Source organism: Artemia sp. Qi Xiang Cuo, chromosome 16 (genome assembly GCF_049724085.1).
Source record: "Artemia sp. Qi Xiang Cuo chromosome 16, ASM4972408v1, whole genome shotgun sequence".
NCBI lineage: Eukaryota > Metazoa > Arthropoda > Branchiopoda > Anostraca > Artemiidae > Artemia > Artemia sp. Qi Xiang Cuo.
The window spans coordinates 51,044,596-51,116,684 of NC_142809.1; the positions used below are offsets into that span (position 1 = coordinate 51,044,596).

At 35.2% G+C, this 72,089-nt stretch overlaps 1 protein-coding gene and 3 pseudogenes across 1 annotated transcript; 2 read left to right on the plus strand and 2 right to left on the minus strand.

Annotated features, from left to right (window-relative positions):
* Nucleotides 1-26,392: 26,392 nt before the first annotated feature.
* LOC148943062 (phosphatidylinositol N-acetylglucosaminyltransferase subunit C-like) lies at nucleotides 26,393-27,298 on the plus strand (annotated as a pseudogene).
* Nucleotides 27,299-27,424: 126 nt separating this feature from the next.
* LOC148943063 (uncharacterized) lies at nucleotides 27,425-41,198 on the plus strand (annotated as a pseudogene).
* A 2,014-nt stretch (nucleotides 41,199-43,212) lies between these two features.
* Nucleotides 43,213-45,271, minus strand: LOC148943064 (putative Golgi SNAP receptor complex member 2; annotated as a pseudogene).
* A 572-nt stretch (nucleotides 45,272-45,843) lies between these two features.
* On the minus strand, nucleotides 45,844-46,842 carry LOC148943065 (putative Golgi SNAP receptor complex member 2). Its single transcript, XM_089102429.1, has 2 exons — nucleotides 46,325-46,842; nucleotides 45,844-46,006 (listed from the first exon to the last, which is right to left on the minus strand). The coding sequence occupies exons 1-2, from the start codon at nucleotides 46,840-46,842 to the stop codon at nucleotides 45,844-45,846; spliced, it is 681 nt and encodes a 226-aa protein (XP_088958555.1).
* Between the last annotated feature and the right edge of the window lie 25,247 nt (nucleotides 46,843-72,089).

The following is a 72,089-nucleotide window of genomic DNA, read 5'->3' on the forward strand; positions in this document are numbered from 1 at the left end:
ATTGAAGAGGGGGAAACCACCTTATATACGTAATAATTCCTGTTTGTTTTGAGTTTTAATGTTGCTCCTTTCTTTCAGTTTAAATAGAAACTTTTTAAAAAATTTAATTATGTTAAGTTATGCAAGTAAAAATAATACACACAAAATAAATTTCTTGATAGGGAGGGGAGGTTCTTGATTAGTAAAAAATGTATGTATACTATTAGACAGGATTATAGGTATTCTCCCCCTCCCCCTCACGGAAAATACTCTTCTGAAAAATAACTCCCCCCCCCCCGTGAAAAATATCCCGCGCGGAAAATACCCACGTGGAAAATAAGGCTTTCCAAATTTGATAATATATCTTCTGCCAAATTGTTTACTATAACGCTGAATAAGATGGCTCCAGTTATAATACCTTGAGGTATTCTGTTATAGACTAGTAGAGGTTTTGAATAAGTATTCATGCATTTGACCACTTGAGATCGTTGGCTTAAAAATGATGAGATAATTTTTACCAGAGAGAGGTCGATTTGGAATTCATGGGAAAATTTATCAACTAAAACATTATGGTCAACATAATCGTAAGCCTTTTCTAGGTCAACTGAGATGAGATTAGCCCAAGTATTAGGTGTCTCTAGGTTTTTCAGTATTGTGTCATAGATATGTACTAGATAGTGGGACGTTGACACTTTTGGGACGTTTACAAATGGTCGGATGTCAATACGTTCTGCAATTGAGACCCTGAGCCAGTCAGATAAAAATGATTTATACAGCTTTGAAAAAAGTGGTGTTAATGTTATTGGTCTAACTTTGTCAAAATCCACTATGATATTGCCCAACCTGCTGCCTTCCCCCTCCCTCCCTCCTAGTGTCCGAGACACAAAATTGCAGAGTCCAATAGTCTTAAAGAAAGAAATAGAGACTATCATTATTGAAATGTCTAAATTTGGTGCTTCAGATTGTGTCCAAATTCGTGAAACTGATAAATCCCAGGAGACTTCAATATACGTTGATCTAGAGACAAATTATTTGCAAAAAATAAATCCGACAAAAAAAATTAGTGATACAAACAAAAATCTAAAAGATATTCATGAATTAATTATTAAGGAATCAAGCAGGTGCAACGAGCAAAGTTTCAATGAGACAAGTTTTGATAAGAGTGGGTTCCTGGAGACCAAAAGACAAAGCTTTGTATTTCAAGGATTATATTTTTCCAGTCACGCAACTGGAAATGCAGGCATTGACCCAATTTATAATAAAAGTGAATTAAAGGCAAACATTAAACCGATGGAGAAGATGATTAGCGTTAACAGCTGGGTTTACAAATATTCCAGTAATTTTGACGATGTTAGCGGCAATTCCGAAGTAAGGAATGTTGCTTGTAAGTTTCATCTGAATAATAAGTGTAATAGAGGATTTTCTTGTAGGTTTGTCCATTCGTGTATACATTTTTAAAATTCAGGTTCCTGTCAAAACCCAAACTGTAATCTTCCCCACCTTAGACCCTGCCAAAAATTTAACAGTGGAGTGTGTTTTAGTCTCAAGTGTTCATTCTTATACATCCGTAAATCTCCCTCACATCGGAGTCGCCGTTTTTTAGCCCCAAGTTTTCCCCAAAAGTACCGAAAAAACACCACTTTTTTCTCTACCAACACCAAATTCTCCACGCCAAACTATAGTTCCTCTCTTCAAAGACTTTCGACGTCAATCACTAACCCATGTTTCATCCCTCACAAAGAAAGTCCACTCTTTAGACCGAACCTCCTCCCATGTACAGCCATTGTCTACAAATCAAAACCATCCTTTCAAAGAGATCCCTTTCCTCTCTATGTCCCTCCTAGTCATCCCCCCACTTTATCCCTAGGAACACACCACTCCCATATATACCTCCCGACCCTCATCACACAAGAATTAGCCAGGTGGGAATTATTTAGAAGCAAATACAAATTGTCTTACTGTTCAACTTTTCACACCCCCAAAAACTGTCCCACCCTTACAGAAAACAACAATCCAGACTCCACTACCCACAACAGCCCATATTCAAAATAATAAATCTAAGTCATATGAAAAATATTGGGACGCATCACGATACAATTTCCCAAATATGTACCTAAGTAATGCCGAAAGCTTGAATTTCGACAAGCTTAAGGAAGTAAACATAAATGCAGGACTATTAGATTTAGACGTTATTTCCATTACGGAGGTGCATAACCAAAATTCATCATTACTAAATTTAAATGGCTACCATAAATTTATCAAATTAAGGCCTCATGACCATCCTCTGGGGAAAAAAGTTCTTCTGTTCATTAGAGAATATTTATGCCCAAGACCAATTCCTACACCAGATTTGAACGAGTTTGAAGAAATTCTTTGGATATGTATTAGACCGAAGGTTTTGCCCCGTCCATTAAATATTATTATGGTTGGACTTTTCAATTATTATGGTCACTCCCAATCAAAACCTACAATCAAAACAGAACTTCAAAGAAAAATTAAATGGCAGCATTGATCGAATTCAACTAAAATATCCTTACGCCGGAATTTTTTTATTAGGGCATAAAAATGATTTATCTTTTGTCTAAGCTTGCCTTAACTTTAATCTCAAGCAAATGGTAGATTTCCCAAAGACAAAGGGAGTCACCCAACTAAATCTTGATTACACTAATATAAAACAGTACTATAAAAAACCAACTCTGCCTCCTGCACTTGATGTTAGCTACCATTATTCAATTAAAATTATCCCAGATATTGAGGCCAAACACAACTATAAGATTACCGAAATTTGCTCCAGACCAGTAACAGATAAACACTTATTGGAATTCGGAAATTGGATAACAAGCGAAACTTGGAGTGAAATTATAAAAGCAGAAGATGTTAATGACAAAGTCTTACGGCTCCATGGACTCCTGACTAAACACTACATTGGATCATTCCCAGTAAAAAAGACCAAAGTGTTCCACCGACAAACCGTTCTTCAATCATAACCTTAAAAAAATATAGGCAACACTACAGCGTTGCCTCTGATTAACCGATTATTCCTTTCAAGAATATACGAGCCAAAGGCAGGTTTTGCATATGCTAAGTTTGTTACACCTTGAAGTGATCTGCATTTGATTAGGCTAAGAGGCACGCGCTGACCGGGTTTTTAATATTATGTTTTAACTATAGTACATGTATGGCATCTCTGAGCTGAATGTAACAGTTAAATAATCAGCAACTTCTTTTAAAAAAGGGAATTTGTAAATCGAAATTGTGATTGCGCTATCAAGTTGAAAAGTATCTTATAAATGGTGCTTACCGTGGAAGTACAGCTAGCTCAGTATAAACTGTTCGAGGTGCGAAATGGATCAAACTTCTCCTCGCCATGTTCATGCTTCTGATTGTGTCCGTTTCAGTGGTGCCAGTCTCACTATTGAGATTTGGTCTCTTTTGACTTGAAGTTTGAAAATCAGAGTCCTGGAAATAAAAATCAATTTCAGTCTTTTCTAGTCACATGTTTACTGGAGTATTAAATAAGTACCATTTTACACCTCCCTTAAAATTGAATTCCTCCTCCTAGCATTATTTTTAACCCTAATTATTAAGTTTGGTTAAGCTATGAATGCATATAGGCATAAAAGCGCAGTTTTTGACGCATCAGTCACGCACCCCAAACAATGCCACAACAATGAACCACCAGCCTTCCATATATATTTGCCTTCTCGTGCGCAATTAAGTCTTCTCTTAATTTTTCTTCAATATTAATTACAGAGTTTAAAATGAAGTTCCAATACGTGCTTAATTTGATTCTTTGTAGAACGAAATATTAAATCATATAAACACATAAGGCGAACCACAAGGATCTTATTATCTATCAATTCAATGCTCTAAGGAGTCACGAAGCGAATGAAAATGATACTGTGGTTAATTGGTCATTTTTTGGATTTATCTATGATTGTCAGTGGTGCATCTTGATATAACTCATCATACTGACTAAAATTAGTCAAATATTTCTGTACATGTGACGATTTTTGACGTATTTCTTTTGACGACGGAAAAGAAATAGTGCAATAATCGAACTTCGTTGTAGTTGGCTCTTTAAATTGGTCAAAATATTTTCTAGTAGTTTTCTAAATATTTATAATTATTTCATAGCAATCTTATGTGAAAGAATGCATTTTGCTGAAACACAAATTATTTTTAGTTGTACATGACTCGTATAAAATTCGTCAAAAATATTAAGCTGCAAAATGTCAGAAAGTTAAAAACTGATAAAACTAAAAAACACAAAAAGAGTGAATTAATATATATATTTAAAAGGGTTTGGAAAAGAACATATAAAAAGGAGGAGACAACAAAAATACCTGTATTGGAATGCCATAAAACACATTTTTAAATACGATACATGAAAAAAAGGGGGGGGGGGATTATGTTCTTATGATAAATCAAGAATAATTTATATCTACTTACCATCGCTATTCTTTTGTTCTCCATTAGAAAAATGTATAAATTTGATTCTAATAGACTTATTACAGGTTCTATTAATCAACTGATCTAGAAAGAGCAATTGTATCTTAATTTATACCGGAAAAACACGAGTATAAGCACTCCAGCTGTAAACCAATATTTCTAGAATGACACCATCCTTTGAATACGCAATATAAAGAATTTTGGTTATTGAACTTAAAAAAAATACGTCTGCCAAGTCTTGTACCATTCATATCAATTGATGCCTGTCCGTGTGCTCTTTGAAAAGGTGTAGAGCTTCCACAGAAGTATTACCTCGATGCGAGGGGCTACTCACTCTCTTTGAAAAGGTGTAGAGCCTCCATAGAATAGCACAGTAAGGAAAATAAGCCAAGGAAATCCATACTAAATTGTGAGGGGATACTCACTCTCTTTAAAAAGGTGTAGAGGTCCCGTAGAATTGCATAGTAAGGAACATAAACCAAGCAAATGGCATGGGAAGGAACGTAAGCCAAGCAAATAGCACGGGGATGAACATAAGCCAAGCAAATAGCATGGGAACGAACATAAGCCAAGCAAATAGCACAGGAAAGAACATAAGCCAAGCAAATAGCACGGGAAGGAACATAAGCCAAGCACAATGGAAGGTACTACTCTACTGTGAGGAGGTAGTGGAATCTACAGCCCTGCAAAAAACAAACAAAAACAAAACAAGGTTGGTCTTACCATTTGTTCTTAAACTGTTTTAAATAGCTGCAAGATGTAATCAAATAGTTAAAATATCAATTTACAATTATCGTGTCACATGATTCTATTTTTTGAATTGAATTAATATTGCAGTCAATTAACATATTCTTAAAATATAATTATAAACTACACAAAATTGAACTATACCCAAAGCAAGAAAAAGTGCCCAAACCTTCTTAATCTGTCATAATAGAAGTATCCAAAAAAATGAAGGGCCATGACTGGCACATAGGGTGTCGAATCAAAGTTTTAGTTGCTGAGAAAAAAGTACTACCTTGTTGTTAGCAAGGTAAGAGCAGATATGCAAGGTGTAATCAAATAGTTAAATATCAATTGATAATATCAATTTTAATATCAATTAAAATATCAATTTAAATATCAATTTTTTTTTCAAGCTAAGCCGTAGAACTTCATACATTATCATAACTTAAGACTTTACTTTACTTTAAATAATCTTTCGAAACAAATGTTGTCCGATACGTAGTTGTGCCCAGTAAACTTGGACTACTTGTACATGAACGCCCATAGGCTGAATTCCAGGGGGGGGGGCAAACCTCATCTAATTGGCACTTTTAATGATATATAATAGAAATCTCAGAACAAAAATATAAAAATAAGGCAGCATCATTCATATATATATATATATATATATATATATATATAGTATATATATATATATATATATATATATATATATATATATATATATATATATATATATATATATATATATATATATATATATATATATAAATATATATATATATATATATATATATATATATATATATATATATATATATATATATATATATATAAATATAAATATATATATATATATATATATATATATATATATATATATATATATATATATATATATATATATATATATATATATATATATATATATATATATATATATATATATATATATATATATATATATATATATATATATATATATATATATATATATATATATATATATATATATATATATATATATATATATATATATATATATATATATATATATATATATATATATATATATATATATATATATATATATATATATATATATATATATATATATATATATATATATATATATATATATATATATATATATATATATATATATATATATATATTCAGCTAAAAGAGTCGATTCATTTGATTTTACTACTTTGTATACAAATTTGTCACTAAATTTAGTATTCGAAAAAATTGAAAACGGTGATAAAGAAATCTTTTCTTTTGTCTAATATCGGATTTTTGAAAATTGATACTTTTAATAAAAAAGACCGATGGACGAATTTCGTTAGAAGCACTATTAATTCAAGATGTTATAGCTTGGATATGATATGCGATTTATTGGAATTTGTTCTATTTAATACTTTTATAAGATTTAATGGGAATTTATATAAACAAACTGTAGGTATTCCTATGGGTGGGAATGCAAGTCCATTCATAGCAGACCTGTTTTTAAGTCAATTAGAATATGAATATATGATAAATAAAAATAGCCCAAACAACGTAAAATATAACCTTTCAAATAATAAAAGATATCTGGACGATCTCTTGGTAATAAATTGTGCAGAGTTTATTGAGATTTCAAAAAATATTTATCCACAAGAGTTAATTCTTGAGCCTAGCTATGGGATGGGACACTCCGACCATTTCTTAGATTTAAATATTAATATTTCAAATAATAATAAATTAGTTTTTAAATTATATAATAAAACGGATGATTTTAATTTTGAAGTAATTAATTTTCCATATCTTGAAAGTAATATACATTCAAATATTACTTATTCGGCTTATTATTCCCAATTATTTAGGTATGCAAAAATATGTAGTAATTACACAGATTTTAAAAATAGATGTAAAAAGCTGAGCGAAAAACTGATCTTAAGAGGTTTTTCAGCCAGAAAAATTAGTTGGCAATTCAAAAAATTTAGTTTCATGTATCATGAACTCTTAAGTAAATATGCAAAACATTATAATGAAATAATGAAAGATATTTTGATATAATTTCTCACAGTTTGAGTTTCTATGGGTTCTAAACAAGCTTGAGTATCTTTAAATTGGTAATTGTTTCCAGATACCAATAAATGATACATCTGGACATGTCGTCATTTGTGCCAGAATGGTCTCTTTCAGTGACCTCTGGGATTTGATTATGGAAACATTGAAACACTTTTTGTATGTAATTTTTAGTAGGTTTACTAGTTTGCATGTATTTCACAGGTTTGACCTGACATAGGGTTACCATATAGATCTTATGGTAGAGGCGCCACCGTGCTGGGTAAAGAATGTAAAGCCTCGAAACCCGTTAAGGCCGGTGGTATTCTTCTGATGAGCCCTAAATGGAAGGTTTCACTTGGAAATAATTTGCTATATTTAAGGTGCTTTTGCGAGTAATTTTACAACGACGTACATTTACTGATGACAACTTTGTATGGATTTGGACTTTTCTATTTGGTTGATGGTTTGGGTATACTGTTTGGTCCTAGGTAGTTGGATGGATGTGTAAGGTTAGAGCCTCGTTCAAGTGAACATTTGTCTCAATTGCTGGATTTGGACGACAGTTTTTTTTTTTTTTTTTTTTTGCCAAGTAATTACCTCTTAAACATAATATATATATATATATAGAGAGAGAGAGAGAGAGAGAGATAGAGAGAGAGAGAGAGAGAGAGAGAGAGAGAGAGAGAGAGAGAGAGACAGAGAGAGAGAGAGAGAGAGAGAGAGAGAGAGAGAGAGAGAGAGAGAGAGAGAGAGAGAGAGAGAGAGAGAGAGAGAGATAGAGAGAGAAAGAGAGAGAGAGATGTAGAGATAGAGAGAGATAGAGAGAGAGAGAGAAAGAGATAGAGAGAGAGAGAGAGAAATAGAGAGATAGAGAGAGAGAGAGAGAGAGAGAGAGAGAGAGAGAGAGAGAGAGAGAGAGAGAGAGAGAGAGAGAGAGAGAGAGAGAGAGAGAGAGAGAGAGAGAGAGAGAGAGAGAGAGAGAGAGAGAGAGAGAGAGAGAGAGAGAGAGAGATAGAGATATAGACAGAGATAGAGAGAGAGAAAGATGAACAGAGAGAGAGAGAGAAGGTGAGGGATAGTTATAGTTAGAGAGAGAGTGAGAGAGAGTTTTTGTTTGTGATATATTTATAGAGAGAGTTATCGTTATTGCGATATAGCTTGTTAGTGTTAGTGTGATTGGGAGAGTGATAGTGAGTGAGTGAGAGAGGGAGAGAGAGAGAAACAGAGACAAAAAGAAAGATGGAGAGAGAGAGAGAGAGAGAGAGAGAGAGAGAGAGAGAGAGAGAGAGAGAGAGAGAGAGAGAGAGAGAGAGAGAGAGAGAGAGAGAGAGAGAGAGAGAGAGAGAGAGAGAGAGAGAGAGAGAGAGAGAGAGAGAGAGAGAGAGAGAGAGAGAGAGAGAGAGAGAGAGAGAGAGAGAGAGAGAGAGAGAGAGATATATATATATATATATATATATATATATATATATATATATATATATATATATATATATATATATATATATATATATATATATATATATATATATATATATATATATATATATATATATATATAGTTCAAGAATAGCTGGTAAGATTAACCTTGGCTTAAAATTCTACAAGTACATGGGCACCCATACGGGCTGAATGATGCTGCCTTATTTTTATATTTTTGTTCTGAGATTTCTATTATATATCATTAAAAGTGCCAATTAGATGAGGTTTGCCCCTGGAATTCAGCCTATGGGCGTCCATGTACAAGTAGTCCAAGTTTACTGGGCACAACTACGTATCGGACAACATTTGTTTCGAAAGATTATTTAAAGTAAAGTAAAGTCTTAAGTTATGATAATGTATGAAGTTCTACGGCTTAGCTTGAAAAAAAAATTGATATTTAAATTGATATTTTAATTGATATTAAAATTGATATTATCAATTGATATTTAACTATTTGATTACACCTTGCATATCTGCTCTTACCTTACTAACAACAAGGTAGTACTTTTTTCTCAGCAACTAAAACTTTGATTCGACACCCTATGTGCCAGTCATGGCCCTTCATTTTTTTGGATACTTCTATTATGACAGATTAAGAAGGTTTGGGCACTTTTTCTTGTTTTGGGTATAGTTCAATTTTGTGTAGTTTATAATTATATTTTAAGAATATGTTAATTGACTGCAATATTAATTCAATTCAAAAAATAGAATCATGTGACACGATAATTGTAAATTGATATTTTAACTATTTGATTACATCTTGCAGCTATTTAAAACAGTTTAAGAACAAATGGTAAGACCAACCTTGTTTTGTTTTTGTTTGTTTTTTGCAGGGCTCTAGATTCCACTACCTCCTCACAGTAGAGTAGTACCTTCCATTTTGCTTCGCTTATGTTCCTTCCCGTTCTATTTGCTTGGCTTGGTGTTCTTTCCTGTGCTATTTGCTTGGCTTATGTTCGTTCCCATGCTATTTGCTTGGCTTATGTTCCTCCCCGTGCTATTTGCTTGGCTTACGTTCCTTCCCATGCTATTTGCTTGGTTTATGTTCCTTACTATGCAATTCTACGGGACCTCTACACCTTTTTAAAGAGAGTGAGTATCCCCTCACAATGTCGTATGGATTTCCTTGGCTTATTTTCCTTACTGTGCTATTCTATGGAGGCTCTACACCTTTTCAAAGAGAGTGAGTAGCCCCTCGCATCGAGGTAATACTTCTGTGGAAGCTCTACACCTTTTCAAAGAGCACACGGACAGGCATCAATTGATATGAATGGTACAAGACTTGGCAGACGTATTTTTTTTAAGTTCAATAACCAAAATTCTTTATATTGCGTATTCAAAGGATGGTGTCATTCTAGAAATATTGGTTTACAGCTGGAGTGCTTATACTCGTGTTTTTCCGGTATAAATTAAGATACAATTACTCTTTCTAGATCAGTTGATTAATAGAACCTGTAATAAGTCTATTAGAATCAAATTTATACATTTTTCTAATGGAGAACAAAAGAATAGCGATGGTAAGTAGATCTAAATTATTCTTGATTTATCATAAGAACATAATCCCCCCCCCCCTTTTTTTCATGTATCGTATTTAAAAATGTGTTTTATGGCATTCCATACAGGTATTTTTGTTGTCTCCTCCTTTTTATATGTTCTTTTCCAAACCCTTTTAAATATATATATTAATTCACTCTTTTTGTGTTTTTTAGTTTTTTCAGTTTTTAACTTTCTGACATTTTGCAGCTTAATATTTTTGACGAATTTTATACGAGTCATGCACAACTAAAAATAATTTGTGTTTCAGCAAAATGCATTCTTTCACATATGATTGCTATGAAATAATTATAAATATTCAGAAAACTACTAGAAAATATTTTGACCAATTTAAAGAGCCAACTAAAACGAAGTTCGATTATTGCACTATTTCTTTTCCGTCGTCAAAAGAAATACGTCAAAAATCGTCACATATACAGAAATATTTAACTAATTTTAGTCAGTATGATGAGTTATATCAAGATGCACCACTGACAATCATGGATAAATCCAAAAAATGACCAATTAACCACAGTATCATTTTCATTCGCTTCGTGACTCCTTAGAGCATTGAATTGATAGATAATAAGATCCTTGTGGTTCGCCTTATGTGTTTATATGATTTAATATTTCGTTCTACAAAGAATCAAATTAAGCACGTATTGGAACTTCATTTTAAACTCTGTAATTAATATTGAAGAAAAATTAAGAGAAGACTTGCGCACGAGAAGGCAAATATATATGGAAGGCCGGTGGTTCATTGTTGTGGCATTGTTTGGGGTGCGTGACTGATGCGTCAAAAACTGCGCTTTTATGCCTATATGCATTCATAGCTTAACCAAACTTAATAATTAGGGTTAAAAATAATGCTAGGAGGAGGAATTCAATTTTAAGGGAGGTGTAAATTGGTACTTATTTAATACTCCAGTAAACATGTGACTAGAAAAGACTGAAATGGATTTGTATTTCCAGGACTCAGATATTCTAACATCAAGTCAAAAGAGACCAAAACTCAATAGTGAGATTGGCACCACTGACACGGCCACAATCAGAAGCATGAACATGGCGAGGAGAAGTGTGATCCATTTCGCACCTCGAACAGTTTATACTGAGCTAGCTGTAATTCCACGGTAAGCACCATTTATCAAATACTTTTCACGTTTATAGCGCAGTCACAATTTCAATTTACGATTTTCTTTTTTTTAAACAACTTGCTGATCATTTAACTTTTACATTCGACTCAGAGATGGCATACATGTACTAAACTTAAAAAAATAATAGTAAAAACCCCGTCAGTGTGTGCCTCTTAGCCTAGTCAAATGCAGATCGCTCCAAGGTGTAACAAACTTAGCATATGCAAAGCCCGCCTTTGGCTCGTATATTCTTGAAAGGAATAATCGGTTAATCAGAGGCAACGCTGTAGTGTTGCCTATAGTAAAGGCCATACGACTCCAATGTTTTATTATTTATTATTTTTTATTTCCAGAGGCACTTCATATGGATGGAGTCGTCGAAGAAACTTCAAAGGGGGCTCATTCGAGTGGAAATGGAGAGTTCTAGTGCCCTTTTTAATAGTCAAAAATGATTGGATGGCAACTAGCCCCCCCCCCCCCCACGCCCACCATTCCCCAAACACATCCAATAAAAATTTTCGAGATAGCCATTTTGTTCAGCGTAGTTGATTTTCAGATAGAAATTATATTTTCGAAGAGACTTAATATCCACATATTTCAGCGTAAGGGTTTTAAGTTACTGTCTGGGGCGTATGCTGTTATTATAGAAGGTGTTGTCATCGACACTTCAATAAAGGCTAATTCGACTAGAAATTAACGTGATAGTGTTCTATTAAATATTAAAAAGTGATTGGAGTGTAACTAGCCCCCCCCCCTCAACGCCCATCATTTCCCCAAACACATCCAATCAAAATTTTGCGATAGCCATTTTGCTCAGCATAGTTGATTTCCAGATAGAAAATATATTTTTGAGGAGGAAAATCCTCCACAACCCTCAGGGCAAGGGTTTTAAGTTATACCCTGGGGGCAAATAAGGTTTTTATAGAAGGTGTTATGATAGAAACTTCAAAAAGGCTCATTCGATTGGAAATTCAAAAAGCAAGTACCATTTTTAATAGTCGAAAGTAACTGGAGGGTAACTAGACCCCCTCCACGCCCATTATTCCCCCAAACACATCCAATCAAAATTTTGAGATAGCCAATTTGTTCAGCGTAGTTGATTTCCAGATAGAAAATATATTTTTGAGGAGGAAACTCCCCCACAACCCTCAGGGCAAGGGTTTTAAGCTGTGCCCTGGGGGCATATAAGGTTTTTATAGAAGGCCTTGTCGTAGAAACTTCAAAACAGGTTCAATCTATTGTAAATTAAAGAGCTAGTGCCCTTTTTAATAGTCGAAAGTGATTGGAGTGCAACTAGCCCCCTCACGCCCATCATTTCCGCAAACACATCCAATTAAAATTTTGAGATAGCCATTTTGTTCAGCGTAGTTGATTTCCAGATAGAAAATATGTTTTTGAGGAGGACACTCCCCCAGAACCTTCAGGGCAAGGGTTTTAAGATATGCCCGGGGGCATATAAGGTTTTTATAGAAGGTGTTGTCGTAAAAACTTCAAAACATGCTCATTCGATTGGAAATTCAAAGGCATAGTGCCCTTTTTAATAGTCGAAAGTTATTGGAGGGGAACTAGCCCCCCACGCCCATCATTGCCCCCAAAAAGTCCAATCAAAATTTTGAGATGGCCATTTTGTTCAGCGTAGTTGATTTTCACATAGAAAACATGTTTTTGAGGAGTACAATCCCCCACAACCCTCAGGGCAAGGGTTTTAAGTTATGCCCTGGGGGCATATAAGGTTTTTTATAGAAGGCGTTGTCGTATAAACTTAAAAAAAGGCTCATTCGATTGGAAAATCAAAGGACTAATGCCCCTTTTTCATATTCGAAAGTGACTTAAGGGTAACTTGCCCCCCCCCCCCCACGCCCATCAATCCCCCAAACAAATCAAATCTAAATTTCGAGATACCCATTTTGTTCAGCGTAGTTGATTTACAGATAGAAAATATGTTCTTGAGGAGGGGAATCCCCCAAAACCCTCAGGGCAAGAGTTTTAAGTTAAGCCCTGGTGGCAGACGCAAACTATTTCAAACTATCATGTTTTAGAGTATTTAAATTATGTTTAAAGAAAACTATATTTGTTTAACTAAACATTTCTCGTTTTTTCATCTCAATCAAGTCAAACATTCTGAAATCGATATTAACGGTGAAAAGAACTATTTATAAGCTTTCCAACTGTGTTTTAAAAATTATTCTGAATAAAAAAATATATGATCTTAGATTTTTTTTTTTAAATATCTGATGAGTCCACAAAAAATAACACGAGACAAATTCATTTTGAAAATCTGGTTTTCCATTTCAGTCTTATAAGTTCGGGTCAAACCTAGACATTAAATAGTTTTTTCTCTTTATTCTTTTAATTTCTTTTCTCTTCAAATTTATTTGAACGGAGTGTCATCAAGGAAAAAGGTATTATAAAGTGGCAACATTATTAACAGTTTTTCCATTATTTCTTTTCTCTTTAAATGCATCTGAATGTGGCGTCATTAAGGCAATTTTTTTTCAAAATTAAGCCTCTAATGTAAGGTCAGCCAAAGGGTCTGCCTTCTGCCCACATCCAACCAAAATATTCTCATGCACCACTGGTAGGGCCTTCGCCCAACATTAAGAATCATGGGTATAAACAGTAGAAAAAGAATAATAATAAATCATATCTCGTATAAATCATGGTTTGAGGCATTTACGTATCAAATGTTTGCTCTAAAAATCACTTTGTAGTTTGGAGTGAACGACAACGCCTACGAATAACAGAGAATGAATTAGAGAAAATGTATAAGATAGTGGAAAACACATTAACAATCTATTACGTATTATATTATTATTCTGACCTGAATTTCTAATTAAGTCAGACATTTGATATTACCGATATTGCCGATTATCGATATTACCGGTGAAAAGAACTATTTACAAGTTGAAAAGAAGCCATATGGAAATGCAGACAAATAAAAAGAACGAAGAAAATTATATAATAGTGCAGCAGATGCTATTATCGAGTGGGGGTGGTGCGTCATATCGTAGGCAAGGAGAGGGGCGCTATATGCCTTAAAAAAGTACATAATGCCAACATTATGGAAATCTCCACGAAATTTAAGATTATGTAAAATTAAATATCTTACAAACATAAAGATAACCGTTGCAAATATAAATAAATGAATAAATCTTCTATAGCTTCAGTATTTTCTTATTATTTTACTCCCAGAGGTGCTTTATATGCAAGGGTTAAAAATTCCATTTTGTTAAAAATAGTTGAAAGGTTAAGTAACAAAACTCTGGCGTCAACAAAACCCTCCAGGACCCGGGGGCAGGAAGGGTTTCTCGTATAAACTTCAGAGAGGGCTCACTTGATTGGAAATTGGAAGTTCTAGTCCAGCTCTTAAGAGTCAAAAGTGATCGAAGGGCAAATAACCCCCCACGTCCTTTTCCCCTACCCCTTCCTTTGAACTGATTCTGTTTACACCTGAACGCCCAATGAGACTTAGAATGTTTTGGTATTAACACACACCTATTAGGCATCTTCTCTCCTCCCTAACAAGGAAAGTAGATTTTCTTAATGGAATACTTTTACTTGATTTTTAATTGGCTTGATTTTAATCCAAAATTGATCTATGCAGTTAAATAATAGCAATATGGTATGCTGTATGCTTTAAAGTACTAAAATGTCATCTTACTATAGAAAAAATTCCATTACTGAAAAGTCTGCTGTCCGTTTGAAAGTGTTACTGACTGCATGTACATAGACATTGAGAAAAAAACTGATGATTACCAAAAAACATTCATTTAGAAACAAAAGCATGTATAAACTGTAGGCCTATATACTGCTCTATTAAAACTACTATTTAATTGAGTTTACATAGGATTATCTATCATGAACATATTTTGGCTTAAAATTTATAAATTTATTTTAAAATTTTGCTTGTAATACATCTCATTAGTAGATTTTTTGAATGAAATTTATAGAAAAATCTTTGAGCCATCGGCTTGATTTTAGTCCAAAATTGTTCTGTGCAATTAAATAATAACAATATATTTCTTGATGAGTGAGTGTAGCTGGGTAAATGTCAGGTGACTTGGTGTTGTGGGAAGTTGTTATTAGTAGTAATAGTCAGGGCTGTCTTCATGAAAAGGATTGAAAGGTTTAAATTCCCCCAAGCGAAATGTTTGTCAAACTCGTAAAAACGTAATAAAAATGCATAAGAATACACTTTTGACGTTTTGTTTAACTTTCCATTCTGCCTCTCCCCACTAACAAAAAAATTACCCCCTCCACTGAACCAAAATCCATGATACGGCACTAGTAGCAGTAACATTTTCAATTTCTAGTTAAGACCGGGCATTTTTTTTTATTATTAAGCCTAGCTATCCACTGAAAATTTGGAATTTAGAACTGATATTAGATTTACTATTTCTAGAAGTTTTGACTGTAATTCCAAATATTTGCATTTGTAGTTTATGTTTAAGCTATTTAACCGAAAAATAAAAAATGAAAAAATACTGTAAATGATTAAAAAAAAGATTAAAGTGATTTTGAAAAGAAATAAATGTTATGTTTTTATTACAGAATTTACATTCAGAATTAAATTGATGTAGATGTAGAGTAGATCTTAACAGCCACCCCCACCCCTTCCATTGAAATAATTCTGTATATGCCTGAATATCAAAGAGAGTTAGAATGTTTTTGTATTAACAAACACCTAGTAGGCATCTACCCTCCTTTCTAACAAAAGAATCAAAAGAACCAAAAAATCATATATAGCCTATACTCTATACCGTGTATCTTAATCTTTATTGATTTTGCAGAGTTCACATATAAGTAAAACCAATAAATTGGATCCAAACTGGATATAAGATAAGATTTTGTCATTGAAACGCTCTTTATTTCGTATTTTAAACGAAATTCTTGAATAAATACCAAAGATCACTGTATTGTTTTTACATTCAAATCGTTGTCAAATATGCCGTAAATTAGTCCAAAGAAATCAATAAGAATCAAAAATCAGAATTTAACAAAATGAAGCGAAAATAGTAAAAATTTTTAGTTTATTTAGCAGTAACACAGGTCTTTAAACTCCCCCTCCCTCAGAAATTTCCCCCAACCGTCGGAAAATTTCCCCAGGAAAATCGCCCACGTTAACATCTCCCAATTTTCCTTTCATTAAAACAGCCTAGACCTGAAATACTCGCGAGAATCAAGATGTATTAAATAGCAACCCCCCCCTCCATCCCTTCCTTTGAACTAATTCTGTTTATACCTGAAGGTCCAATGAGAGTTAGAATGTTTTGGTATTAACACACACCTATTAGGCATCTGCTCTCCTCCCTAACACGGAAAGAAACAAAGTGTAAGGCAGTGGCAGATCCAGGGGAGGGGAGAGGGGGTGCCCCCCTTAACGTTTGTGTTCTTCACATACAAAACCCCTTCCCATAAGTTATAAACGCCCCTTAATAAGTTATGCCCCAGGGCATAACATAAAACGCCTACCCTCGGGCCCTGGTGGGCTGTGTCGATGAAGCTGGGTAAATTATAGGAAGAAAAAATACAGAAAATTGAAGGGATGCTGGTGACGGCAAATGATATTAAAGAGTGTTCTTTGTTTTTCAGAGTGAAATATGTAGACACCTATTGTCTACCACTACTGTTCTATTCACGCCAGCTTTCGAGCTAGAAAAAGGCTTCAAAAAAGCCTCATTCGATTGGAAATTCAAAGGGCTAGTGGCCTTTTTAAATTTCAAAAGTTATTGGAGGAAAAATAGCCCCCCCCCTCCTCCCCGCCCATCATTCCCCCAATACCATCCAATAAAAATGTTGAGATAGCCATTTTGTTCAGAGTCATTCCCTCAAAAACATCCAATCAAAATTTTGAGATAGCCATTTTGTTCAGCGTTGTTGATTTTCAGATAGAAAATATGTTTTTGAAGAGGATAGTCCCCCAAAACCCTCAGGGCAAGGATTATAAGTTATGCCCTGGGGGCATATAAGGTTTTTATTGAAATCTTTGAAATAAAAACTTGAAAAAAAGGCTCACTTGATTTGAAACAGTTGTCTGACATCAGGCTGTCAGTCGCTTCTACTAACTGAATTCCTCGTTTATTGAGGTCATCACCCTCCCGATTCAAAAATTTAGGTTAGCCCTGATTCAATTTCCGCCTCTGCTTCCTTCAAGTAGCTTGGACTTGCCTTCGGGACCTCAATTTGAACAAAAAGGACATTAACAATAAATGTTTTGAGAGTGAAGTTGAGAAAGTCCTATGGATGTTTTTCTTGAGTTAAGGGTCAATTTGACAAAAAAACGCTTGGTCAGCTTTATTACTCGTTTTTTGCTCCTCATGTGTTTTTTTTCTGGTGCCATTATGGAAATTTTTTACCACGTCTGAACGTCATCAAATTCGGTCAGTCTTTTTCAAGTTATGTAAGTATTTTCTTTCTGTTTCAAAAACAAATAAGCCAACATCTGCAGGTACAACTACGCCAACAGCTTTTGGTATAACTAATACAACAGCTCCATGTACAATTGAGGCAGCAGGTGCGGCTCAAAACCCGAGTTGCAGTGGTACATTGCAACCAAGTGACGATCAAGTGCAATACTAAGAAGTGCAATGGCCCTCAACTCCTAAAAATAGTGTCAGGACAAGAAGTACACTCTGTAGAAGTAAATAAACGGACTCGAATGAGTCCATTTATTTTGCATTGAAAATCAAGAATTTCGCTAGTTGTAGAAAAAGCCGAGACACATAGTCCGAGTGATATAGAGGCAAATCTGGTATAAGAGCTTTTAGGATTGGATAAAAAATTATGCTATTTCAATCGTTAATAAATAAATCAATCTATCGTCCATACATATGTCATTACTAGGGTAGATTCAAGGTAAGATAGTCATAGGAATAAGGGATAAAAGATAGGATATATTTTGGGTTGAGGCGTGATGGATAATGCCCACTGGACTCTTCTGGGATTGAATTTGCTTGAAGTGACAGGCGGTGAACAAGTGAAACCTAAGCCTAATAGGGCTAACCACTTGTAGTCTAAAGGGGGAATACCTTGTCAGAGGATTGACCGATAGCAAACAAATCCCCTGAATTTGCAGGTAAAAAGTGAAATCTACAGTTTTGCAAGTGTTTGGTTATTTGACAAGGGTAAACGGCAGGAGTAAGTATGATTCTCTTATTGGACAAATACTTGCATGTTAGTTTTTGGAAAGCCACCTAAGTGAGTGCCAGGCAAGTAACTTATAGGTTCCTTTTCTTATTAGATGGACCAACAAGGAGCCTGGAATTGCAAGGAAAATAAGCGTCCAAAACCTATGAGGTTTTAGGTTTGTCTGGCCTAGAGTGTAAAGTGAGTGAACCCATTCATAAGCTATGACAGTTGTGCAAGCGAAAATTTAATTAAATATCGGTTGACAAATATTTAGGTGAATGTGTTTAACTTATATATTTAAGCGAGTGTGTTTGTGTCCTGGCTTTAACTGTCGAGTGTTTGTTACAAGCTCAGACAGTTCATCATAAATTGTGTTAGTAAAGAACGAACACTAGTGGACAGTTAAGTAAAGAACAAACTGTAGGGCTTAGTTACTCAAATATTAAATAAATAAACATGTGCTTAATGATACATCACACTTATATATTGATAATATGTCACCTGTAGGTAGAATAAAGCCAACAGGGACAAATAAGCCAAAAGTTGCACACACAAATAAGCCAACATCTGCAGGTACAACTACGCCAACAGCTTTTGGTATAACTAATACAACTGCCCCATGTACAAATGAGGCAGCAGGTGCAGCTCAAAACCCAAGTTGCAGTGGTACCTTGCAACCAAGTAAGTGACGATCAAGTGCAATACTAAGAAGTACAATGGCCCTCAACTCCTAAAAATAGTGTCAGGACAAGAAGTACACTATTTAGAAGTACACTATTTAACAAGAAGTACACTATTAAACACAAAGAGATCACATCGTTCTTTACTAAAGGGAGTGGCCATTTGAGCTTTAAATCTGCTTTTTTAGGTTTTAATATGGCTTTTGACTTTTGTTTGAAAATTTTTATTTAATCAAATCTAGAGGCATATCTGGCTCAATTAGAGCCAAAATAAGTACATACTCCATATCAGAGCAATAGTCTTTCTCTGTTAGGTATATATTGTGAATCAAATATACTGATAACATACGCAGAGAAAACTCTGAGTATGCTACTGACTATAATATCATAACCAATACATCATAGTCATGTTAGATAGTCCTGTTTCATGAAGAATCATAATCTGCTGCTATTCGAATATAATAATCCCAAAAATAGCCTTAGATCTTTAAAATAAATTGAGATGTGGCAAAAATATTTACCTTGCATTATATTTTTTAACTCAGTTTCACATGAAAAGAGGTAAACACTATTGAGGGAACGATCTTATCTCTTAGATAAAGTCGTTTTAAAATACTCAAATGGTGTTTATTCAATTTACTGTTGAACATTCTGTTTTACAGCAGCCTGTTTTTGAAAGAAACCCGAAACCAACGCATTATATGAAAATATAATAAAATGATAAGAATTGCGCCACTCAAAAGTAGAGAATAGCCTCGGTCCCATTTGGAATTATACAGTTGATTTTACAGTGAATTAAAATGAATTGCTTGACGTGAATTTCCGGATGAAAGAGCAAAGAAAGATACTAGGACTAATGAACAGAGGTGAGCGAGTTGGTAATGGAGACATTATAATAAATAAAGGGGCACTAAAAGCAGGTAAATTCATCATTGATATAAGAAAGAACAGATCCCACAAACTTGTCACCATACTTTACATTAAGATGGAGAACTTTACTCTAATGACGAAGAGACACCAGAACAGGACAATTAATCACTGTCGTCATTTGGCTCATCAACAATATATGGATGAAGAAAAGCATAATCAAGAATAAAATAGCAGAAATACTGCTGAAAGGTTTAAAGCAAGAGGTCCAAGTCAAGAAGCCTATATTTGTTCTGTACAGTGGATCAACCTGAAGACAGCAATGAAATAACAGTACAATGTGGTATCTGCTTGGTTACTGTGGAACAGAGGAAAGCTTTAAATAAAAAAAGATTGTGACCCATGCCTTTCAAATGTAAGAATGAGGTCCTAAGGTTGCCTAGGATGTGGAAAACGTCTCGATTGGTACTTAATTGTCAGTTATTTATTATCAAGAGCAACTTCAGAGGTCGGTGAATCGAAATCTAACCAAAGATTGCTAGGTTTTGGGCGCAGCGATGTTCCATGAGGTTTCAATCCATCCACCTCTGGGTTAGATATCAAGCTCACTTTCACTACGCCAAGCTGCTGTTGTCAGTAAGTGTGATTAAAATAGTTCATGATGTATTTAAGTATAAGCAATGTCTTTTTTGAAACACAAAAAAAAGTCGAAATTTTTTCGGTTCAGTTCAGAATCGCAAGTTATTATGTAAAGTGCAGAAATATTTACGGTGCCCAGGTAATTATTTTAATGTTTTAACTCAATCTTGAATAATGCCATTTTGCAGCGCAAAATGTTCGAAAACTGAAATGCGAATAATTTAAAAGGACTAAAGGACTAAGCTTTTTTATCTCTAGCCTATGGAAGACGATTTCACTGTTTTAGAATACTACGCTCTAGTTTCAGTTCCCACTGCTTTTACTTGCCTGTTTTTAAGCTATTGGGCTTGGCTTGGCTGGGAACTTTTTGTAAACAACTAGATTTGACCTAGGCTCAAGTAATGTAGCCTAGTGTACCAGATAATGCTTGGTAAAGATTAAAATTGATTGAAAATGTGTAGAGTCACATTCTAGATTAATGTCTTCTGTCTATCTTGAAAGTATTTGAGGAAGGTGAACAAAACTCAGGAACAAGTCCAGAATCGAAATTTACCCAAAGACTGCTAGATTTTAGGCCCAACAATTTTCAATGAGGTTTCAATCCATCCAACTCTGGGTTAAATATCAAGCCCACTTCCGCTGCGCTAAGCTGCTGTTGTCAGTAAGTGTGATAAAAATAGTTCGATGTGTATTTAAGTATAAGCAATGTCTTTTTAAGACACAAAAAAAAGTTAAGCATTTTTTGAAGTTCAGTTAAGAATCACTAAAGCTATTATGTAAACTGTGAAAATATTTATGGTGCCCAAGCAATTATTATAATGTTTTAATTCAAACTTGAATAATGCCTAAAATTTTTAAAATTAGTTTTGATTTTTTATAAGCTCTTGATACTCGATACGTGGTGTTATGGATATAATATAAGGACCCGTAAGACTACAAAGCTCAAACATTAATGGTTTTATCCAAGCAAGCTTCAAGTAACTTAAAAATAATAGTACTACACAAAAACAAGGCATAGTATCATGAAAAGAGAAAAGCAAAGGTATTTAATAGACCAGTTGTATGGAAAAGTTAAAATTGAGAGAGAAAAGTCAAGTATTTATGTTAGACAAGGATCTTTTGAAAATTTGCTTCTCTGCAGTACAATACCTTGTCCAGTCGGGCAAAGCCACGGAAGAGGAGGTGTAGGAAGAGAGCAACCAGAATCTTGTAACAACAAAGAGTGTGCTCAAAGGAATCTACCATATATACTTATAACTAATGAACCAGTATCTACAATTACAACAAGCATCAACACTAGAGATGCCCGAAATAGAAGCAAGAGCGAAGAGATAGTAAGAGATGAAAAGTGTCAATTAAAATGCTGCAAGATTGATTAAGCTGCTTGCTGTGAGTTTCATAAGAATCGTACTACCTATATAGATAGGTGGTTCAGAGCATGAAAACTAAGGTCATTTTGTGGTAATTCTAGTGTTTTTGGAATCAACAAGTAGCTGCTGTGGTTTTTCTGCTAATTTCTATTGTCTTACTGATAAATCTATAATGTAAACGGCAAAAATATTTCTGGTGTCTCAACAAAAATTATAATTTTTTATTTAAGCTAGAGAAATACCAGGTTAATTTTTAAAGAAGTTTTATTTTTTTTATGTTAAATCCACTATGGCATAAAAAGAGATATGACGGAATAAACATCAATAAGCTTACAGTTTCAAACTCAACCAGTTATATAATGTCTGTAGGAAGGCCTAATAAACAAAAATTTACAATTGTTACAAATAATGATTCCATTGAACCACCTGAATTACAAACGTAAAATGACCTGTAGAACGGCCCAAACAAAATAAATTCACAGTGGGTAAAATCAACAACCTAGAGCATCAAACGAGAAAAGACTAATACGAGGACCTAAGGCAAAGGACATTGACAAATTGTCTTAATTAATAAAAATCCTAAATGTATAAGAAATAAAAATTTAGTTAGAAAATAAGCGGCACTTATAATCAATCCGCGACAAAATAGAAGATGAAGAGAAAAGATAAATGCGTTTATAATAAAAACAAAATCTTAAATTAGAGCTTGTAAAAAATTAAAAGCAAAAACACACGCGGTTATAAAACAAGCGACACCAAAAATCCAAGCGAGTAAAAAGTGAAAATGAAGAGTAAAGACACATGCGGTTAGAGGAAATGCTACACCGAGAATCCGAGCGAATAAAGAATAAATATGAAGAGCAAAGATACATGCAGTTAGAAGACATACAAAAAAGAATTATAGCGATTCAAAATGAAATGTACGGTTGTCTTTTTTGTTATGAGTCAACAACCTTGCTTGATTATTATGTTTCCAACATCCTGTAATAGTAGCTCAGTTTGGTTTCTTGGATCAATTTTCTCGGTATTATTATAACAGGCAATGTTCCCTACAGTTGTTTTAGGTACGGTAAATAGTCATTAACGATTCCATAGGTTGATAAATATTTCTCTTTTTGTGCTTCCGATTAGGGCTTTACACGTAGGACGTCCTTCTGTTGAGATTCTTTTAGGAGAATATCCAACATATTAGATCCAATTTTCACATAACAGATAGGTAGCGTTAGTTGACAAAGCAAGTTTTTGAACAAGACACATTCCTTTAATTCTTGTGTATTTGCTAACGCATATTTCCTTTTGTCCTGGAGACATAAAGAATTTATTTTCCTTAATGTTGACAGGAACAGTGTAAGTTTTATATAGGTCATATATGGACTGTTGATTTATTAGAGGTATTGGTACTACTGCAAAATGATGTTCCTTAATTTCAGTTATATGCACTTTTAGCTTAGTGTAATAAAAAAAGGTTAGCCCCTCAGGTTCCACTGGTAAAAGTCAAAGACCGAATGTCAGGTGGTTTTTAAGCTTATCTAAAAAAATTTTCAAGCTAGTGGGATTGCCTGTGTCATGTGATAGGGTAGAGTCTGTTAACGAAAATAGGGCAAACTTGAATTTAATTACATCTGTAGCTAAATTTAACAATGACATTGTTATATTATCCATTGAAATAATGGACAAGCTAGAATCTGCTTTTACCCTATCCACTTCATTTTTTAAACACTTCATTGTGTTGACTGTTTTTGAATTTTTCTGGAGATTATTTCAATTGTATCTCTTTGCAAGCTCGCTATTTTTGCTTCTATTATCTGATTGTATAACGTGGTATTTATTGCTGCGTTTGATTTTCTTACGTTTTCTCTCAATATTAAAATCTTCATCGGTCGATAGACCAAAAAGGCGCGATGCAAGTTCGCCAATGATTGATATCAAGCCTGTGTACCTTCGATGTTTACTTCTTCTGAAGAAAACCTCAAATATTCTTGTTGTGCTTTGTTTGAGTTTCCGTATTTCTGCATTAAATAGTTCAAATAGTCTGTCTAATCTGTGCCTGCATAATCAGAGGCAACACTATATCGTTGCCTATAGTAAAAGCCATCCGGCTCTAATGTTTCTTGGTTATTTTTATTATATTTTTCCAGAGGAACTTCATGTGGAAGGGGTTGTCGTAGAAACTTCAAAGGGGGCTCATTCGATTGGAATTAGAGAGTTATAGTCTACATTTTAATCTTCGAAAATAATTTAAGGGCAAGTAGCTCCCCCAAGTCCATTATTCCCCCAAACAAATCCAATCAAAATTTTGAGATAGCCATTTTATTCAGCATAGTTGATTTCTGGATTGAAGAAATGTTTTTGAGAAGGACACTTCCCCACAACCCTCAGGGCAAAGATTTTGAGCTTTGTCCTGGGGTCATATAAGGTTTTTATTAAAGATATTGTCATAAAAACTTCGAAACATGCTCATTCGATTGGAAATGCAAAAAGCTAGTGTCCTTTTTAATAGTCAAAAGTGATTGGAGGGCAAATAACTCCCCCCCACATCCCTCAGGGCCGTGGTTTAAAGTTATGCCCTGGGGGTATATATGGTTTTTATAGATGGCGTTGTCGTAGAAATTTCAAAAAAAACTCACTCGATTGGCAATTCAAAGGACTAGTATCCTTTTTAAATGTCGAAAGTGATTGGAGAACAACTAGCCTCCCCCCTCCACGCCCATCATTTCCCAAAAACCATCCAATAAAAATTTTGAGATAGGCTTTCGTTCAGCGTATTTAATAGAATTCTCATGTGAGGATTTATATAATATTTATTTATAAGTATCGTACCATCTATCTCGCTGTTTTTGTTGCACAGATTTGGAACAGCAAACAAATAGAGTTGCCTCTAAATAGTCTGAAAAATTGAACGGTAGTCTCATTAGATGAAACTTCTGTGTCTCAAGAAAAATTGAAGACCAAAAAAAGAAGATTTGCAGACACAAGTTACAAAATAGTCTAAAGTACTATAATGTGTCTGATTTACTACAAATTTACAAGAATAAAAAAAGAAGCTATGTCCTATAGTTTCATCGGTGACCCAAAGAGACAGTGGCGTTTTGAAAGGGTTTTTCTATGGAAAATAACAAGAAAAGTCACATGAAGAAATAAATTTGCAAAGAAGGAAAGGGTAAACTTCCTGGTTCTGATCTTAAAGCTGAAGTTTTGTTCAAGTCAAAAATGTAGTTGTGCTCCCATTCAAAGTTCGGGCATTGGAACCTCATAAGGTAAACAGTTTTTGGCAACGAATCATGGTTGAGGCATCTGCCGCTACCAAGTATAGAACCAAGTCTCGTCGATAGTAACCGAGAAAAATAAAAAAGTGTTTTAAAAAGAAAACTGTCAATGAAGAATTTCCATTTTAATCTAATTCAGGAGATTATTATTATTTTGATTATTCTCAGCGGCAAAAGTATGTTGCGAAAACAAATTTATGGGAATTTGAAAAAATAGCCTGAAACCCCAAATAGATGGCGTCAAATCGAAATGAAAATTGTGTTATTGGAATCACCATAGCCGAAACTCGCATTTAAGACAATTACAGTCCCCCCCCTTTAGCAACAAGGAAAATCACTTTCCCTGGTAAACAGTGACGTGTCTTGTTTTTTCTGTTTTCTATTGTTGTTTTTTCTTGTCAGCAAAGACCCAGTCGTAGAGTAGCCGAAGTTTTTTGTTATAATACATCTATCAAAATAATCCAGTGCTTGTGACGGGATTCAATAAGGTTTGAAGTTGTCAATGAAAGGTATTAGTAGAAGACAATTTAAACACAAATCAGAAAAAAGCTAAGACAGTAGCAAAAACTGGGGTATCTTGATGAAAATAATACTTTTAAATTGTCATATATACAAAAATACAAAATTATATTTTTATTTGAAGTTATAGAGAACATACAGACATTTCTACTCGTTTTCTGTTTTAAAACTTTCCTTTTTTTAGTGAAGTTATCTGGTAATGCGAGGCTTCAATCTCAGCAGCTGAAAGGTTGGGCGAGGGGCTTGCGACCTTTTCCTGTAAAAAAGCCCCATCATCTAAAACGTTGACAAAAGTCAACATAAATGTGTCATCAGAAGTTCTGGAGAATATTTATTTTTTTTTATGTTGCTGTTTACTTTCGTTTGGATTCACAGCCGTATGATGTCATCAATGAAGAACAAAATGTTCTTTGACCCAATTAGTTTTTAGCTTTCTAATTTTTTAACAGAAATTTCAAAAAGTACCAAAATTATTGTATGTGATAGAAGAAACAAATAATTAAAAATTTTGAGAGAATAACCTGTTGGCTATATTCTTTTATTATATATATATTTTTTTTTTAGGTTTGGCAAATACCTTTTGATATTGCAGGAACAATAGTCGGTGGATAAGTTGCCGCTAACTTAACGATAAGCATAAAAAAATGATTGGTGAAGTGAGAGAAAGGACCGCTGGTGCGTCCAAAACTGTTTGGAAAAAAGTGCTCTATGAAGATTTTGGTGTTGCAGATAATTATACAGACAATACATTTCTACAGGATCTTAGGACTAACATCAATCTTAATCCAATTTCATTCAAACAAAGCATTTTTGGATCACTTAGAATCACTACATACCTATCAGTGGTATTCATATTTTTATCCGTATATTTTTTGCTGGAAAATGGTGCAATATCGGTAATTAATCTATCAGTGGTATCTTCTGCTATATATGTTACATTGACAATTTTATCATTTGTTAAAAATAGCTCCTCGATATCAGTAAGAGATAGTATTATATATTTAGGCATATCTTTTGCACTATCTGCGGTTTTCAAAACTTTGACTGAGTCAACTAGTACCGACAGTATTTACGCCATCTGTAGTCTCCTATTTCTATTATATTTGTTTTCTATTGATTAAGGTAAATCTTATGTTGTTGCATCAAAGCAGATTTCTTTAAGTACCTCCCTTTGTGCTGCGATTTGCCTAGCTTCTAGGCTTCCTAGTCACTATCATGTGTTTTTTCTTTTGACAATTGCCATTACTTGTTTTGCCATTTTTCCTCATGTATATGCTTTGTCGAATTATTCAGAAATTGTTGGTGGTATGTTAATTTTTTTATCCCTGTTGTGTCTACATTATGCTGACTCCCAACTGTTTGTTCTAGGAGTTGTTGCCTTTATTTTACTAAATCTTGTTCTGCCTTATTTGTTTGTGAAATTTCAGAAGTTTAAGACTAATATTTATGGCCCATGGGATGAACCTGTCATATAAGGAATAAGGACCTCTACAACGCTGGGTCCGCCAAAATTTTGAGAAACAATAAATTAGAGGTTTCAGGTTAAGACTTGGGTTAGTGTGAGACGGTAAAGACTTAGGATAAAAAGTGATCAAAAACTCATGAAAATAATTGTAAGCTTAATAATGGTAGCAACATTATTCACTCCGGTTGTCCAAAGTCTACGGGATGAAAAGCCATTTGATGAAAAAGCCATTGATGAATTGAAAAAATGTCTAAAAACTAAAATACTTCCAAAACTCGACTAATTGTAAAGGCAATCCAAAGAGTGAGTGTGTTTGTTATACAAACTTTAACCAGGCAACAAATGCAACTGTTGCCTGTGGAAAATTGAACGGAAAAATCATTAATAAATAGAAGAATAACCCAAAGAGATTATGCCGTTGTGAAGGTGTTTTTCTATGGTATGTCACAAGAAGAGAAGCAAGCGAAATTTGTAAAAAAGCAAACGGTAAACTTACAGGTTCCTCTGGAAAGTCTGAGAAGAATAGTGTTGAAGTTTTCTTTGAACATCTGAGCAACAAATATCCAATAAGGCAATATATAAAAATCATACGAAATTGAATTTGGATGAAAACTATTCCACATATGTTGACTGGTCGAAAGCAAAAGCCAGAATCAGTATATATTCAGCGAAAGAAAACGAGACTATGCCGTTTGTTTGTGAATTCTAAGTAACCGATGATCTGAAGTACTTAAAGCAATCGCCCTTAAAAATATATAATACTCGTGATATACAGTACCCTTATGATTGTATGGCGAATAGCCAGGGAAGTTGTTCTTGTATAACAGCTTTGCAACATCCCAAATCAAAAGAAGAAGCAGAAAAATATTGTAAAGAGGCGAAAGGGACACTTGCTAGTAAAGTTTCAATAGAAGACTTCAAATACATTTTTATAAAAATATATGGAAACATATAACAAAAATATGGAAACATATGTGATACGTCTGAATTCTATATTGGAGATGGAAGGTACATAAATATTAACTGGTCAGAAGACTGCAAAAAACCTTCTCCAAAAGTAAAAAAAGCTCCAAAAGTAAATGAAATGATGGAAACACCGGAAATGATGGAGTCGCCTTTCCTTTGTGAAATATCTGTGACAGATAAATTAGAGTTTGTAGATACAGATAAATTAAGGCTGTGTAAACTGAATAAAATACAAAAACCTTATAACTGTCTTGGAGGTTCAAACAGCAAATGCCTTTGCATGACTGTATTACAGGATCCTAAATCAAGAGAAAAAGCAATACAATTTTGTGGAGATTCAAATGGTAATTCATCTACGGGGTCTCCTTATGATATTAAAAGAATGCTTAAGCACATATTGGCTTTAAATGGTAACAGCATAAAAAGTCATGATCAATTCTTTGTTGGGAATGAAAAGTAAGTAGACGTTGATTGGTCAAAAGAGCTTGACTTCGTAGTAACTATTAACAATTTAACAGCTTAAATAAAAAACAAAACTCTGATTTTCCTCTGCGACTTTCCCATTGATGACAGTATTGATCTTATAGACTCAGATGAATTGAAACAGTGTGAAACTAAGCAAATTCAAAAGATATATGACTGTTTTGATAAAACTAGTGGAACATGCCCGTGCATGACAACTTTTTTAAAACCATTATCAAGAAAAGAAGCGTCTGCCAAATGTATAAGTTCATCAGGTAGGCTGAGTAAAATGTCTAACCTTAAAGGTTATTTTGGGCATTTGAAGGCTGAGAACTCGGATAAAATAAAAAAAATATACTAGATTTAGTTTGGGTGATGACAAGGTTGCAAAAGTCGACTGGTCAAATGATGCTGAAAGCAAGGTAGAATGTTTGGCTGTAGCAAACAAAACAGGTTCAGAGCATTCAAGTTTTATGTGTGACTTCCCAATAATTCCCAAGGAAATGAAAGATTTTAACAGCGAGAAGATTCAAACTGCATATAATTGTGTCAGGAATTCTAGGGGCTCCTGCCCATGCATGACCATATTCTTGGAGCCAAGAACAAAAGAAGAAGGTGCTGAATTTTGCGAATTAGAAGGTGTTCCCTGGTGTTCTCAATTATGTGATAAGACGAACTTCCAAAATTAACAACACCATAAAGCAGGGTAATAAATTCATTGTTGGAGGAAACCAATACGTAGGTGTCACCCATGCTGAAGACGAAAAAAGAATAACTTATCAAAATTTAAAATCTGAAACCAACCAGGCGCAATTTCCTTTCATTTGTAACCTAGATACAAAGGATGGTAAAGACAGAATAAATTTTGAGCATCTAAAAAGCAGTGAAAATAATAAAACACAAATGCATTATATTTGTCTTGGTAATTCAAGGGAGAAGTGTTCTTGTGTGACAGCTTTACTTTTTCCAGCGTCAAATCGAGAAGCCGTAGATTCCTGTCGTAAAGCTGACGGTACACTCATTGAAGGATCAGTATCGGCACTGAAGAAATTTTTCAGGCATTTACAGGTTAATAATGCTGAAACTATTAAAGACTTTACCATATTCACTCTTAAAGGAGACAAATACGCAGACTTCAATTGGTCAAAGAACTTGGACACTGGAGTATCTATTATAGATGCAGCAAGTACCACAGATGCTTTTATTTGCGACATACCCATAAAAGACGACGTTAAGCACATTGACCTCAAGGATTTAAGATCTTGCAAAATCGAAAAGATACAAAAGCTTTACAACTGTTCTGAAAAAACGAGTGGAATATGTACGTGTATAACAGCCTTTCAACAAACCCACTCAAGAAATAAAGCATCAGAAACCTATAAAAACATAGGTGGGGAATTTACTAAGGGTATTAAAACTGACCTAGAAGATTTTCTAAACTATTTAAAAGACAAAAATGGTTACGGTGTAAAGGAGAATACTAAGTTTGCTATTGATGGGAATAAGCACATCGATATAGAATGGCCAAAGGAATCAAAAGTCAAAATAGCTATTAACGAGGACGATGCACACATCTCTGAGTCGAATTTTCTTTGTAATATATACATACCTTCTAAGGAACTAAAAGGTTTTAAAAATGAAAAAATACAGAGTCCCTATAAGTGTATCGGAAAAACTAGCGGGCAATGCGCATGCATGACAGTTTTCCAACTACCTATATATAGAGAACAAGCCACTGAAATATACGGAAAAGATGGCACTAAGCTAAGCGAAGGCTCTTTATGTAGATATAAATTACCTTCCGAAGTTTCTGATTTTCCCAGGACCGGTGTTGTGAGAACAGGATTCTTGAATTGTAAACGTTTTTTTAGTTCGCAAGATGATCTTGTCGATGTACTTCATAAGCTCTCTTTTCATGTCGTTGGATTCTGTGAGACTTTTCTTATAGATCCGGCTCCTCATATTGCTTTTCCTGGATATCAATTTACTTTCAAAACCCGACTGACAAGGCGCCAAGGTGGTTTGGCAGTATTAGTTAAAGATGGCATCTCTTTTCGACGCCTTGTAAATCTAGAAGGTTCTCATGAGGAAATGCTTTTTGAAGTAATGGTAACTGAAATTAGTCTTGGAAAAAATGATATAGTTTTTTGCGTAGTATACCGACCTCCTTCTTCTCCAGTCAAGTCTTTCCTCTCTAAACTCCATGATTTTTTGCATCAACCTCATTTTCAAAATAAAGATGTTATCCTCTCCGGAGATTTCAACATTGATCTTCTAGAAGCTTCAAATAAAGCTTCTGTTGATTTATTGTCTTCTTGCTTTTCTGCATATCTGCTTCCTACTTGCCTGATACCTACAAAAATTTCACCTAGTTCTGCTTCTCTCATTTATAATATTTTTACATCCTTACCAATTAAGGCAAATTTTGTTGTTTTAAGCGATATATCGGATCATTTCCTGCTGGTTTCAGATTTAGCTTTTACTTATAAAATACCGCAGGTAAGTAGGGAACGTCAAGTACGGTTAATAAATAAAATAACATTAAAGCACCTGAATGAAAGCCTTGGTCTATTGGATTGGCAGGATGTAATATCCACGGAGGATACAGATGTGGCAACTGATACTTTCCTAAGAAATTTTAATTGCTGCCTTGATTCTAGTTGCCCATTTGTTACGAAGAAAATGTGCAGAGAAAAATTTCCTATAAGGCCGTGGATTACGTCTGGAATTTTGATATCAGTTAATAAAAAAAAAACAATTATTTAAAAAGCAGTTAATGAATCCAACTGATCATAACATTAAAAACTTTTAAATCTTCAAAAATAAATTAAACGCACTGATACGATTGCAGAAACATAGGTATTATAAAGAGTCTTTCGAAGAAGCTCAAAATTCTCCTCGCAAAACGTGGTCTTTAATTAATTCTATTATAAAAAAACAAAGGAATTCTAAGTTGCCTGAAGTTAGTAGTTTAGAAAATGTATTGACTACTAACAAATTGAAGAAAGTGGCTGATGTTTTGAATACTTATTTCGCTAGTATAGGAGAGAAAATTGTTTCATCGGTAATGAACCAGTTTGATTCACGGTGTAATAAACATTTTTCTTCATACCTTCCATCTCCTCAAAGTAATTCAATTTTTCTTGCGCCTATTTCTCGGTCTGAAATAACAAAAATAGTGTGTGATCTAAATCCAGGTAATTCAGCGGGAATTGACGGGTCTAGCTCTATAATTGTTAAAGAAATATTGTCTGCAGTAATTTTGCCATTACAGCATATAATTAATCTTTCATTTCAGAATGGAGTTTTCCCGTCTGCTTTTAAAGAAGCAAGGATAATTCCGCGTCAAAAAGGTGACTCTCCTGAAAACCCATCAAATTACCGCCCTATTTTTATTTTGTCAGCATTTTCTAAAATATTTGAGAAGGCAATTCATAAGAGGATCTATGACTTTCTTAAATCGTTTAATTTTTTCACGAATTCCCGGTTTGGTTTTAGGTCCGGACACAATACTGAGCATTGACATATTATCAATATATAAGTGTGATGTATCATTAAGCACATGTTTATTTATTTAATATTTGAGTAACTAAGCCCTACAGTTTGTTCTTTACTTAACTGTCCACTAGAGTTCATTCTTTACTAACACAATTTATGATGAACGACATTAATCCTGTATGTAACAGATTACTAAAAAGAAAAAGTTACATAAAGCTCAGTCCGAGCTTTTTTTGTAGCAAAACTGTCTGAGCTTGTAACAAACCTAGACAGTTAAACCCAGGACACAAACACACTCGCCAAAATATATAAGTTAAACACATTCACCTAAATACTTTTCAACCGATATTTAATTAAATTTTCGCTTGCACAACTGTCATAGCTTATGAATGGGTTCACTCACTTTACACTCTAGGCCAGACAAACCTAAAACCTCATAGGTTTTGGACGCTTATTTTCCTTGCAATTCCAGGCTACTTGTTGGTCCATCTAATAAGAAAAGGAACCTATAAGTTACTTGCCTGGCACTCACTTAGGTGGCTTTCCAAAAACTAACATGCAAGTATTTGTCCAATAAGAGATTTTTACTTACTCCTGCCGTTTACCCTTGTCAAAAAGCCAAACACTTGCAAAACTGTAGATTTAACTTTTTACCTGCAAATTCAGGGGATTTGTTTGCTATCGGTCAATCCTCTGACAAGGTATTCCCCCTTTAGACTACAAGTGGTTAGCCCTATTAGGCTTAGGTTTCACATATTCACCGCCTGTCAGTCCAAGCGAATTCAATTCCAGAAGTCCAGTGGGCATTATCCAGCACGCATCAATCCAAAATATATCCTATCTTTTATCCCTTATTCCTATGACTATCTTACCTTGAATCTACCCTAGCAATGACATATGTATGGATGATAGATTGATTTATTTATCAATGATTGAAATAGCATCATTTTTTATCCAATCCTAAAAGGCTCTTATCCCAAATTTGCCTCTCTATCACTCGGACTATGTGTCTCGGCTTTTTCTACAACTAGCAAAATTCTTGATTTTCAACGCAAAATAAACGGACTCATTCGAGTCCGTTTATTTACTTCTACAGAGTGTGCTTCTTCTCCTGACACTATTTTTAGGAGTTGAGGGCCATTGCACTTCTTAGTATTGCACTTGATCGTCACTTGGTCGCAATATACCACTGCAACTCGGGTTTTGAGCTGCACCTGCTGCCTCAATTGTACATGGAGCATTTGTATTAGTTATACCTAAAGCTGTTGGCGTAGTTGTACCTGCAGATGTTGGCTTATTTGTTTTTGAAACAGAAAGAAAATACTCACAAAATTTAAAAAGGACTGACCGAATTCGATGACGTTCAGACGTGGTTAAAAAACTTCCTTAGTGGCACCAGAAAAAAAAACACACGAGGATTAAAAAACGAGCTATAAAGCTGACCAAGCGTTTTTTTGTCAAATTGACCATTAACTCTAGAATAACATCCATAGGACTTTCTCAACTTCACTCTTAAAACATTTATTGTTAATGACCTTGTTGTTCGAATTGATGTCCCGAAGGCAAGTCCAAGCTACTTGAGTGAAGCAGAGGCGGAAATTGAATCAGGGCTAACCTAAATTTTTGAATCGGGAGGGTGATGACCACAATAAACGAGGAATTCAGTTAGTAGAAGCGACTGACAGCCTGATGTCAGACAACTGTTTCAAATCGTATGTGCCCTTTTTCAAGTTTTTATTTCAAAGATTTCAATAAAAACCTTATATGCCCCCAGGGCATAACTTATAATCCTTGCCCTGAGGGTTTTGGGGGACTATCCTCTTCAAAAACATATTTTCTATCTGAAAATCAACAACGCTGAACAAAATGGCTATCTAAAAATTTTGATTGGATGTTTTTGAGGGCATGACTCTGAACAAAATGGCTATCTCAACATTTTTAATGGATGGTATTGGGGGAATGAGGGGCGTGGAGGGGGGGGGCTATTTTTCCTCCAATAACTTTTGACATTTAAAAAGGCCACTAGCCCTTTGAATTTCCAATCGAATGAGGCTTTTTTGAAGCCTTTTTCTAGCTCGAAAGCTGGCGTGAATAGAACAGTAGTGGTAGACAATATGTGTCTCCTTATGTCGCTCTGAAAAACAAAGAACACTCTTTAGTATCATTTGCCGTCCCCAGCATCCCTTCAATTTTCTGTATTTTTTCTTCCTATAATTTACCCAGCTTCATCTCACGGGCCAATGTCACTCCAAGTGTTTTCGCCTTTTCTAATATCGCTATCCAAAGCTCTTGCATCATTTCTTCCCTATTTTCTGATTCAGGCATTGGTAAGAGATTGCTTTTCCCTTGTGGACTTTTATCCTAAAAGTCCTTTTATACCAATCAAGTCCTTGTAGAACTACCTATACATCTTTGACACTTGATAGGGTAAAAGTTGCGTCATCTATAAACCCCAGGGCCTTTAAGCATATATCCTTACGGAGATGTAAACCGTATGTATACAGTCTTCTACGTACTTGAACAAAGGATCAATGTATATATCAAAGAAGTAAGTCGAAGCCGGGTCACCCTGTCTCAACGATATCTCCAAGTCAATCCTTCTTGTAAGCAAGCTATTTACATTTATGACAGCTACTGGTTTTTGATAAAGAGTTTTGAGCATATGAACAAAATCCTCATGAAAACCATACTTTAAAATCATCAGACAATAAAATTTCCCTGTCAACCGAATCATATGCTTTCTCAACATCCACACTTAAGAAATAAGCAAGTTTCCACACTTCATTTTTCTTTCGGGTCACCTCATCTCTCCTATATAATACATCTCCTAGAACGATCAAAATATGCTGTGCTTTTCTTCCTTTTATCCCCCCGAACCGGTAGCTTCCTAGTATATGTGACATTATTTATCCTAATCTTTGTGTTAGGACTAGGTATGCAATCTTGTAGTCGCAGCAAAGCAAGGAGATGGGTCTCCAATGGCGTAGATCAGATCGTTCTCCCTTTTTGTGTAAAAGGGATATTACTGCCTCCTCTTCAGGGTACCCCTCAGTGATAAAAGCGTTAACGACTTTTTCATAAAAATCTCACATTTCTTCCCATAGCTCAAAATAAAACTCGTAGCTCAGTCCGTCTATACTGGACTTTTTCTTTTTAGCTTTCCTTAAAACTAGTTCAATTTCTTCTTTCGAGACAGGGCTCCTTAAATTTTCATTTTCCTCCTCGCTTACCATACGGCTCGTTTGGTATTCATTAAAATATTTTCGTCCCTCTTCACCTTCCGTCTCCTTTCTTTTAAACAACCCCTTGAACCACTATGTCATTGATTCACCCACTTCTTTTTGCTCTTCTACTACTTTTCCATCTTCCCTTTCTCCTTTCCTTAGGCTATTTTCTTCTGTTTTACTTCTTGTTTTAACTACAGAAGCTTGGTTTACCTGGTCTGATGCAAACATTTCTGCTATTCGATTCTGAGTTTTCCATCTCTCATACTCTCTGTGCTCGAGATCTTTTATTGCTCTCTTAATTTGCTCATATTCAAGCCATATGCACTCTCCCTCTTCTAAATCTTTCTTTAGGTCGTTTGACACTCTGTATAAATATCTTTTACTTGGATTTCTTTGGCGTTCTGACTCTTTTTCTTTATCGTGCAGGAATACTTCTATTTTTTTTTAAATTCAACCAAAATTGCAGTAGGTGACTCGATTCTTGGTAACTGGCCAGAAGTCTTCTTACTTCTTTTTTTATTTCTTCTTTATCATATCCCTGGCAGGAACTAATATCCATTCGCCAAAAAGGTCGCTTCATGGGTAGCAAAATATTTTCCATATCCTCTAGCTTTATGTCTACCAGTAGTGCACAGTGGTCGGAGAAAGGCAAGGCGATATTTTCTGTATTTTATTTTTTCCATTCCATCTTTCCAACCATACACCCTGTTGATCCTCATGCTGCTCCTTTTTTATTCTCGTGAAACCCCTCTCCATTCTGATTTCTTGCCAAACATTTACAAGTTTCCATGTTTTTACCACTTCTTTAAGTTCGATGGTAATCTTCCTTTTAATATTATTTCGGCTCGAACTCAAAATGACTTTTTCTTCTTAAACACAGTTAAAGTCGCCAAATAGCAATAGCGGGCCAGTTCTTAAATATCGTAGAAGAGAGTTTTGTATTACCAACTGTCTTTCTCTTGCTTCATTTGTGCCTGAAGGTAAATGCACATTTACAAAACCGCTCCTTTCCAGAAAACTCTGCTCGCTTCACCATCCTTTTGAAAACACAGTGTTCCTCTTATATCTTTAAATCTTTCGTTCACTATTTATGCTGTGTCAGGTCGGAGTCCTCCAGCAATGTAGTGGAATCCCTGTGTTTCAATATTTCTTATCTTTACTGTATCTGATTCTTGGAGACACAGTATATCAATTTTCTGCTTTACAATAAAATCTAAAACTAAACTCTGTCATTTTTCCTGTTTTATCTCGTTAACGTTCAGCGTCGTAAATCTCATTTATTTTTGTCCGGGTTTCTTCCGCTTCTTTTGCAGCACACTTCTTGCAGTCTTATTTTCGTTTGTTTTTCACTTGTAGTTGACGATAAAGATAGGCTTCCTAATGTTCGTTTGGAGGATTGGGTTGATTTTGCCTCTTGCTCCTTAAATCCTCTAAGACTACTCAAGGGGTTGATGCCCCTTCTCTCCTTCCCCCCTACCTCAGCTCTTTTCGAACTTTCTCCCTCAGGCTCTGTCATTTCCTTTTCTTTCACAATAGCTACTTCTCGCTCTTTTTTCCGAGTTTTTTCTTGTGCTTTCGAGTTTCCTGTGAGAGTCTTGTCCGTTTCTGATGAGCCTGTCGCCCCCAGTACCAGGCTCACCGCTTCTTAGGACTCAAATTTGCCAGCTGTTCATCTAGAGAGCTTGCAATTTTTGTGGGCCTGTAAACCAGACATTAGAGTTTCTGCCGGTTTCCGAGGACTGATCTGTGAGCACTACGCTTGGATTTCTACTTCGTCTATTGGGTTTTTTTTTATTGGGCATAATAGGGCTTCATGACCCTCCTGATGACAAATGTAACAAATCTTATGCTGACCATCGTAGAAAACCTGCATTTTATCCTCTGTTAAAATCTTTTTGGACGGTGGGATCGCTACCTCTAAATATATCAGGGCTGTTCCCTTCCCGTTAAAAACAGGTATAAAACCATCCCCTTGAAAAGTTTTCCTTCTAACAATCACCACAAGCCCATAACCTTGCAGTGCTGTTATTATATCATGGTCGGTTTCTTCTCCCAGAATTCATTTGAGATGGCTCACGTACGGGCGTTTTCCATTTTTATCTACAAAACTGGATACCTTTCATTTTGAAAAATAATTTTAAATTACATTGCCCTTAGTCTTTGAACCCATTCTTCTGCCAGTACAGGGCTTTGCGTCGTTACTCGCACTATACCAAACCTATTTGCATCATCCCCGTCAATCGCGTCTACGTTTTGTGCATTCAGGCCAATTGACATCAGGAATCGGTGGATATTCGAATGCGGTAGTTCTTTCAGTAAATTCTTAGACATTGCACTGAAATAGAACTTAATCGTTTTTCTTGCCATTTCCTTTTTCCCCTTTTTCTTATAATGAAAGTTAAGACAGGATTTGACGGACAAAAAATACCCAAAGTTAAATAAATCCGCACCCATTTTCCCAATGTAGACATTGTAGAAGATGGTGGAGTTTCTCATACAAATGTCAGCCGTCGTAAGAAGCAGGAGCCAAGGGGGCAGAAAAGACGATTGCTCAGAGTGAGGAGCTTTTTATATTATTTAACTTTTTTTTCCTGTATAAACCAATTTGTAGAAATTATCGCTCTATTTTTAGATTGTAAAAACTGTGCTGTAAGTTTCTTGTACGGGAAAGTAATAAGTGTAGTTCTTTTTTTCTAAGGTATAAAGGCTAGACTAGGTTTCATGGTAATTTTTATAGGTGGGGATCTAAGGACACCCTCCTGCACCTCACATGACAGTAAGAATACTTTTAAGTAGATGCTTAACAAATAAATTTCGAAACCATGAGTGTAAGAGTCATTATGGAGTGATTAGTCAGTGCCCATGTCCTGGTGACAGTATTGAAATACTAGCTAATGGTGAAAAAATAACAGTTAATTTATTAGTCCTATAAGACTGAAAGTAGAAAATATGATGCTTTAGTTTGAAAGAAAAGATACCAGGAATGTCCTTTGACAACCTGGATACAGATAGTGATTTTTGCTTTAGTCCAAAATCATCTTCAGCATCCCGTGAAGGTTTCGACCTAATAACTTTAGCTCTTCCAGAGATATTGGGGATAATACCATCTGATGAAAGGATGCGCATAATGCGTTTTGATGAAGCTTAACATTCCCGATTCCCTCATGAATGATCATGGTTGTGGGAGTATTATCAGCGAGCACACTCTGAAAATAAATTTTTAGAGCATTCCACTGCAAAAGCAACCTCTTTACAACTTGCTCCGTTGCTAGCCAGCGTGTCTTCGATGGCTTAAGTATCCCGTGTTTGGCAACTTCTACTAACTTGTGACACTCGGTAAATTCACTTTTCCTTCCTTTTGGGGATATAAGCGACAAAATTGTACGCGTTCTGAGCAAATTGTACTATTTCAGGATCTAGAATATCGGAAGCACTGGCCAAATACAGAGTGAAAGAATGGCAAATGCACCCGAAAATGGTGATCCACGGCACATCTTTTTTTACAAGCGCAGACAGACCCGCTTGTTTACCAAGCATTACACTTGCATTATCAGACGCAAAACCAATTAGGTTGACTAGAGGGATATCTCAATCGCGCATAGCTTTCCTGTATAGCCATTTCGTACTTACCTTGGTGAGGGCAAAAGCAGGGGCAGATTTTTTGTTTTTGGGCATGGATGAAACATTAAAACTGGTCAAAAGAAATCACATTCCAGTCGTTTTGAATTTTTTAAGGACTTCTTCATCACGTCAGCTGATCCAGCTGAGCTTGAGCTGGGGCACCATCTATGGCAAGAGATATAAGAATAGTGAGACACCATGTCCACTAACCCATTTTGGCAGGTCGTAAAGATTGGTTTTCTGAGTGAAGCCAATTCAATACCATATGAATAAAAATCCATATTTTCTTTAAAAAAATCAATGTTTTTAATTGAAAAATCGATGGAAATACATGGTATTTCCAAAATCCCTGTCAAGAGTTGAAAAATCTATGTTTTCATGGATAAATCTATGGCGGTGGCAATCCTGAGTGCTGGTAAACAGGATGCACATACATTTGATCCTCTCCTTTGATATATGGTTAATACTATTTGCAATTATTATAATATTATTCATTATTGTGATACAATTATGCCCTCACTCTGTTTAAATAGTAGTTTTAATATGTTTTGTCTGAATGTGTGTGGGATAAGAGATAAGAGGGATAGTCTAAAATATTATTTATGGTCAGATAATTCTTGTCTTTTTGATATAATCGGCTTAGAAGAAACGTGGTTATCACAGAGTAAGAAGTCACAGTTTAAAATGTGCATGATTATACTGCTGTTTATTTCCCTAAAACGGTAACAAAGAGCTCACGGGCTATTTCGTTGTTTAAAAAAAGCTGATATTGAATCTAGTAGATGGGCTGACCCGTGTTTACACCAGTGGTGTCTAATAGTGGGACAGCTTATCTTCTTGTCTTTGATCTGAAAAGCCAGTTTGCATGTGCTACTGTTTGTTTTTCTTATAAGCCCCCTCCTTTTCCAACACATCTGTTGTGTAATTGGTTTGATTTAACACACCTTTTCCAACACATCTTTACTGTAATTTGCTTGATAGGCTTTCTTCTATGGGGACCTCCTCTAAAAAACATTTTGTGTTTTGGAAGTTTTAATTTTAATAAGCTAGTTGTTGGATTAAGTGATGATCGTGACCATCTTTTTTATGTATTTTCTTCTTTAGGGAATTGGCCTTCAATTTTTTTTTCTTTTCGTGTTGAAACTATAAGAAATTCTGCCACTTTAATGCATAATATCTTCATGTCTCTTTCGAGAAAGGGGAGTGCAATTGTATGACTTCTTTAAATCATCCAGTATCAAAAGAAGATGCTGCTGAGATTTGTATGCAATTGCATAAAGGTAAGCTAAATAAAGAATTCATGTCTTCACAATTCCATATCTTCAAAAGGTTTTTAAGGAACTCTAGGGATAAAAATGGTGACATGATCAAAGAACAAACGAAATATTTCGTTGGAAATGATAAATACGCTGTCGTAGATTGGTCCAAAGATTTAGAAAGTGGCATAACTGTAAAAGATATAACAAGTGAAACAACCAAAATTTCTTTACTTTGCGTTTCTCTTATTCAAGACAATATAAAGTTCATCGACTATACAGAACTCAAGGACTGCGAGAACAGAAAAAAAATCAAAAATCTTATAACTGCGTTGGAAATGTTAGAGAAAATTGCCTTTGCATGACAGCACTGCTTAATCAAACATCAAGAAAAGAAGCTGCTGAAATTTGCGAGAAATTAAATGGATCACTTAGTAGCGCCTCTTTAGATATCATTAAAAGACATATGCTGCATTTAAAAGAAAATAATGATGAAAGTATTAAAGAATACACTAAATTTATTATAAATGGTGGCAGATACGTAGATGTTGACTGGTCGAAAGAAGTGGAAACCAGCACAATTATTTTGGAAACAAAAGATAAAACAAAAAACATGGCTTTCTTTTGTGAAGTAAGCATACGAGACAATTTAAGGTATATAGATTTCAAGGAAGCAAAGTTCAAGGATTGTAAAATTGAGAAAATAAAACATGCTTATAATTGTGTTGGGAAGGGGGAAGGGGCAAGGGGGAAATCCTCTTGTTTGACCGCATTTCTAACTCCTAAAACTAAAAGTGAAGCTTCTGAAATTTGCAGAAAGGCTGATGGTATGCTACTTAAAGGGTCTCATTTTATCAACAATTTTGTCAACCATTTGTAAAATAAAAAAAGTGATAGTATTGAAGTAAATACCAAATTTAGGATAGGAAATGGCCAGTATGTAGATTTTTGGGGGTCAGAAAAACCTCACGACTCAATGGATAAAGAAGACAGAGAAAATCTGAAGTTGTTCTGTGAAATAAATGATGTCGATGAATTAGATGACGATTACATCTCTACGATAGTTGTAAATATGACACAATTCTCGAAACTGTGTCCAAAATATGACACAAATAGAGTCGATTCCAATGAATTTCATTTGTGAATCACTAAATTGTACACAAATGGGAACCACAACGGAAGATTGAATCCAAAATCCGTTTACACTTAAAGAAACAATTAGTACGGTTGAGAAACAAATAATTCATACAACAGACATACCAAGCCAAAGCCGTACTCTCGTGCCATGGGCTAAGAAAGATAAGAAAATTTTTACACTTTCAGTAAATGATCAAATAAAGGAAATAGAAAATTTTTTAGTTTCTCTCGATAGAGACCTTGCAAGCACATATGACCCTAAACTTCTATCAATAGTACGAGAAACTCGACAAGATATTCAAATTGCTTTGAGTAGCCTCAAAGAGAGACTGGAAAGGGAAAAATTGGGTAGGTTCCGATCTGATGTTAAGAAGCAAAACGCGGAAAAGCTAATTTTGGTGACAAAGCTTAAAAAAGCAGCTGAATCATTTGTTGACTACAGGCTACATCGATCAAAATTTAAAAAAAAAAAATTTTAGTCGTCATATTTTTTTCTTTCTTATTTCAGTTATTGCAGGTGTTGATTTTTCACTTTTGTGTTTCATTTTCGGACACTAATTTAATAATAACAATAATATTTTATCGTTACCCTAAATACAAGAATTAATACCCTAAAAAAAATTTTTGGTGTATTTTTTGTTATTATTTAAAAAACCCACCTTCATCTCATTCAGTGATGATAACTTTAAGAAAAAATTACTTTAAACCTTAAACGTCCCCTACACTCTTTTTTAAAACGATTAAATTGCAGCCGAGCCGGACCCACTTCATACCACCTTATGCAGCAAAAATAAAACAATTTTATTTAAAACGAATAAAAACAAATAAAAAATAAAACAATTTATCAGAAACTTTTCCGTTTACGTTCCATGATAGAATCGAAGTTGAACACAGCATTATTTCCAAATCTGTTTTAGCAGAGACTGAGCTATGGGACACTTGTAGCTATAGCAGGGATGATAAGTAGATTTACATAGTGCCTATTTTTTCGGTCTAGAATAGGGACCAAACTGAACAAATAGAAGAGTTCTTGCACGTGCCAGAAATATGCCCATAGGCTTGACATTTGTAGCACCTTGGAGGAAGAAATAAAAACTCTGAAACCTAAATTTTCTCGAAACCAATCGCTGGCGGATTCGCTATCGCATTCATTAAATCAGTTTTTGACTCGAACTGCAACCTGAACGAGCGGGAGTGACCAATTTGCTTGGCAACAATGCAATTAGGAATTAGGGTTCGTATATCATCATAGAAAATCAACCAGGACGCCTCTAATGATCCCGAAGTAGGCACTACTTTTAATCTTGGCCTCGACGTTTGGGCTACCGCTCGCAAGAGGCTGTAGCAAAGCTTCTGCATCTGCTTTTGAGGCAGTGACGACACGCCAGTTTACTTCATTTGGCTTTAGCTCGACAATTTTATCACAAAAATTCCCACATACCTTTCTAAGAAATTCGTTTCTGAGAACAGGCTTGTCTAGGTCACGAGGAGGATTTTTCACTATAACTGCATACGATGACTTTTCAGGATCATCTATAGTTTGGGCCACGGAGGATATATCTAAATTCTTACGATTCATAAAGGCATCTAACCGTTTAAGATTTGGGTCATTTGTCTAGTAAGAACGGCGGACACTTCGCCATGAACATAGGGGACCTCAGCAGGTTCTACAATGACAAACGTCGGAAGATAAATATTTTTCTTATCGCAGTCCTCAAAGACTCGAATAATTTCAATCACGTTGTCATTTTTTTTTTTCAGAAATATACAATCAGAAGAATGAGAAAAACAAAAACAAGAATGCAGCCAACGAATGAATGTCATGAGCAATTGTCATGTCCTGATCGCTTCTCTTTTCTATTAATCTAACTACGGTAGACCCCATTCCAATGGAATTGGCAGCATCTAGGGCACGTAACTTGATCTCTTTTATAGTAACTTTCTGGGTTCTCAAGGTTAAAACCATGGCCTGTGAAGCTTCGATCATGCTGTGGAGATTCGACTTAGTCCTATCAACTGATTGTCGGTATTCTAGCTACGCATCTACATTGAGCCTAATTTCTTCAGGCTTGTGTCGGGCTAAAGAACTTTCCTCCAAAAGACTTGCTCTTTCTTGCTGTCTTCTTCTTTCTTTGATCTCACCATCCAAGTTCATCAGATCTGTCCAGTATTTTTGCGTGTTTTCTTTGGCAGCAAAACAATTACGCATATTAGAAGCCGCAATATCCATTCGGTCATATAATCTTCTCAATTCAGACACTTTCTGTGAAGTTACACGAGTGGCTGGCAGCTCTGATAGGGTGAATAATCCTCTGAGCTACATATAGAGAGCCTCAAACTTCTGCGCAAAATCCTCAAAATTCCTTTTGACATTATTTATCTAAGGGAAGGAACAGCAAATCTTGTGTTGAAGGTTTAAAATTGAAGGTATGAAGTAATAAATGAAACTAATTACACATTTTCTGGTATTTTTCTAGTTTTGATTAAAAAATTAAAACTATTGCTTAGATATCATAATTATTTTTGCAGTTTGCACAATAACTTTAGCAATCCTGAACTGAGAACTTAAACAATCCTGAAGTGAAAACTAAATTAAAATAAATTATATTGACGACGGACAAACGTTTATAAATATTACACTCAGTTATTACTTCTTATATGAAGTAATAAGTGAAACTAATTACACATTTTTTGGTATTTTTCTAGTTTTGCTTAAAAAATTTAAACTATTGCTCAGACACCATAATTATTTTTGCAGTTTACATAATAACTTTAGCGATCCTGAACTGAGAACTAAAATAAAAAAATGTTCTCAGAAATGTTTGACACAGGTTGACGAAAATGTTTTTTCGTCAACTGGCAACTTCTATAAAAATTATTGTAGAATTTGATTAATTTGTTCGATATGTTTCTCTTCTGTTTCTTACGAGAAAAATCAATCCCTTTGTTTCTTTTCAACATATTCTAAACAGTGACCTTGTCAATGTGATTTCTACGATACAAATCATTACTCCTGTATTTGTTTCTTTGTTTCCAAGAGACTGATTTGATGTAATTATAATTATACTCTTCATTAGCTCTGTATTTGATGTTTCTCAGGATTGATGCAGCCTAGATAGTATTCAGGCGAAAAGCCACATCATTTTTGTTTGTCCTTCATATGTTCTGATGATAATTTAATGTAAATTTTGACAATACTCTTCATTATCTCTATGATTGATTTTCACCGGATTGATCTACAGTTGATTGTATTCAAGGGATAACCTCATCATTTCTGAATTTGATGTAAGAAAAAAGTTACCACAGTTAGCTGAAATACTCTTTTTAAAACTTTGTAGCCAACCCCTTTTGCCCAAATATTTTAGGAATTAATTTTGCATCAATATTATTAAAGTTATTTCCGTAATAAAGATTTGATTTTCCATAACATGAGTAGGAAAAACCAGAAATCTCTTTTTAATTTTTCAAAATCTAAGCAGGTACTCTCCTCCTCTCCCACCCCCCCCCCACCTCCCTAATCTGGGGCCACCGAGAAAGTATCTTCTCAGATTGGAAGTTTCTGGAACCAGTTTTCTTTTAAGTTGATTCCAGTAGTCCGTATCAATTTGTAAAATATACTGCAGGAGTACGTTTTTTTAGTTCAAGCATAACACCATAAATCCTGGAAAACTTCCCAATGAAAACACTTTGCTTTTCTTCTAATACGTATACGTTCTAATCAATGCGTGGTAACAACCTCATTCAAAGTGACAAAAGAATAAACAATGATAAACATGCCAAATTCAAAACTTACCAGGCTTTAATATCTGTGCGCATAAAAGATTATGCAAAATCCAAAATACAAGAAAACTGAAAAATTGTGTTTTGGATCTGGTCGATATGCATGATAAAAATAAGTTTCCTCTAAGAACTCCCATCCATAAAAATTATAATAGGAAGCAGTGAATGAGAGAAAAGTGACAATAGTCATTAGCAGAAACTTTGATTGCCTTCTATTCACTGTTAAAATACAATTTCCCAGTGCAAAGTATATTAGAGGAGAATAAGTGAGAGGATATATCTTAAAGTGGATAGCCAGCCCATGGAAAAAGCCAGCTAACGAATACTCCTCTCGCTTCCAAAAGTACACACTACACAGCACTAAAAAAAACGATAACAGACTCAGAGCTTCCTCTTGTGGATATAGCTATAACCACAGTATTGTAAAGCCATATTAACGCACTGATTAGCCGATATTCTGGATACCTTACGGATTTAAAAATAAGCCATGAAATTACTATGTCAAATATAACAAATAAAATCTTTCCACATGCATTACTTATTTACACATTGGCTGTTAGGATTTGTGAAAGCAAGGGGGTATATCGATAAGTTTCCTGTTTGTATGGTCACTCTCCCATTGTAATGTACTTGGCTGCACCTGTGTAAATAACATAATCAATATCCGTATACTTTGGTTCAATATAAATGTCATGGATATAGCTCCATAATATGAGGAGAATGCGCACTAAAAGCCCATAAAATAAATGGATGAGTAACTGATCCTGCTTAAGCAGGCGCTCTACCGTTTTTGACATCTTCTTTTCTCCAAAAAAAAGAGGTTTTACCAGCTTGCAATAATCAAGGGTTCATAATTTTCTTTTTTACTTCACCCTTTCGTTAAAACCGCAATAAGTACACTTGTATACCACTACAATTTTATTAAGGGATTAATTTAAAAACCACTAAAAGAATTACTGCATTTTACATACCTATATCTAAATTCTTTTATAATGTTAAAAATAACAATTACTACTACAGTGTTATAGAAAAAGGTAGCTTATCGTAAAATATTGATTCTTGTAATCATGTATTTCTTATATTATTATCTTTCTCTTTTCTATTAATCTAATTACGGTAGACCCCATTCCAATGGAATTGGCAGCATCTAGGGCACGTAACTTGATTCCTTTTATAGTAACTCTCTGGGTTCTCAAGGTTGAAACCATGGCCTGTGAAGCTTCGATCATGCTGTCGAGATTCGACTTAGTCCTATCAACTGATTGTCGGTATTCTAGCTCAGCATCTACATTGAGCCTAATTTCTTCAGGCTTGCGTCGGGCTAAAGAACTTTCCTCCAAAAGACTTGCTCTTTCTTGCTGTCTTCTTCTTTCTTTGATCTCACCATCCAAGTTCATCAGATCTGTCCAGTATTTTCGCGTCTTTTCTTTGGCAGCAAAACGATTAGGCATATTAGAAGCCGCAATATCCAGTCGGTCATATAATCTTCTCAATTCAGAAACTTTCTGTGAAGTTACATGAGTGGCTGGCAGCTCTGATAGGGTGACTAATCCTCTGAGCTCCATATAGAGAGCCTCAAACTTCTGCGCAAAATCCTCAAAATTCATTTTGATATTATGTATCTAAAGGAAGGAACAGCAAATCACGTGTTGAAGGTTTAAAATTGAAGGTATGAAGTAATAGGTGAAACAAATTACACATTTTCTGGTATTTTTCTAGTTTTGATTAAAAAATTAAAACTATTTACCCTAATTATTTTTGCAGTTTGCATAATAACTTTAGCGATCCTGTTTTACTTTCCCCATCTCGTTAAGGTGTACATGAATTGGTCACTGGTTTTGAAGTCACACACAGGTTCGTCATTTCGGGGCAAGAGAAGGGTACTGCCTGATTTCAAGAATTTGCTTATCTGAACTTTCTATTTTACATAATAAAATTATTTTAATGATCAGTTCGCCTACAATTTTCAAGTCCATAGGAAAATATATCGAAAGTATACTTTCTTATAACAAGTTCGAAATTCGTTATTTTAGGCTCTTTCTACTAGCGCTGCATTTTATGATGAGAATTTTTACAAATTAACAATTTGCCTTAAACCTTTGATCTTAATTTCAATTGACAAATTTAAGCCGTACTGACCCTCCCCATGAATGGTGCAACAAGAGTCATAAGGTGTATATATCTTAAGAAGTTTATGCAAAAATTACGGAAAACAGATCCCACCTTGTCTTAATTCATGTATAAGATGATTCGAACAGTCCATAGTCATACCCGCCTCTTCTTAGCATTTTGTCTCTCTTTTCCTTATTATTCTATCCTGCATTGTGTTCTTCCTACTATCTCTCCTTTAATTTCAAGACAATCGTTATCCGTCAATTAAAACCAGTCACAATACCAATCATGGCGGGCTTTTAGATATTAGAAAGACTTTTTTATTTGCCTCTTTCACTGCCACTGAGTCGCTTAAGCGTTATATGTAAACTAAAAAAAAATTGTTGACAAAGTTATGATTATGCTAAGTTTCCTGAGAAACAATTATTTTTAGTTTCTCTAGCTTAAAGCTTACCACTTTTATTTCAGAACTGTTTCGACGTGGAGTAATGACGTAAGTATGAATTTTACTGCAACTGATTAAACGAAATAAAAGTGTCACTGTGTCATTAGACACGTTAGCTGGAATATATTCCACGGATTTCGAACATAAGAAATACATTCTTTAGTCTTCATTTTAAAATAGTTAAATCATTGCCTCCCTTCATTTTGTGAATTAATGTCCCTGGAAAATCTTAAAATTGTTAGCAGGGAGGGCTTACAAAATGTACCTACGTAGCTGGGCAACAGACAAACGTTGAAGCTTCACCCGTGTCTATTACATCGCTCTATCATCTTAATGCACAAATGAGCCCTTAAAGCAAAACAGGAAGGAAAGACCAGAGGCTACTAAAAGCTTAGGCAACGAATAGGTACTATTTGAAAGATAAAAATGGCTTTAAACGATTGTTTTGCCTGTATTTTTCAAGCAAATTTATGGTCCTATGTCAATTTTAAATTCTTGGTCAACCTTCTTAAGACCATAGGCGGGTGTGCCTTGTTTGCCTCTTTTTTAAATTCTTGATCAGCATGCCTAAGACTCTAGGCAGGCATGCCTTACCAAAAACTAACCTGACAAGTATGTGTCAAATAAGAGAGTCATTCATACTCCTGCCATTTACTCTTGCCATAGCCATTTAAACATTTGCCTCAATTACTTGGACTATCTGTCTTGTCTTTTCTCTGCCTACAATTACCCAGCCCAGTCTTGACGCAACGTATGCAACCTATTGCAATCCAAAATACTCGATAACTTCCTTATGCATCAAAAATGCTACATATATACCTACGTAAGCAAAAATGCTTACGGTGATGGCTGTACACAAAAACACGTTGGTGGCCCTGTTTTCACTAATCTTAGTGCACAACTAAAAAACAATAAAACATCGAAACCTTATTGCCCTTATCACCTTTAGTTTTCTATTGTCTAAAACTTAGTAACATAAGAAAATTAATCTAAAAAACTAAAATATCATTACAGTAGAGATAACCATTCGCAAGCAGTATATAGAGCTATCCTGCCATTTGCACTGCAAATGCGAAGATATTATGGGGTTGGACAGACCTATCCTCCCATTTGCATTGGAAATGAGAGGATATCAGGGCGTCGGGTTTAATGCTAAGGGGTGGGTGGGCAGGGCTGTCTGTACACAACAAAAATCAGGAGATTTTAGAAAAATACCCAATAAAACATTAAAGCCTTATGGTCTTTGTGACCTTTTGTTTTCTATTGTCTACAACTTAGTAACAGAAAACAACTAATTAAAAAACCCAAAATAACTTTACAAACGAGATACCAATTAACAAGCACTATATAAGGCTATCCTAACATTTGCGCTACAAATGGGAGGATATTAGAAGGTCAGGTTTAATCCTAAAGGTTGGGCGCACGGGGCTGGCTGTGCACAACCTTCCCGTTGGTGGCTCTGTTTTCACTAATCTTAGTGCACAGCTAAAAAACAATAAAACATCGAAACCTTATTGCCCTTATGACCTTTAGTTTTCTATTGTCTAAAACTTAGTAACAAAAGAAAATTGATCTAAAAAACTAAAAACTTTACAAAAGAGATAACCATTCACAAGCAGTATATAGAGCTATCCTGCCGTTTGCTCTGCCAATGGGAGGATATTACGGGGTTGGACAGACCTATCCTCCCATTTGCACTGGAAATGAGAGGATATCAGGGCGTCAGGTTTAATGCTAAGAGTTGGGCGGGCAGGGCTGCCTGTACACAACAAAATCAGGAGTTTTTAGAAAAAGACCCAGTAAAGCATTAAACCCTTATGGTCTTTTTGACCTTTTGTTTTCTATTGTCTAAAACTTAGTAACAGAAAAAAAATAATTAAAAAAACTAAAATAACTTTATAAAAGAGATAATAATTAACAAGCACTATATAAGGCTATCCTCACTTATAAATGGGAGGATATTAGGGGGTCGGGTTTAATCCTAAAGGGTAGGCAGACGGGGATGGTTGTGCACAACCTTCCCGTTGGTGGCCCTGTTTTTACTAATCTTAGTGCACAACTAAAAACAATAAAACATCGAAACCTTATTGCCCTTATGACCTTTAGTTTTCTATTGTCTAAAATTTAGTAACATAAGAAAATTAATCTAAAAAACTAAAATAAATTTACACAAGAGATAACCATTCAGAAGTAGTATACAGAGCTATCCTGCCATTTGCGCTGCAAATGCGAGGATATTACGGGGTGGGACAGACATATCCTCCCATTTGCACTGGAAATGAGAGGATATCAGGGTGTCTGGTTTAATGCTAAGGGGTGGGCGGGCAGGGCTGGCTTTACACAACAAAATGAGGAGTATTTAGAAAAAGACCCAATAAAACATTAAAGCTTTATGGTCTTTTTGACCTTTTGTTTTCTATTGTCTAAAACTTAGTAACAGAAAACAATTAATTAAAAAACTAAAATAACTTTACAAAAAAGATAACAATTAACAAGCACTATATAAGGCTATCATCACATTTGCACTATAAATGGGAGGATATTAGGGAGTCGGGTTTAATCCTAAAGGGTGGACGGACGGGGCTGGCTGTGCACAACCTTCCCGTTGGTGGCCCTGTTTTCACTAATCTTAGTGCACAACTAAAAAACAATAAAACATCGAAACCTTAATGCCTTTATGACCTTTAGTTTTCTATTAACTAAAATTTAGTAATATAAGAAAACTAATTTAAAAAACTGAATTTATTTATAAATTTACATTAATATCTATTGTATGTTTGTTTCCATTGATTTTTTATTTAATGATTATTTGATTGTTTATATACCCCCAGAGTATAAATTGTAACGCCTATCCCCGGGCCCTGGTGGGCTGTGTCGACACCGGAGTTTTATCAGAACTTTGAACTATTTTAACAAAATGTCCTTATCAAAATTTTTGTCTGGTGCGTTAAGGGCGAGGAGTAGGGAGAGGGGCTAGTTGCCCTTCAATCTCTTTTGACTCTTAAAAAGTGAACAAGAACTTTCAATGTTCAATCAAATGAGCCCTCTCTAAAGTTTATAAGAGCATCCCATCTATAAGAAATAATATGAAGGATTCGGAGAATCCTTAAATTACAACCCTTGCCTTGAGGGCTTTGGGGGAGTTGTAATTCTCAAAGACCTAATTTCCTAAACTTAAAACTACGTTTAATAAAATGGCTGTCTTAAAATATTGATTGGATGTGTTTGGGGGAAAGGTGGGTGTGAGAGGGGGGTTAGTTGCCCTCAAATCACTGTCGACTCCTACAAAGGGTACTAGCCCTCGGAATTTTCAATCGAATGAGCCTTTTTTGAAGTTTCTACGACACCGCCATCCATAAAAACCTTATATGTCCCCAGGGTATAACTTAAAATCCTTGCCTTGAGGTAAATACATTCTTAGACCACATAGGCTATACATGACATGAAACCCAGAGAGGAAAGAAACTAACAAAATGAAAAGTAAAATCAAAAAGGGTGAAAAAACGAGGATATACGGATATACGAAAATCCGACCCATCTAGTTCTGTTTGACGAGGCAACTTTAATATCAACTGTAAATGGCGTACCACAAACTTTTAAAGAGGTAATTGAGATAAAAAATATATGAACCAAAATTTAGCAATATATAGGGATACTGGAGATATTTCATTAAGCCCAATTTACGATAGTTTAATCTTGAAGGACTCAATCAATATTTTCATCCGGTATAACTTAAAAGAACCTATTTGCATATCTAATGAAAACCAAAATTGTAGACCAGCTAAAACTATTGCAAGGCAAAAGATCCTTGCCCAATCATCTTGGTAAATTCATTTTCATTGATTCCTGTCTGGTTTTTATTCAGTGTCTGTTCTGTCTTTGTAAAGTAAACTTCGAAAGGTTAGATTTTCGTTTTTTTCTTTTTCTTCTTTTTTGTTTAGCACTGAGGGCGACTTGGTGGAGGTACTTGTCGAAATATTTGCTTATATTTTGTCATCTTCATGGTTCGCCACTGGCTGAAAAAATCCTCGTTTTTTCACCCTTTTTGATTTTATTTTTCATTTTGTTAGTTTCTCTCCTCTCTGAGTTTCATTTGCCTTGAGGTTTTTGGGGGAGTATCCTCCTCAAAAATATATTTTCTATCAACTACGCTGAAAAAAATGGCTATCTCAAAATTCTGATTGGATGTGTTTGGGGGAATGATGGGTGAAGGGGGGGGGCCTAGTTACCTTCCAATCACTTTCGACTATTAAAAAGGGCACTAGCCCTTTGAATTTTCAATCGAATGAGCCTTTTTTGAAGTTTTTACGACAATGCCTTCTATACAAACCTTATATGCCCCCAGGGCATAACCTAAAACCGTTGTCCTAAGGGTTGTGGGGGATTGTCCTCCTAAAAACCTATTTTCTATCTGGAAATCAACTACGCTGAACAAAACAGCTATCTCAAAATTTTTATTGAATGTGTTTTGGGGAATTATGGGCATGGGGGGACTAGTTGCCCTCCAATCACTTTCGACTATTGAAAAGGGCACTACCCCTTTGAATTTCTAATCGAATGAGCCTTTTTTGAAGTTTCTACGACAACACCTTCTGTAAAAACCTTATATGCCCCCAGGGCATAATTTAGAACCCTTGTTCTGAAAGTTGTGGGGGATTGTCCTCCTAAAAAACATATTTTCTAACTGGAAATCAACTACGCTGAACAAAATGGCTATCTCAAAATTTTGATTCAATGTGTTTGGGGGAATGATGAGTAGGGGAGAGGGGCTAGTTGTCCTCCAATCACTTTCGACTATTAAAAAGGGCGCTATACCTTTGAATTTCCAATCGAATGAACCTTTTTTGAATTTTCTATGACAACGCCTTCTATAAAAACCTTATATACCCCCAGGGCATAATTTAAAACCTTGCCCTGAGGGTTGTGAGGGAGTGTCCTCCTCAAAAATATATTTTCTATCTGGAAATCAATTACGCTGAACAAAATGGCTATCTCAAATTTGGATTGAATGTGTTTGGGGGAATGATGAGCGTGGGGGGGCTAGTTGCCCTCCAATCACTTACGACTATTAAAAGGAGCACTAGTCCTTTGAATTTCCAATTGAATGAGCCTGTTTTAAGTTTCTACGACAACGCCTTCTATAAAAACCTTATATGCCCCCAGGGCATAACTTAAAACTCTTGCCCTTAGGGTTGTGGGGGAGTTTCCTCCTCAAAATATATTTTCTATCTGGAAATGAACTACGCTGGACAAAATGGCCCAGATAACGTCACTTTCGACTATTAAAAAGCGCACTAGCCCTTTGAATTTCTAATCGAATGAGCCTTTTTTGAAGATTCTTCGACAACGCCTTCTATAAAAACATTATATGCCCCCATGGCATAACTTAAAACCCTTGCCTTGAGGGTTGTGGGGGATTGTCCTCCTCAAAATATATTTTCTATCTGGAAATTAACTACGCTGAACAAAATGGTTATCTCAAAATTTTGATTTGATGCGTTTGGGAGAATAATGGGCGTGGGGGGGGGGGGGGGCGAGTTTCCATCCAATCACTTTTGACTATTAAAAAGGGAACTATCCCCTTGAATTTTCAATCGAATGAGCCATTTTTGAAGTTTCTATGACAGCGCCTTCTATAAAAGCCTTATATGCTCCAAGGGCATAACTTAAAACCCTTGCCCTGAGGGTTGTGGGGGATTTTCCTCCTCAAAAACATGTTTTCTATGTGAAAATCAATTAAGCTGAACAAAATGTCTATCTCAAAACTTTGATTAGATGTGTTTGGGGAAATGATGGGCGTGGGGGGGGGGGCTAGTTCCCCTCCAATCACTTTCGACTATTAAAAAGGGCACTATCTCTTTGACTTTACAATCGAATGAGCATGTTTTGAAGTTTCTACGACATCACCTTCTATAAAAACCTTATATGCCCCCAGGGCATAACTTAAAACCCTTGCCCTGAAGGTTCTGGGGGAGTGTCCTCCTCAAAAACATATTTTCTATCTGGAAATCAACTACACTGAACAAAATGGCTATCTCAAAAGTTTGCTTGGATGTGTTTGGGGAAATGATGGGCGTGGGGAGGGGGGGGCTAGTTGCAATCCAATCACTTTAGACTATTAAAAAGGGCACTAGCCCTTTAATTTTCAATCGATTGAGCCTGTTTTGAAGTTTCTACGACAACATCTTCTATAAAAAGCTTATATGCCCCCAGGGTATAACTTGAAACCCTTGCCCTGAGCGTTGTGGGGGAGTGTCCTCCTCAAAAATATATTTTCTATCTAGAAATCAACTACGCTGAACAAAATGGCTATCTCAAGATTTTGATTGGATGTGTTTGGGGGAATATTGGGCGTGGTGGGGGGGGGGGGCTAGTTGCACTCCTATCCCTTTTGACTATTAAAAAGGGCAATAGCTTTTTGAATTTCCAATCGAATGAGCCTTTTTTGAAGCTTCTACGACAACGCCTTCTATAAAAACCTTATTTGCCCCCAGGGCATAACTTAAAACCCTTGCTCTGAGGTTTTTGGGGAGTGTCCTCCTCAAGAACATATTTTCTATCTGGAAATCAACTACGCTGAACAAAATGGCTATTTCAAAATTTTGATTCGTTGTGTTTGGGGAAATGTTGGGCGTGGGGGGCAGGGGGGGCTAGTTACACTCCAATCACTTTCGACTATTAAAAAGGGCACTAGCTTTTTGAATTTCCAATCGAATGAGCCTTTTTTGAAGCTTCTACGACAACGCCCTCTATAAGAACCTTATTTGCCCCCAGGGCATAACATAAAACCCTTGCTCTGAGGGTTGTGGGGGAGTGTCCTCCTCAAAAATATATTTTCTATCTGGAAATCAACTACGCTGAACAAAATGGCTATCTCAAAATTTTGATTCGATGTGTTTGGGGAAATGATGGGCGTGGGGGGAGGGAGGGCTAGTTACACATCAATCACTTTCGACTATTAAAAATGGCACTAGCCCTTTAATTTCCAATCAATTGAGCCCGATTTGAAGTTTCTACGACAACATCTTCTATAAAAAGCTTATATGCCCCCAGGGTATAACTTAAAACCCTTGCCCTGAGGGTTGTGGGTGAGTGTCCTCCTCAAAAATATATTTTCTATCTAGAAATCAACTACGCTGAAAAAAATGGCTATCTCAAAATTTTGAATGGATGTGTTTGGGGGAATAATGGCCCTAGGGGGCTAGTTGCCCTCCAATCACTTTCGACTATTAAAAAGGGCACTAGCTTTTTGAATTTCCAATCGAATGAGCCTTTTTTGAAGTTTCTACGACAACGCCTTCTATAAAAACCTTATATGCCCCTATGGTATAACATAAAACCCTTGCCCTGAGGTTTTTGGGGAGTGTACTCCTCAAAAACATATTTTCTATCTGGAAATCAACTACGCTGAACAAATTGGCTATCTGAAAATTTTTATTGGATGTGTGTGGGGAAATGATGGGCGTGGGGGGGGAGGGGGGCTAGTTACACACCAATCACTTTCAACTAATCAAAAGGTCACTAGCCCTTTTATGTCCAATCGAATGATTCTGTTTTGAGTTTTCTAAGACAAAGCCTTTTGCAAAAAGATTATCTGCCCCCAGGGCATAACTTAAATCCCTTGTCCCGAGGGTAGTGGGTGAGTTTCCTTTTTAAAAACATAATTTCTATCAGTAAACCAGCTAAGCTGAAGAAAATGGCTGTCTAAAAATTTTGATTGGATGTGTTTGGGGGAATGGTGGGTGGATGGGGGGCTAGCTGCCCTCCAATCTTTTTCGACTATTAAAAAGGGCACTAGAACTCTCGATTTCCAATTGAATGAGCCCCATTTGAAGTTTCTACGACGACCCCTTCCATATTAAGTGCCTCTGGGAAAAAAAATAAAACATTGGAGGCGTATGGCCTTTACTATAGGCAACGCTACAGCATTGTCTCTGAAATGGATTGGAATACCAAATAGTGCTTAAAGTGTGGATACAAAGTCCAACTGGTGAATTTCTTTGTTTGAATTAATTTCGAAGAGTGTCTCTCGCAATATAGAAGTAAAGCAGCGTCTAATTAATGCTGGTTTCCCCACCATGATCTACTGTTGGCGTTATTCCACATTTAAAAAAAAGTTTGGTTTTCAACAAAAATTATATATTTTAACGTTTATTAAACAAACTGAATTTTAACAGCTAAAACCGTTGAAATTGAATGTTTGAGGACTAATTGGAAATTCAATAACTATTGTTTAATGTCCTAATTGCCAAGAAACGAAAATATTAGATTTACAAACTTGAATCAGAAGTTTCATCATAAGGTGGAACCGATCTTTTTTCCGCTCAGAGATAAAAGTTTTCACTAATCATCATAGCTTATGAAAGTATTGGTTCCCGAGTAAACCTCAATAGTCATAAAACAGAAATGAATATAAGCTTGAAAATATTTTTGGATAAGATTTTGTGTTTACATTTTATAGAAATGTGAATTCGACTCATTTCAGAGTAAAAACTTAATTAGCTTTCCCTTTTCTCTGCTATAATTCCACAGTTTAATGTGGATTTCCGTTGAACATATTAATTTAAATGACAGCATAGTCAGAATTGATATTAAAGAAATTTCCATCTACTATTGTAAAGTTCAGCCATGTTAATTAATAAAACCTAGGGTTGCAGTGGTAGCTAGCAACATATAAAACCTAGGGCTGCAGCGGTAGCTAGCAACCTATAAAACCTAGGGTTGGAGCCGTCACTAGCAACCTAGTAAGAGACGATCACTTTCAATGTTAAGAAATATAGAAACTCAAAACTCCTAAAAAAAGCCATAACTCCTAAACAAATTATTTTTAAAACAGAATACATTTTTCCACTAAAAACTGCATTTTTATGTCTTTTCATACTGCAGTCTTTTCAAAGATATTTCATTTTTGAAGCAACCAATAAGTTCTTGGTAAAGTTATATTAAAACTTTATATTCCGTAGAGTGCACGGCACTGGAACATTGTAGAGAGTTGTTCAGTGGCTCATTTTAAAGGAATCCAGGTTCCAGCGGCAGCTAGCATCCTAGTAAGAGACAATCACACCCCATAGAAAACTATAACGCCCCATAAAAACTAAAGTAACCATGACTCTTGAAAAAAGATTCAGATCAAAACAAGAGGTATACTATTAGAACCGCCTTGTCCAAAACTTTTATATAGCAAACTTACCGTATCTTGGCTTGAATAACAAGGAAAATATGTTGGTTTGAAAATCAAGATAATTGACTTTAACCACGAAATTCTCCAATAACGGCATCTTTCTTTCTTTCCGTTTTATTTTCTTCCTCAGCCAGCTGGGCACTAGAAAACAATAGAGAACTTATTAATGACTCATTTTAAAGTAAATTGCTATATCTAGTGCCTTTTGTCATTAATGATAAAATATTTTGTACAGTAGAATCAATTTCATTAAAAAACATGAATTTTTGATGTATTTTTGTACTGCATTCTTTTCAAAGATAATTAATTTTTTTTTATAATAAAGAACGACCTCTTGCCTATACTAAATTTTATCGGCCACTTAACTATAGTATAGGCTAGTACAGTTATATTTAAGGTCAATATATTAAAAGTTTCCATTAAAAGACGATCATTGGAATAAAAATCCATTACACACATTTGATTTAGTTAGCTACTTTATTGTTTGAGGCTAGTCTTTTACTATATTTAAGAAGAATGAGCCGTAGGCTATTTCCTGTTTGTAATCAATTAAAAGAAGTTCTACCTTTTAAAATGAGTTACGCAGTGCTTTGAGTCGCTTGAAAATTTACAATTGAAAAAGAAAATCATTACCTGGAAATCCCTGATAAATTTACCTGAAGAATCGACATAGTTCATCATAAAATTTATATTAAAGAATGACATTATATACATGATGACGCAACAAAAATCATCACATTAAGGAACGAACTCTAGCCCATAGTAACTGAAGTAATAAAATTACATTAAAAGAGAACCATTTGAATAACAAATTTCATTAAGGAATGAACTGTAGTCCCTAGTAACTGAAGGAATAAAAGAATTCCTAATATACATTGTTATTTTAATTGTAATCCTTAATAAATCATAAAGTAAAGAAAGAACTCTAGGCCATAGTAACTAATTTAATTTTATAAAGAAGGAATGACGGCAGAATCCTAACTGGTTTTATATGTAAGCTACAAGTTATAAAAAAGCTCTATTGAGATTCAAACTCAGATTGCAAGACTCAAAGTCCTAAGTGCTAATCATTACACCAAGAAACGTTCCTATAAAAAAGAATATTAGCAGTGGTAACTAGCAACCTAGTATGAGATGATCACAATTTTATCAAAACAAAAAGTACACCATTGGAACTGCCTTGTCTGAACCCGTATATAAGAAACTTTCTGTCCCTTGGCTTGAACAGCGAGGGGTTTATATTGGCTTGAAATTCAAGAAAAGTGACAGCTGCTACTGCATTAGGTCTAAACGGTATCTTTTTTTTCTTTTCCACAGATAGTTACATTAGAAATCAAACAGTTCGTGGTAACGAACTACATAGTGAGAGTGACTTCTTTCAATAGTAACCGAAACTCTACAAAACCGGCTCTAAAAAATATCAATAAATACATCAAAATAATCGAATATCTCTGCTGATTTTAAATATATAAATTCTGCCAAGTTTAGTCTTTCCCAACAAAAGTTACGAGCCTGACAAAGTTTTCCTGATTTTTGAAAAAAGGGAAAACACGCCTTAAATTTCATAGAATCTTAATGACAATCACACCATCAGATTCAACATATCAGAGAACCTTACTGTAGAGGTTTTAAGCTCCTATTTCCAAAATTGTGAAATTTAGTAATTTTTGCCAGAATCCAACAGTTCGTGGCTTCGATCTGTATGGTAATAGCGAATCGTCTCAATAGTACCCAAAATTTTTAAAAACAGAATTTGATATTCCGTTTTTGAATAATACCAATATTATATAAAGGACCGATATAGTTCATCATAAATTGTATTTGTCAATTAGGTTTTTTACATAATTATCCATTATTATGTAAACTGTAGTAATTTTTGGGGGTTTTAACAAAAAAATTATTTGTTAACTGAAACTGGAATAATTTCTGAATTTTTTTTTATACAGGCTCCATATGGAAGAAATTACAGGGCGTAAGTAATTTCTAAGACCACAATGTCTCTCAACAGTTTTATTTAGAAAAACAGTGTTTTCTTAAAAAAAAATATAAAATAGTGCATTTTTATTATAGATAGTGAAAACTAAAAACTATAAAACATTAAATATTATACAAAATTACCGAATATTTCGAGACCACTCTCGGGACCCTTTCACCAGTCAGAAAAAAAAGAGAAAAAAAATACTAGATATATAAATTATTATATTGAACAAAATATAAACTACGAATAAAGATGGTAATACCTTGACCACAATCTAAGTTGGTAATCTTAACAAACAAAATTTATTTATGATTATCTTTCCCTACCAAATTCTGTTTTTTTTTACAATTCTGCTTCTTCAGTACTGTATATCAACTGCAAATAAGCTTATGGCATGTTCGTTCAAAGTTTTCGTTTGCTTCAATAGACTATGCATAACTTCCATTAAATTTCATTATTTTTCAGTATTATTTAAAATATAAATTTTCATATAAGTTTTCTAATGATTTCATATCATCTTTAGGCATTTATATTTTTTGTTTCTGTAAATTGACAACACAGATATCCTATTCAGCACATACTTCTTTCTGTTTCTAATGAGTTTTTCAAGTAACTACAAAAGAACTCATGAGAAAGTTTCTACATAACCCGAGAGCCAAACTAAACGCAATAAATGTTCAATTTCACTTTTATGTAAAAAATACCCTCATCACTTTGATGTCAACTCATCCCCTCCAAAATCATCAAAACTAAAACTTTTTATAAAGCCATAGGAATCCGAAAATAAATGCCATGAAAATCATCATGTAAAATACTAAGTATCGATTTTCAGACCTGGCTAAATTCTTAATTTTCTTAATTGAGTTCGTAACAGCACCTTCGAGAGAATCAAAAATGCTCTTTGCTGAGCCAAGTTCCCTTACTCGATCGTTCACTTCATCCTTGTTAATGATATTCACTGAGCGTAAACGTTCTATTCTGCTCTGAATTTCTTCATAATCATCATTTTCTGATTGTGCAAATTGATTTCGTACTTCTTGACTATCGCCCTGAGCAGCTCTTTGAATTTTTTATATTTAGTATTCCTAAAAATCAAAAGTACAAATTAACAATGATTCTAAAATATTTCAATATCATGTTTCTCAAGCAGATTTAAGAGGCCTTGGCTGCGTCAAGTCATAGTTTTCTGTTTAGTTCTTTTTTTTACGGCTGATTTTCTTAGCATTATCAGGTTTTGCCTACAATTCAAAATCAGCAGGGGACTAAATTAAGATTATAATTTCGTGTTATAGATTGATCAATGATGTCATAACCGTAGGTTGTAGCCAAGTTTATAATTAAAACCTTACCATTGATTTCTATTACACAGAAACTCATAGGAAAAATTAAAAAAAAATTTGGTTGATAAACTGTTTCATCGTTTTTTCCAGTCCTATTAATTTTGTTAAATACGTAGTGTGAACTAAAAAAATTGATCATTGATCTTCCATCTCGTATATTTTTTTCTTGTCTCGAAGGGGAGAATTTACTTCAGAATTTGGTTTGCTTGATTTGTGTGGACTATCATTGAGAGGCACTGATGGGTCTCTATGTTAGGCAGAGAGCATGAATGGCCCTGCAACCACTCGAGAATAGAACCTTCATCAGAAAGTAGTGTTGTTTCCTGGAAAAGATAGGTCCCAATGTAAGACCTATTTTTTCTTTCTGAAGTTGGAGATGCTTGAACAAGCTATGGTTATCTTTTCTTGTTGTTCGTTTGAATTTTACAGTTTTACTTGAAAAATAAACTGTATCACGCCCCATAGAAAACTATAATGCCCCATAAAAACTAAAGTAACCATAACTTCCGAAAAAAGATTCAGATCAAAACAAGAAGTATACTATTAGAACCGCCTTGTCCAAAACCTCTATATAGCAAACTTACCGTATCTTGACCTGAATAGCATGGAAAATATGTTGGCTTGAAAATCTAGATAATTTACTTTAACCACGATATTCTCCACAAACGGCATCTTTTTTCTTTCTGCTTGATTTTCCTTCTCAGCTAGCTGAGCACTGGAAAACCCAAGAGAGCTGTATAATGGCTCATTTTAAAGTAAATTGCCACATCTAGTGCCTTTTGTAATTCAAATTAAAATATTTTGTAAAGTAGAATAAATTTTGTAAAAAAAACATGAATTTTTGATGTATTTTTGTGCTGCAGTCTTTTCAAAGATAATTGATTTTGTTTTTTTTATAACAAAGAACGACCTCTTGCCTATACTAAATTTTAAAGGCCACTTAACTATAGTAAAGGCTAGTACAGTTATATTTCTGGTCAATATATTAAAATTTTCATTGAAAGACGATCATTGGAATAAATACCCATTACATACATTTGATTTAGTTAGCTACTTGATTGTTTGAGGCTAGTTTCTTACTATTTCAAAGAAGAAACAGCCGTAGGCTTTTTCATGTTTGTAATCCATTAGAAAGAGTTCTACTTTTAAAATGAGTTACGTAGTGCTTTGAGTCGTTTGAATATTTATAATTGAGAAATAAAATTATTATCTGGAAATCCCTGTTGTTAAATAAATTTACCTAAGGGATCGACATAGTTCTACATAAAATTTATATTAAGGAAGGACATTATATACATGATGACACAACACAAATCATTACATTAAGGAAAGAACTGTAGTCCCTAGTAACTAAAGTAATAAAAGGATTCCTTATATACATTGTCATTTTAATTATAATCCTTAATAAATCATAAGGTAAAGAACGAACTCTACGCTATATTAACTAATTTAATTTTGAAAAGAAGGAATGACGGCAGAAACGTAAATGGTTGTATAAGTAAGCTACAAGTTATAGAAAAGCTCTACTGAGATTTGAACTCAGATCGTAAGATTCAAGTCCTAAGTACTAACCATTACGCAAAGAAACGTTCTTATAAGAAATAGTTTTAACATTATTACATTAAGGAACGAACTGTAGCCCATAGTAAATCAATTTCAAATAAATATTATCTTAAAAGACTATCATCCGAATAACAAACCATTGCATACAATGGATTTAGTTAGCTACTTGATTCTTTTTAGGTTCGTCTCTTACTATTTCAAAGAAGAAAAAACCGTAGGCTTTTTCCTGTTTGTAATCATCTGGGTTGCAGCGTTAGCTAGCAACCTAGTAATCCGGGTTGCAATGGTAGCTAGCAACCTAGTAGAAGATGATCACGTCCATTCTTAAAAAATAATAAACCCATAGCTCCTGTTAATAGAGTCAGATCAAAACAAAAAGTACACTGCCTTGTCCAAACCCCTATATAAGAAACTTTCTGTCCCTTGGCTTGAACAGTGAGGGGTTTATATTGGCTTGAAATTCAAGAAAATTGGCAGCTGCTACTGCAACAGGCCTAAACGGGATCTTTTTTTCTTTTCCACAGATTTTTACAAAGGAATAAAAGGGTTCGTGGTAACGAACTATATTGTGAGAGTGAGTCCTCTCAATAGTAACCAAAACTCTAAAAAATCGACTCTTAAAAAATATCAATTAATACATCAAAATAATCAAATTTCTCTACTGATTTTTAATATATAAGTTTCATCAAGCTTAGTCTTTTCCGGTAAAAGTTGCGAGCCTGAGAAAGTTTTCCTGATTTTTGAAAAAAGGGAAAACACGGCTTAAATGTCATAGAATCTTAATGAAAATGACACCATCAGATTCAGGATACCAGAGAACTTTGCTGTAGAGGTTTTAAGCTCCTATTTCTAAAATTGTGAAATTTAGTATTTTTTGCCAGAATCAAACAGATTTTGGCTTCGATCTGTATGGTAAGAGCGATTCGTCTCAATAGTACCCGAAATTAAAAAAAACCGAATTTGATATTTCGTTTTTGAATTATACCAATATTACATAAAGGACCGATATAGTTCATCATAAATTGTATGTGTCAATTAGGTTTTTTTTATATAATTATCCCTTATTATGCAAACTGTAGTAATTTTGGGGGGTTTTAACAAAAAATTTATTTGTTAACTGAAACTGGAATAATTCCTGAATTTGTTTTTCATACAGGCTCCTTATGGAACAAAATACAGGGTGTAAGTAATTTCTAAGACCACAATGTCTCTCAACAGTTTTATATAGAAAAACAGTGTTTTCTTACAGAAAAATATAAAATAGCGCATTTTCATTATAGATGGGGATAACTAAAAACAATAAAACATTAAAAATTATACGAAATTACCGAATATTTCAAGACCACTCTCGGGACCCTTTCTCAACACTAGTTAAAAAAAATACTAGAAATATAAATTATTATATTGAACAAAACATAAACTACGAATAAAGATTCTAAAACCTTGACCACAATCTAAATTGGTAGTCCTAACGAAGAAAATTTATTTAAGATGGTCTTTCCTTACCAAATTCAGTTTTTTTTGCAATTCTGCTTTTTCAAAACTATATATCGACTACAAATAAGCTTATGGGATGCTCGCTTCAAAGTTTTCGTTTTCTTCAATAGACTATGTATAACTTGCATTAGATTTCATTATTTTTCAGTATTATTTAAAATATAAATTTTCATATAAGTTTTCTAATGATGTCATATCATATCATCTTGAATAAACAATTCAATCAATAATTCAAACACAAAACGATCAAAAATTACTACTCAAGAATAAAATTTTAACGACTACAAGTCTGGGGCATGAATATACAGTGCAGTTTGACGAACACATTGCAAAAAGCGACCAATCTTTTTTTATTATATACCTATAAAATGAACAAACACGTTTTGAGAGTATAATTGAGATTATATAACGCAACCAGACGGGTTTTTGAGACACTTTCATCATAACATTTTTTCTTTTTTAACCAGAAACTAGAAACTGTCAAGTTGAGTAATCAAAGAATGATCTCATTTTAGAAATACCGGTTTACAGTTGGTTATAATCATGCTTTTTTTGCTATATATATTGAACGAATTGTTCATTCTGTGTCATTTGATTAATAGAAGTTCTAATAAACCTAAAGAATCAACTCGCTCTAATGGACAATAAAAGAATGATATTGGTAAGTAAATATACCTTATTCGTCAACTAATATGAGAAATAACCTTTTTTATTTCCTATCTATCATTATGAGTTCCTCAAAAAATTATTTATCATTTTGAGTTTCACACAGAAAGTGGAACTTTCTGTATTTATGCAAGCTTTCAAAGGTATAACAAAATTAACATGTTCATAACAGCTATTTTCATTAGAATACTGTTTTCTCATGAGACTACATTTCACTGCGCTGCTAATTAAATAAACTTAATGAGACGATCATTGTATATACGCGTGTGTATTTACTAAAGGGGGTAATGATTGTAGAGAAAAAAAAAGAGGAGGAGTTGGGGGAAGCGCTGCCCCCTATTAATATTCTGAATAAAATAATAGTTGAAATTGTATTTTTTTTCATGTATCGTATTTAAAAATGTTTCTTATGCACCTTTTTTCTATGTGTTTGTGGCTTATTCTTGTGGCATTGTTGGGGGAGGCTCTGTGACTGATGCATCAAAAAACTGCCCTTTTATGGTTATATGCATTCATATCTTGACCAAACTGGATCCTTGGGGTTAAAAATAATACTAAAAGGGAGAAGTCAGTTTTGAAGAATGTGTAAAAATGCTACTTATTAAATTCCAAGTAAAAATCCTACTCGAAATACTATAGATCTTATTGATTTTACTAGTTTCAAAGCCGATGGCCAGGTATAAAGATATCTCGGTAAAATGGCGTTCCCAACAATTTCTATTTTTAACTCAAAAGATAGCAATTATCTTCCGTGCCACATATAATTGAGATGATCATTGTATGTACGCGTGTGTATTTACTAAAGGGGTAATTATTGAAGAAAAAAAAAGAGGAGTTGGAGGAAGGGGTGCCCACCATTAATATTCTGAATAAATGTCGAATGTAGCTAATAGTTGAAATTTTTTTTTTTTCATACATCACATTTAAATATATAGTGAATAACTAAAAATTGATTTTATTTCCAGGACTCAGATATTCAAATGTCAAGTCAAGGACAACCAAAGCTGAATTATGAGACTGGCAACATTGACATGAATTTGAGAAGAAAACGCGTAATTCACTATGCCCCACGAACAATTTGTAGCGAGCTAGCTGTAACTTCTATGGTAAGCACCTTTTATCAGATAGCTTAGGGGCTTCAGTTGCACAGGGAGGTTCAGTTGCATGGGGGTTCGGTTATACGGGGGTTCGATTGTACGAGGGTTCAGTTGTACGGGAGTTCGGTTATACGGGGGTTCGATTATACGGGGGGGTCACTTGCACGGAGGTTCACTTGCACGGAGGTTCACTTGCACGATGGTTCAGTTACACGGGGTTTAGTTAAATGGGGTGGAGTTGCACGGGGGTTGAGTTGCATGGGGGTTCAGTTAAATAGGGTTCAGTTGCACGAGGGTTCAGATGTACGGGGGTTCAGTTGCTTGGGGTTCAGTTATACGGGGATTCAGTTACAATGGAGCCCACACAAAAACAATGGGGATCACACGAAAGCAAAACTAGGCCAGTGGCTTATGATAAATTGTAAAATACCCAAGACAATGAACAAGTCCCAATGGGGCAAGTGTTTAGTGAATATATTGCTAGGAGGGGAAATTAAGATTTGAGGGGGGTTTAAAAAAGGTACTTATTTAATACCCCGGTAAACGTCTGACTTGAAATGCTTCAGGAGAAATAGACTATTGCTTCTTTCTGAACCAATTGCAGTTCCTTGACAAATATTTTTTATTTTACTTTATTGCTATGCCACACCAAACTTGTGAATATTTATCGGGGGCTTTTTTGATGTTCAATTTTTTTTCAGTGTAATTAATAACATAAAAAAAACAAAATGATGAAATTTAGAATTGGATAAGCTCTATCTTGACTACTCTATATGAAGTGTGAGGGCAAGTATTTAGTTAAGATAAAGCTAGGAGGGGAAATAAGTTTTGAGGGGGGTGTAAAAATGGTACTTATTTAATACCCGGTAGACATCTGACTTGAAATGCTTCAGGATAAATAGACTATTACTTCTTTATGAACTAATCACAGTTCCTCGACAAATATTTTTTTATTTTACTTTATTTCTAATAGTAAAAAAACTGCATTGCCTATGCCACACAAAACTAGTGAATATTTATCGGGGCTTTTTAGACGTTCAATTTTTTTTCAGTGTAATTAATAACATAAAAAAATGATGAAATTTAGAATTGGCTAATCTCTATTTTGGTTACTCTATATGAAGTGAGGGGGCAAGTATATAGTTAAAATAATGCTAGGAGGGGAAATTAAGTTTTGAGGGAGGTGTAAAAATGCTACTTATTTAATACACCGGTAAACATCTGACTTGAAATGCTTCAGGAGAAATAGACTATTGCTTCTTTCTGAACTTTCTGGGGAGGGGGTCAAGTATTTAGTGAATATAATGCTAGGAGGGGGAAATTAAGTTTTGAGGGTTTGGGTGAAAAATGAACATAGTTTTTTAACTTTATAAAATAATGGTTATTTCACATAGAAAATAAACCCTTTTTCTATAGATTAATGAATTAGCAGCGCCATCACCATCAGGTCATGAAGCATCCATTTTTAGTGGACCTGAACCAGTCGTTGCACCACCAATGGAGCTTAGGGATGAGCCTACACTAGTTCTTGATAATATGGAGTGGCATAGAGGTTTTTAAATGATTATATTGGGGACATGGCCAGCCTAGATGATCTAACCTGTGACATTGACATGGTGGAGGACTCAGAATGGACCGATAGGTTTATGAGAGAACATTTAGGTGATGTTAGTAGTAGCAGTGTATCTAAACCGGGTCCTCATAAAGAAATTCCGTCACAGAACAATACAGGCTGGCTTGATCAGCTATCCCCAAACACCCTGGAAGATATACTAACTAGCCTAGAGGATTTCATGCCACCTCCATCCAATGCAATAGAACAGACTGGGGGTGGTGCTATTGAAGATTCTATGCCACCCCCCACGATTCTAGTAAATGATACCGCTGGTACTAATAACGATATAGCATCGTCACAATTATACCCACTTCCAGATTTTTTTCTTTCCAACTCTGCCTTGCACCAAACAAAGGTCTACAGTACCAAATTCGGTGACCCCTTTAACACTCTAGTGTCAGGGGATATAATAACAGATCCCCTGGAAATTACCCATTTATATGTTAACGAGATTCGAGCCATTCTTGAACAACAGATGGGGGTGTGGGGTGGGGGTGAGTTTAAAAGCATCAATAGGACTGAAAATATTTTTTTTTAATGAAAATGCAAGCGAGCTGTATTCGAAATTCTTGCGCAGAGAGATGTTGGCAATTCACCCACATTTATCAAATTATGAGGAGGTTTTTCTAAATTGGGTTTATAGCATTCATACTAAATGTGAAAATTATAACGAGGGGGGTAGCGGGTCGGTGGTTTTATTTATTGATTTTAAACTTTAATATTTGTAGATTTAAAAAGAATTTTATTTTAAGAGGTGGGGTTGGGGGAGGGAGGGCAATTGAATTAAAATATCATTCAGATTTAGAGGGATGTAGGGGGATACAACGAATCTGTTTCGATACGAGGCTACAGTGTTTCAAGTAAGCATTTTTAAAAGCCGCATATAGACCCCTGGGCGATAATGCATCTAAGAAAAAGTTGGATGAATTAGCAGTTAATGGTAGGGAGGGCTCAAAGTTCCCCATAGTAGATTTTAATAGTTTAAATGGTCAATTTCCCGTGACATTTAAAGGAATAGATATTTTCCAGTGGGCTAATGCACATTTAAAGATTGGTGTCACGGTGTTGCAGTATGTAACAGAATTTGAGGAGGGGCACCGTTCCGATAAGAAGGGCGTATTATTTCCAGTGAGGGCTTCTTCAATTGAATCAGTGGAACATTGGGTGTGGCTTTTATACACACCACACGCAGAACCTGATTGAATAGAACATTAAAATCCAATTACCGATACTAGTAGGGTTTTGGGTGAGGATAAAAAATAGAGTGCGCGTCATTACTGTCCAAAAGGCCTCTCCCGACTTTGTACTGATTTAAAGCTAAAGCATCAAACGAAACACTGTAAACGTCATGGATACCAGGCTGTGGAGACGGTAAACGGAGAGGGAGCGATCTTACGTTTTAAGAATTTCCAAAACACGCTTCTATAGACCAATAAGATCGCTTTGGACTCTGAGGCCCTACTCACAGACGTGTATGATTCGTCAAATCCAAATCGTGTTAAAATACATGAAGCCGTAGGGGTCTCTTACGCTCATGCGCAACGAGATTCCAATAATACCATGCAAGTGCTGGATGTAGTTGAGTCGTAGGGCAGTGAAGACTGCATGCGCTCGGCATTGGTCAGTCTAATCAAAACAGCGAACGGTGCAATTTTGCGCCTTCGTTACACAAACTATCCTCTGCTCCTATCACCAGATGACAGATTGGCCATTAAAAATCGTAAAATATGTTGGGTTTGCAAAGGAAAATTTGAAGATGGTGTTGGGAATGGAGGGAGGAAGAAGGTGATCGACCATGATCATTTGTGGCAGGAAATTACATCGGGGGGAGTTAATTTAGAGGGGTAGCACATCAGGAGTGCAATTTAAACGTTAGACAGCAATATTTCGTACCGGTTTTCATACACAATTCCAATTACGACTTAAAGTTTCTTCTACCGGCGTTGGCCCGCATTGCCAAGGGTGGAGTTTTAGATTACGCATGGATAGATTGTTCTTTTTCATATAATGCCATACCCAAATTATCGGAGAAGCTACTGCTGCTAGAATTCGTGTGGAAAACAGTTGACAAGGGTAACACGTGCCTGAATAAAATCCGTTTTTTAGGCTCTTTCAGCTTCTTCCCCAAATCCTTAAGTCAGTTGATTCAGGTACAGAAAAGTGACAATTTTGACAGCTTCCCCCTCCTCAAACAGCGCTTCCCCGATGATGAAATGTATGATTTATTAACGTGTAAGGGCATATATGCATATGATTACTACAACTCTGCCTCGAGGCTAAATGAGGTGTCATTACCGCCCTTTGAAGCTTTTTACAATTATCTTACTGAGAGTGAGTGCACCACTAGTGACTATGAATTTGCTAAGAGGGTTTGGGCAAAGGGCGGATGTAAAAATGGGTGGGATTATTGTAAACTATACTTGGCCAGTGACGTACTCTTCTGGACATTGTGTGCAAGAATACGGATAAAATCTATGGGGAATTTGGGTTGGATTTAAGTTATTATTTTTCCACTCCTCATCTGGTGACGGACTTGATACTTAAAATCAGCAAAGAAGAAATAGGTCTGATCGCCGATTTGGATCAGCATCTGTTTGTAGAGAGATCAATGAGGGGTGGGTATGTTTTTCAAGGGGACCGTATTATGAAAACTGATCCGACCGGACAGCAGACCGATGAAAAGTCGGACGCAGTTTTTTTGGATATGAATTCTCTTTGCCCATCGGCAATGTCTCACTATTTTTTGCCGTGTGGGAATTACAAATGGCTTAACAATCCATGTGCTTTGAATATCCCCGACATTGCTAGCGTTGAGGAGAAAGGGGCACAGGGATGGTTTGTTGAAATTGACGGTGAAACACCCATGGAAATCCTTGACTCGGTAAAAGACTTTGTTTTTCCATGCATAAATAGACCGGTGGGTAGGGACTCTCTGAGCCCTTAAACTTTATCTTTAGAAGAGGATGGTAGTATGCACTGGGTACCTTCAAAACAAAAACAAATAATGGTTATTTCACATAGAAAATAAACTCTTTTTCTATAGATTAATGAATAAGCAGCGCCATCAACATCAGGTCATGAAGCATCCATTTTAGTGGACCTGAACCAATCGTCGCACCACCAATGGAGTTTAGGGATGAGCTTAAACTTGTTCTTGATAATATGGAGTGGCATAGAGGTTTTCTAAATGATTGTATTTGGGACTTGGCTAGCCTAGATGATCTAACCTGTGACAATGACACGGTGGAGGGCCCGGAAAGGAGAGATAGATTTATGAGATAATATTTAGGTGGTAATAGCAGTAGTAGTACAAATGTATCTAAACCGGGTCCTCGTAAAGAAATTCCGTCACAGGACAAAACATGCTGGCTTGATAAGCTATCCCCAAACACCCTGGAAGATATGCTAACTAGCCTAGAGGATTTCATGCCACCTATATCCAATGCAATAGAACAGACTGGGGGTGGTGCTATTGACGATTCTATGCCACCCCCACCATTCTAGTTAATGATACCGCTAGTACTAGTACTAATAATGATATAACATCATCACAAGTATCCCACTTCCAGATTTTTTCTTTCCAACTCTGTCTTGCACCATACAAAGGTCTAAAGTGCCAAATTCTGTGACCTCTTTAACTCTCTAGTGTCAGGGGATATAATAACAGATCCCCTGGACATTATCAATTTATATGCTAACAAGATTCGAGCATTTCTTGGACAACAGATGGGGGTGTGGGGGCTGGGGGTCAGTTTAACAGCATCAATAGGACTAAAAATATTTTTTAAATGAAAATTCGAGCGAGCAGTATTTGAAATACTTACACACAGGGATGTTGGCAATTCGCCTGCATTTATCAAATTATGAGGAGGTTTTTTTAAATTGGGTTAATAGTATTCAAACTAAATGTGAAAATTATTACGAGGGAGGTAGCGGGTCGGTGGTTTTATTTAATGAGAGTTTAAACGTTAATATTTGTAGATTTACAAAGGATTTTATTTTAAGATGTAGGGTTGTGGGAGGGAGGGCAATTGAATTAAAATATCATTCAGATTTAGAGGGATGTAGGGGGATACAACGAATCTGTTTCGATATGAGGCTAAAGTGTTTCAAGAATGCATCTAAGAAAAAGTTGGACGAATTAGTAGTTAATGGTAGGGAGGGTTCAAAGTTCCCCATAGTAAATTTTAATTGTTTAAATGCTCAATTTCCCTTGACATTAAAAGGAATAGATATTTTCCAGCGGGCTAATGCACATTTAAAGTTTGGTGTCACGATGTTGCAGTAGGAAACAGAATTTGAAGAGGGTCACCGTTCCGATAAGAAGGGCGTATTATTTCCAGTGAGGGCTCCTTCGATTGAATCAGTGGAGCATTGGGTGTGGCTTCTATACACGCCACCCGCAGAACCTGATTCAATTGGACATTTTAGTCCAATTACTGATATTAGTAGGGTTTGTGGGAGGGTAAGAAACAGAGTGCACGTTATTACTGTCCGACATGCATGTCCCGATTTTGGACTGATTTAAAGTTAAAGAATCACTTGAAACACAGTAAACGTCATGGATACCAGGCTGTGGAGACGGTAAGCGGAGATAGAGCGATCTCACGTTTTAAGAATTTCCAAAACACGTTCCTACAGAGCAATAAGATCGCTTTGGACTGCAAGGCCCGACTTACAGACGTGTACGATTTGTCAAATCCAAATCGTGTTAAAATACATGAAGCCATAGGGGTCTCTTACGCTCGTGCGCAACGAAATTCCAATAATACCATGCAAGTGCTGGATGTAGTTGAGTCGTTGGGCAGTGAAGACTTCATGCGCTCGGCATTGGTCAGTCTAATCAAAACAGCAAACGGTGCAATTTCGCGCCTTCCTTACACAAACTATCCTATGCTCTTATTACCAAATGACAGATTGACCATTAAAAAACGTAAAATATGTTGGGTTTGCAAGGGAGAATTTGATGATGGTGTTGGGAATGGAGGGAGGAGGAAGGTGATCGACCATGATCATTTGTGGCAGGAAATTACATCGGGGGGGGGGGGGAGAGTAACTTTGGAGGGGTAGCACATCAGTCGTGCAATTTAAATGTTAGACAGCAATATTTGGTACCGGTTTTCATACACAATTCCAATTACGACTTAAAGTTTGTTCTACCGGCGTTGGCCCGCATTGCCAAGGGTGGAGCTGTAGATGACGCATGGATAGATGGTTATTTTTCATATAATATCATACCCAAATCATCGGAGAAACTACTGCTGCGAAAATTCATGTGGAAAACAGTTGACAAGGGTAACACGTGCCTGAACAAAATCCGTTTTTAGACTCTTTCAGCTTCTTCCCCAGATCCTTAAGTC

What these genes read in the sequence shown, in the direction of transcription:
- LOC148943065 (XM_089102429.1), bottom strand. Translation starts at nt 46,842, where the DNA reads ATGAATTTTGAGGATTTTGCGCAGAAGTTTGAGGCTCTCTATATGGAG. An exon ending in AGATTAATAGAAAAGAGAAA is followed by an intron (nt 46,007 to 46,324) that starts GATAATAATATA and finishes AGAGCGCCTGCT; the next exon opens with TAAGCAGGATCAGTTACTCA.